Here is a 71,067-nt window from a genome sequence, read left to right as displayed (position 1 = left end):
GTTAGTGCTTGATTCTGATTTTCTTGTGCAAGTTGGCTTCCAATCAGAGACCTCATAGAATATCGGTGTATAATTTCTAAAATCATGGATGTGCTAGCTACTGTTTGAAACTTATTGTTCCTGTACGTTTCAAAGGGTTATTACAGAGCTGCCAAGTGCCACCTTGTCATGGGCTCCATTGCAAATGCAGAAAATTATCTACAGAAGGTGCTCGAGAAGGACCCAAAGAATAAAGATGCGCAAAATGATGTAAGTATTTATTTAGGAATAAAACAAGAGAACCCAAGCTGTAGCAGGGAGTTATCTTATCTAAATCTCAGCTCTGTTCTGATTTATAATACAGTCGAACCTCCAATGGCTTTCAGCAGCCTACAATGGCCACCTTTTTGGTTCCAGCAGATGGTCCATACATTCACTTTTATTTTAACCTCTTTACAGTGGCCATCTCTCCACAACAGCAATGGCCACTAAAGCACATCCCAACTACCAAAATACCTGTAACCTCTTGACAACGGTCAGTTAATCATTTACTGACAAACAGTGTATACTAAACCCCATTTTTTTCTTTTAAAAGGTGACTGTCACAAAAATCGATCCAAACTGCGCATTGCTTTTTTATTTGTGACTGTTTCTGTTGCATCGGTATAAAAATACTGCACAAAGATGTCTCATATTGCATCCCTACATTGTACCTCCCCATAACAGCCAGCTCTCTACAATGGCCACTTTCCTCTGTCCCCAGTGTGGCTATTGTGGAGCAGTTCGATTCTAAGTGGCTTTATGATCATCAACTACAAATCCTTCCAGTAGAAAAATGGATGAAACGAGTGAGGTAGAACATTTCATGTCCTCTTTGCACTAGACATTACATTCAGGGCGCCGACAGCACAGTGACACTTAAATAAATCTTGTCATCCTTTTGCTCCTTTCAAAGTAACTTTGGCTTTCAGTGATCAAGGTCCTGAATACTCTAAGGTTATTTAATCGCCATTCACCGCAAGGCCTACATAGTATAGTAGATGTGGTCTTAATTCATTTTGAGGAAACAATTGTCAATACACAACCTTGGTCTCTGCAAGCAATTCTTCATTCACCTTCTTTAGGAGATTTTTAAAATGTGTAACATCTTTAACTGAACCACGCAACCTACAGCAACTTAGTCTGATTTCTGCTATCAGATGATGGATAAGTTTTCTTTGGCGTTTCCAGAATATTACCACCGGACATTGTAGCAGAACATCATATCGTTCCTGGTTTATTTTGGTGACAACACATCCCGCACTCCTGTAGGCTCAGTATAGACAAAATTCCTACTAGGCCACACCTCCCTTCAATAATTTAATTATCATCTCCCAGATTCTGGGAGACACATGACGAGATCCAACCAGGGTCTCTCCTCTCTGGCCCAGGAGGGCAGGAAGATGAGATGGGTTGGGTGGGAACTGGACACTGGTATAGCCTGGGGATTTGTTGTATTCAATATCAATCCTGTTTTATTGACAGCTGCGCACAACAAGGATGGTTCAAGAATTTGAGTCATCAGCGTTTCAAGCTCATGATAAAGAGGATTACAGAAAGGTTTGGGATCATGTTCAAAATTATTGTGTATGACATGTAAAATTCCGCATTCTTACTGTGTATATGTGCCATGAAATAAAATCACCTTAAAAGTAAATTGACAAGGAATTGAACGTGGGATTTAGTTAGAGATGGGAACGATAATATAATTGTAGCATTGCCTAGGAATGTACCTAAGAAAACTGGCTTTCTGCCCCTGGCAGCTCCAAAGTTTGCCTAGTGAGTCTTTTTCATCAGCCATCAGCTGGCCCTGATCACGTTTTTAGTGGCAGTTTTCAATAATAACTGAAGCAGGCGGCTGCTTAGGCACAGCACCTGTTTGAGAGCAAAAAGGGAGAAGGTCCATAACAAGTTCCTCAAGAGGCCAATTTTTGGAAGCTGTATATTATAGCTGCTGATTGGCTGCAGAATACCCAGCAGAGCTTTTTCAGTGGGTGTCAAGTCTCATTGAAAGCACTGATTGTAGTTATATATTGAAAATGGCCAGATTAAGTGTCTCTGTTTGTTTGTAATTTTTAGTCCATACTCACTGTATCTTAAAGGGGCTAAGTCACGGAATTTTGAGTTATTTTGGCCACATCCAAAATTACCTTTAAATTAAAGGAAACCTGAAAATAACAGTTTAATAAGATAGAAAAACACCAAAGAGATAATGATAAACCATAAAGGAACAAGGATGGCTAAGGATGGAGAAGATTAACACGGATTACAAACAACGAATTTGAAAAATTGAGGTTAAACCTTTCAATATGCGCAAACCGTGACTGAGCCACGAGCACTGATAAGTTAAATTTCAAATTTTCTTTATTAATATCTAGGTGGTGTTCTGTATGAATCATGTTCTTGAAGCTTGTCCAGCTTGTGTTCTCTACAAAGTGATGAGGGCAGAAGCTTATTGCCTGTTGGGGAAATACAGTGAAGCACTAAATGATGTACAGTAAGTTGAACCTGTATCTTAAATGTTAGAGAAATGTAGAGCTGGAGAAAATGCTTGATATACTAGTCAGTATTAGTCAAGCTGTCTCTCCATGTTTTAAAGTTTATTATCTACTTAATCTGGTGGGAGGCACGGTGGCCTCATGGTTAGTGCGCTCATCTCCGGAACAAGCGGTCCAGGTATGAGCAGGGGACATTGTGTTGTGTTCTTGGGCAAGACACTTTACTCTCACAGTGCCTCTCTCCACCCATGTGTATAAATGGGAACCAGACTACTTAATGCTGGGGTAACCCTGGGATGGACTTTCATCCCATCCAGGGGGAGTAGAAATACTCCTAGTTGCTTCATGCTACAGAAACCAGTGAGGATAAGCTCTGGCCGATGGGTCACTTGGCTTGTATGCAGACTTAACCTTACCCATCTACTCAATCTGTGTTTCATCCTTAGGAATATCTTAAGAAATGACTCAATAAATTCAGATGCACTTTATGTCAAAGGACTCTGTCTATACTATCAGGTAAGACATGTGAACTCTGCCCATGACCACTCTTGAATTACATGGAGCTTTCATTTTCATGTGAAGTTTACATATAGAGAAGGATTCTGAATTAGTCTTGACTGATAGACCATGGAGGTTTGTAAATTGAGATGACTCTGCGTTACAAAACATTGGTTAGAATATTTGAACAAAATTATACAAGGTCCCACAAAATTTTGTCAGAATGTTTAACAAAGCCAAACAAAATTTTTTCGCAAAATTTTGCATCAGTAGACCCAATAGGCTTTTGAATTTTTGATGAAAATTCTTCGAAGTTTTGATGGAAACAAAATTTTATTTATTTGTGCCAATTCACGAATTTGGCTGAATATCATTTGCAGTACCTTTGCACAGTACTGTAGTTAAGGATTAGATCTGATAGTAAGAGAAAGACATGTGACTGTATTATTCTGAAAGCTTATTTTTGCTTTCTACTTCAGGATTTTGTTGACAAAGCTTACCAACACTTCAACCAAGTTCTTAGACGAGACCCTGACCATAAGAAGGCAAGAATTGCATTAAAGGTACAAATCATTTAGCATGCATGCTCAGTTACTCAAAACCCCATACTCCTAGAGCTGCATTCATTTACTGTTTGTTACTATTAACCTGATATGACCTATGGGTTGCTCAGAGTTGACTAGCTGTCTGACCCATACAGTGAAACAGTGGTTTAAAGAAAAGTACAGTTGGTAATTTTCTTACAATGATTTGTTTCTCCTTTCTATAGAAAGCGAAACATCTACAGTCCAAGAAGCAAGAAGGCAATGAATGTTTTTCCAGTGGAAAATATCAGGAGGCTTTTGATATCTACACTGAAGCTTTGACGATTGATCCTTGCAATAAATCAACAAATGCCAAGTTGTACTACAACAGAGCACTTGTTGGTTCAAAGGTGTGTACATTTTCTGTCCTTTTATTTATGATGTAAAAAGGTAATTCATACGCATGAAAAATAAGTATAGGTAAGCATATGAATGTGATTGCAATAGTCAAGATAATTTTACAAGACGAGTGATATGATTTTGAAAATTCTCTCAAAATTGCACGAGCCTTCAGGCAAAATTATGCAATTTGAAAGAATTTTCAAACATCTCTCATATTGGAAATTCTTTTTTGTTTGGGCTTTCATACATGATTACTCATTTATTATATGACTGAGATAGTTACAAATGTGTACATGTAGGGAGGTGTGGTGGCCTCACGGTTAGTGCACTCGTCTCCAGATCGAGCGGTCCGGGTTCGAGCCCTGGCTGGGGACATTGCATTGTGTTCTTGGGCAAGACACTCTACTCTCACAGTGCCTGTCTCCACCCAGGTGTATAAATGGGTACTGGCCAACTTAATGCTGGGGGTAACCCTGCAATGGACTAGCATCCCATCCAGGGGGGAGTAGAAATACTCCTAGTCGCTTCATGCTACGGAAACCGGGATAAGCTCCGGCCTGGTGGGCCACTTGGCTCGTATGCAGACTTTACCTTTACATGTTAATTTGTGTGGCACTGAAATAGAAAAATTATTGAAAAATTGGCCTTCCCTCTGCCAGTCACAATGAAGTAATTTTTTCAGTCATATAGTAAGCAATAAAAATGGAATGGTACTTCAGTTTCAAAGTTCAAAATAATTAAAATAAACTATTTGTGAAATTTCTGGGATTTTTTGGTCATAGGGGTGGTATCCAGTGGGGGGATACTCCCAGAAAAATTGGGTGGGGGTGTGTGGCCCGCTTCCCAAAACCCTTACACTATTTATGATGAAAATCTGCGATTTTCCCTACCCTATTTATGACCTGACTAAAATTTGATATCCTATTTATGATGTTGCGACTGGCACAGTTGCTATAAACATAATTTTATGAACGGCTTTTGTTGATGGTCTTATCGATAATGATGGAAAAGTAGCTTCTTCTAAAAAACAACATACCCAGTTCAAGACAAGAGTGCAAAAACCGTACCCTATTTGTGACCAAAACGGCCAAAATCAATGCCCTATTTATGAACAAAAATGAAAAACTTTGGGGCCACACATACCCGGTACCTATATAGCCCATTTAAGGAAGAAACCCCTGGGGGGGGGGGGGGGCGGGGGGGGGGTAGGGGGTAAACACCATAGATGTACGAGTAACTTCCAACTGGTCTTTTGGAATAAGATGCACTAGTTTTTGATAACAAGTAAAATTAAATCATTTCCTTTGTTTTCAGCTAAATGAAACAGAGAAAGCCATTGAAGACTGCAGTCAAGCTTTAGAATTGGACTCAACGTACCTGAAAGCTTACATCAAAAGAGCAAAATGGTTAGTTCACACTTAAAAATCCCTGTTAACGAATAAAAGTTTAGAGGCAATTTTGAGCTGCATTTATAGCGTAATGTACTTTGGACTCCAAGCTAATTACAAACTATGTTTCTTTATGTTTAAGTTACATGGAAACAGAAAAATACGAAGAAGCTGTCAGAGATTACGAGAAAGTTTGTAAAATGGACAGAGCACGAGGTGAGACTGTAGGAAGACTAGAGATCTAAGCTGCGCTGGTTGGAGCGCATTTTCTGATAGTATCACAGATAAAATGTGATGATTAAACTGTGTGGGGTTTTTTCTTTTTTTCAGAGTACCGACGAATGCTTGAAGAGGCAAAATTGGAATTGAAAAAAAGTAAAAGAAAAGATTATTACAAAATTTTGGGAATACCCAAGGGTTGTGCTGAGGATGAAATCAAAAAAGGCTACAAGAAAGAAGCATTGAAACACCATCCAGGTAAGACGGACAGGTTTAGTGTAGAGTATCTTGGTGGGAACTCAGTTGTTTCTTTCACGGTAAAGTGAATGAGCACGCCATGTCTTTTATAGATTGGTTTTGCTTCTGCAAGTTGTGTTAGCCGTGAAAACAGCTCTAAGCTCATTAAGACCTAACCTAAGCTGTCATTTTATGACAGATCGTCACTCAGGGGCTTCAGATGAAGTGAAGAAGAATGAAGAGCTGTTGTTCAAAGAGGTTAGAGACTTAAATTTTCATGATTGGTGAAAGTTTGTTGTTTTATTGAAGAATTAAAAACTAGGCTAACATGAATGGCAAATGCTTGTTGTTACCAGTTCAAGATTCTACTGCAAGTTCTACGAAGCCTTCAGTTGATATCTTGCTGTTATTTTTCTCTTTTAGGTAAATGAAGCATACAGTGTATTATCAGACCGCAGGAAAAGGGCCAGATACGACTCAGGACAAGACCTCGAGGATAACTTTATGCCATCAGGTATTTACTTGACAGTCTGCAGTCAACTCTTGTAGCTCAGTGTAAGGGTTGGGTCTGGATGGTCCTGCTGGAATCTTACTTACCGGTGAAATTTTCAGCGAGGACTCATCGATCAGTTAAAATTCCAGTTCATTTTTCGGGTGTCAGTAAATCTTGTTGATCGAAGTTATCAGTTAGAAACATGCGTCATTTGTCAGCTGACAGCGAAAATTTGGACTCATTCTCAACTATCAGTTAAACCCCATCTAGACTCTCTTGGAGTGCTATCAGTCTGTCTGTCTGTCTGTCTGTCTGTCTGTCTGTCTGGCTGGCTGGCTGGCTGGCTGGCTGGCTGGCTGGCTGTTGATCTGTCTGTCTGTCTGTCTGTCGATCTGTCTGTCTGTCTGTGTGTCATGTGTGGAAGGTCACAGTTGACTCTCGTTGGAAGAGCTCCGAAACGATCAAGCTTAACATTTAGATTTGAACCTCTCTTTACAAACACCTCCACAATACGGACGCACTCGTTTATGTTAAAGTAGATTCACGGGAAACCAGAATTCATATAATTTCTACATGTAGAGTATGTGCACCTCAGTTACACGGACAATCAGCTCTGGCCCTTTGGTGTCCGTGTTATTGAGGTTCGACTGCACCGTTGTTATATTTCCACGAAATCGGAAAATTTGGAAAGTTTTATCGTTTCCAAAAATCGTTCCTAGCCCAGCTTGATTTCAAGTGTTAAATCTATTCAGTTTCGGTGCTGAATGTTTTTCTTTTTTCTTTATTTTATCAGATTTCGACCCCAATACAATATTTCAAGCGTTTTTCGGCGGAGCACCCGGCGGATTTGGCGGTTTTCCCTTTGGTGGACCAGGAGGTATGTAGACATACGTGTAACCCTGAGTCACGCACTCAAATGTAACGCAATTTACACCGCGTTTGTTTAATTTGCGACAATTTTGTCACGTGGAAAATCACACCCAAGCGCATGATAACGCGCAACGTTGATGACAGGTGCCGTGGTCGTAAACGCTTTTGACTGATATATATTTTTTTTCCTTAAAGGTGGAGGTGGTGGGTACTCGTCTGGTGGATTTCCAGGTGGATTCCAGTTCACGTTCGGTTAACATGACATCATATTTAATGCGTATCATTACCCATCATCCTCTGCATGCCACGATGAACAAATATGCTGCTGACAAGACATCACGGCTGGCTCAGGCGCTCGGACGCGTTATTGTTATTTTACTTCTCCTTGGTCAATAACACTGTTACTCATTCTTACGAGGAGTTTCCCTGAAAGAACCCAGTTATCCTTGGTTCTTGTGTCATGAAGAACAGAGACGGTTAATTTTTTTCGCAAAGAGATGAAAAAGTATGAATACTAATATTCAGCTGAGAGGCGAAGTTCTTCCTGGGGGGGGGGGGGGGGAGGACAGTGTCTCCTCCCCTCCCACTGAAAATAGTTCCCCGTGGCCTTCTGTTTCTGCCAAAACAAAAAAAAACCGGATTTCTTTGTTTCTCCGTTCCCCCACAATGCAAAATTTTAACCCCAGTTGCCTGAAAATGGCGCTCTCTATTGCCATGTTCCTTCTAAGAAGCCATGTTCTGACGTTTCCAACTGACATCCAGAGGGATCCTCGTAAAACTTACCTCTCCCCCTCTCCCTTAAAAAACGCTTGCCATGTTATATAGAACTTTTAAGAAATTGTAAAAAACGGAAAAGCTAATTGCTCTCATTCCGGCATTTCAATTAATATTTTAGTGATTTTTATTTCATTTTTTTCTTGTTCTTGTTTATTTATTTGTAGCGCCTTTGTTTCTGTCCAGGCACATGGCAAACGTTTCAGAGTTTGTAACAACCGTCGTTAACAGTACTTAAAAACAGCGTTGAATTTTGATCACCGAACAGAAATATTTTGATATAGAGATCTATCGGGTCAATAAAATCTGTAGTCATTACTCTGTCTTGTTTATAGTTTGTACGTTGTGGTGTGGGTTTGGAAGGAAAGGAAGTTTTCACTTGACCTCTTACAAATGCATGTTCACCGGACCGAAAATGGAGGTTTTCGAAAACGCTCTTCAGATCGGAGGAATTTGAAAACGCCGGCTTTACGTTGAATTGTGGACTGAAAACATTTTGAAAACGGAGCATTTCAAAAACAATAATAAAACATCTTGATAATCATGTGATTAACTCTAACTCTCAAGGGTGCATTCGAGCGTTTGCATAGACCTTCCGAAAGTCGAACTTCGCTTGACCATCGCCCTCCAGCGAAGCGAGAGACAGAACTTGGAGCGACGAAGTCGCGAGAGGAGAAAATAAACAATGAAAATACTATTGGAAAGGACTTAGAAAGTCTAGCTTTTTCACTCAAATTTCTCCGGCGTGGTGTGAACGGATAACATTTGATGCGTTTGCGGAGTGAAAACTCTTTTTCAAATTTCTCCAGTCCAGTGTGGAAGGGGTCAAAGTTGCTTGACCGAACACTCATATCCAGGCCCCAGAGGCTGATAGTGAACAAGGCATTCTGGTGCTTAGGATCGCGATGATCCAGCTATGCAGGCTCCGGAGCGAACGGCGGCAGGCAAAGAAATGAGAAAAAGAATCTAAAAGCTAGGACCGCTGTTGCGCGTTTACCTTGAAGACAAAAAGCGAACCACTTCAATAAAAGTGGAATTAAGGAATTGGAAGCAAAGGAGGAAAGATTCCTTCACGGTTTCTCTGCTGACTTTTGTTGTTGTTGTTTGTTGTTGTTGTTGTTATGCCATTGCTTGGCGCAACGATGTTTTGCTTGTTTTGTGAAAAAGGTTGTTTGTATCATAGAGGATTGTCAAAGTATGACGTTTGGGTGGGAAAACCTTCACAAATGAAAAGGTGAGAAAAAGCGGTTTTATCGTTGGGCCTCCGAATTGAACGAGAAACTGAGACATAAAGAATTTTGACTTGTTTGCGCAACACTGGCAATTTTTTAAATTTTTTAATCTGTCTTATTTGAGATCATATAAACCTTAAAAAAAAATCATTTAACTTTCCATCAGCATTGATCACAGGCTATTAACAGCTTTTCAAAGTAATATTCCTGGTAATCGACTTTCGGAGGGGCTGGCCATTCGCTCTCCGTCATTTTTATCTGTTGTTTACCGTTAGTTTTAGCGGCAAAGTTAGCGTGTTGCATGTTTTCATTGCAACAATTGAAACAACGCCGCGAGCATGTTGCGGCACGCTTTCACTCGTATCAGACGCTCTTTGAAAACAATAGATATTGAAAATTCCTCACAATGGAGCGGTATGTTTATTCATTCACGTTAAAGAAAAGCCGCTGTGGCGCTAAATTTGAAAAGTGCAACGAAGTCTTTAAGAAGGCTGATGTCATTTGCGATCAGTTATTTGTAAGGGCAACATACATCGCAGCCATTAATGATTCGAAGAGAAATGGAAGCAAATTCTAGTGCTTTTAAGAATCCTTTGCCACTTGCTATTGGCCCAATGAAGTTCAGTGAAGAATCAACGAAGAGAAAGACGTCGTTTATGGTTGATGATCTGGTTCGAGATCCAAACATTTTGATGAGCGCGGCGTCACGGAGTCTACCTGATTCAAGTTTTCGAGATAGAGTGCAACAGACGATAAACGAAGCTACCTTGAGTAAACCAGGTATTATTTACGTTAATTACAACCGTAGTACTTTCAATGTTTTAGTATCCAAAACTGATTATAAATTAATCAACACCGTTAGCTTATTTAAGTGATACATAGTTTATCAACAAGCCGATCGAGAGATGAAATTTGCTATGCGGGACAATTCTGGAGTGCATTAGTTCCCCATCAGTTTGACTTGCCCAAGTTTCAGTAGCTTAGTTCGGACTTATTTCATTAACTGTTTGGTCGCGCAAAGTGTGATAAAAGTTTTTAAGAAGCTTATTGCATTTGACACAAGAACTCTTAAAACAGAATCAGTCTTGCTACAATTTTGTGTTGACAAACTTAATCACCTTAATGCCTTGTATGCAAAATATAGAGTAGCGCATAGAGTCTATAACTAAGAAGGATAAATTGTAAGGTTGAACGCAAGTCTTGAAGATAAGGTTCTGTTTTCCGGCTTATCGGACACAACTAGCGAAGCAGTATCATTCCGTGGAAACTTAAAGTTTGGAGGAAAAGTAACTTGCGAAATTAAATTTTAACCAAAATAATAAAAAGATAGTTTAGCCGACTGCAAAAAAAAATGACTTTAGAGTAGAGTTTATCGCTAGCAAGCTGGCAAATTGAATCAAAATCTGGTCACGAATTTAATTGTGTAACTTGCAGATGGCGAAGAATCAAGTCCTGCTCATGTACGATCCAGCAAGTGCCGTTCGTCTTTCTCCGTGGAGCAGGTTTTACAATTGGAGCGAGTGTTTGAACGACAGAAATATCTTGGCTCCAGAGACAGACAAAGACTTGCAGAGGAGCTACAGATGACAGAAACACAGGTAAAGGAAAAAAAAAAACATTCTTGTCCGAGTAACTTTCCATTATTGCTTATAAAAGAATACTTACGCTTGGCTAAACTAATTTCATCAAGAGTAGGTAATGCATTGCAATGAGGAGTTGAAGCAAAGACATGCACGCTGTACTAAGCGCGGGAAAATGCATGTAAACTGGTCATGGTCTTACCCCTGATTGGTTGAAAAAGGGCAAAGTGTGCTTACAATGATTGGAGAAATTTGAAGCCTAAGTCCATTGGCCCGCAAAGCGTGCAAAGAGAAGCCATAGCCTTTTGCACGAATTGCATACCTATGACATTGAATTATATTTAGTGGAATTCTACTAGCCTGCGAACAGGCTCCCGGCGAGGACGGGAAAAAAATTCGGCGAGCAAAGCGAGCGGACGAGCGCGAACTGAAGAAATCGGAGAGCGAAGCGATCAAGGCCGAACGGGCTCGCCTGGAGCCTGTTCGCAGGCTAGAATTCTACTAGCACACTGATGCAAAAGCTGACTGACTGATCATGAGCTATTGCACACTATCAGCCATTAGTGTGCAGTAGATTAATATTTAGAAAAACAATTGGAAATGGTTATTTGTAGGAATTTAGTTAGAATTCTACGAAAACGATTACATTATCAGTTGAAGTGATAGTTGATTCGGCCTTCAACCTCATCAACTATGACTTCATAGAAATCTTAAACTCATAACGTAATTTTTTTTATGTATATTTAAGTTACTCTCTCTACTTAGCGTAACCTTATGCGAGAATATTGATTTTTGGCAGGTAAAGACTTGGTTTCAAAACAGACGAATGAAAATGAAGAGAAAGCAGTCTGAGGCCACTGAGCGCAGAGCCAAACTATCTTTCCTCAACAGCCTTGCCTACGACATGCAGCCGAGCTGTCATGGTTACCAGCCATACTACCCAACCCAGTGTCCGCCCGCAGGAACACCTCGTCTTCTCTATCCAGGCCTCGCTCCTCCCGAGTGCTCGTGGCCGCATCAGTCCCCAATGAATTTTTCGCCCACTCAGCCTGCTCTGAGTTACTTTCCTCCACCGCCACCTTGGGAGTGCCTTCCAGAACACATGATCGACAGATGCACTTCTTTACTAAACTGTCGCGTGGATTCAGAGGAAACCACGCGACTATCGCATTTCACCTAAGCTTGAACGCAATAATCGAGAATTTCTTTAATGTGTAATTAGTTCGTAAAACCCTTTTTGAAAGTCAAATTTGCTTCCCCCACCCCTTACCTAATGCCGACAGATCAGACAATGTTATGATTGGCGTGGATGTTAGTTAGAGACATTCACCTCAGAATATTAAAGGGCAAATGTTTCATATATTTTTGTACATATTTTGAGAGATGTCATATACAATTTTGTTGTTTCTGAAAATAAAGCATGAGATTTCTAGAGCCAAGTGTGTTAATTCTGTGCGTCGGATACACAGTGCTTGACAAAATTTAGAGTGTGTTTCTTTGCAATGATCTTAGCCTGCGTAGCAGACGTTTTCTTTCCATTTTCAAGGTGGGGAGATCGAGCAAGCGAGCAAGCAACCGAGCGCGCCTGGGGTAAGCAAAGACTGGGAAGAAGTGAAGGGGGGGCTTAGCCCTTATTTTTTCGCATTCCCTTGCAGTTTCGTTCTTTTCGAGCGCTTTTGAGAATAAACGTCTGTTACCCAGGTTACGATGATTCGATCTTCGGAATTCGGTTTATTCAGGTGTCACAATGTTTGTTTGGCTGGGGGTTAAGATACATCCGTGTAATATACACGAAAAGTCCCTATGGAATTCCTATATATATTATCTGTGATTTTCTGAACAATTTTTTTTCTTCAAAATTCGGTTTATTCCAGTGTTACAATGTTTTTATGTGTTAGAGATATTAAGTTTTGCAAAGTACGGACACGCATGGTAACTTCGCTTGCGAATAACAGACACGAAAAGTAGTAATTGCCTTCCTCACGGTTGTATTTTTACCAAAAATTCTCCCATTTTTCTTGTGTAGCGCACGTGGTCAAGTGGACAAGCTCTTTTGACAACTTTTAACAATAATTATAGATCAATAACAATTACTACTAAACTTTCCATCCGTGCAAACCATACAAGCTTAAATTCTCAATTACTTTTCTCAATCTTCATTGGAAAGGGAAAATTTAAAAAATTTAAGACCTTGAACAGTTATCACAAAAATAAAACCAAAAACCTCACCAGCACACTACATCTCAACACAATGAACTTCTACTTTTTTTAGGAGCAAAAATGCGCTTCAATTTTCACCGCGCGGTTTAAACATTCTTAACCTTCTTGCTTTCCTCTGCTTTGCGATCAGAATAAAGTTATCGGAATACAATTGCAGGTAATGATTTTACTCGGGTTCCAGAAAAGAAATTTCACGCATATTCCTTAGTTGTCAAATAGAATTTAAATATCCCGCACGGACTAAAATGAGATGACGAACCAATCAAATGATTGCATTTATCAGCCATGCGGTGCGTGGTCGCAAAACGTGTGCAAATCTAAATTGCAAATCGTACATCGCTGATTGCTTCGTGGAGTTTTTTTGGTCGTACATCTTCCATGATGTTCTAGAATTTAACAAGCAAAAATTTAACTTTGCTCTCGGCCACTTCAACGAAAAAGCACCAAACTCTCATTTTGAACTGTCCTTTCGTTTGGAGCTGTTACGAAACACCACTGAACATCTGCAACAAGAATTTACTTCAAGCAAACCTTGCAAGGACGTGCTTCGAATAAGATACAGTTACCACGTCTTGCCAAGGTAGGAATTGAACACAAAACTAATGTATTTTGTAGAGGTAACTTATGCCTTTCTCTTCTTCTAGATTTCTCTATGAATAGTTCAGGGGCACCCAACGGATCGTTTCGGTAAATTATCTGTTCGGAAGACCTTTAATCCCCTCTGATTTTCTTAAGAGAATTGTCACCTCGAACTTTCGTGATATGAGAAATTTAATGTCTGTTGTTTTCGAATTGTAAAAAATGTCGTTTTGGGTACCGAAAAAAGGTCAGCTATCATTTTCGGAAAGGCAATAAGACCTAACGTTCTCGGGAAATGGACAAAAAAGCCCTAATAAATTCGAGAATACTCAAGTTCCCCTAGAATAACCGAACAGATAAATTTTTTTTAGCGCAACCTAAAATTAACCTACAGAGCTTTAAAAGTACTCCACATAGCCTAAAACAGCTTTTAAAAGCATTCGAGAGAAAACGGTCGTTGGGTGCCCCTGATAGTTGATAAACATTTCGAAACAATCAGCACTCTTCAAATATTGGTTAAACCTTGTCCAGTCAGTAACGAACGCCGACGTTTAGAACTCCTGACGGTGAATCCATTCGACCGACAGTTAGCTTTTGTGAAAGAGAACTTTAAAAGGACTTATAAAATTGAGTTCTTGTTCTTAAAAATGAATTTTGTATTCGCTCATTTTGCATTATGACGCTACTGTTTTACTTGTTTCAACGCAACGAAATTCCATCTTTAAAGGGTGTATTCTTAGCAGCAAGGCGAGCCTAGCTTTATTAGAGAAGGTCTAACTGGCTACGGTATCTATCTAAACAATCACAAATAACTAAGTAATCTCTTTTTCAAATTTTATCCTTTTCCAGGACTGAGAAATGACGGCGAAACTGACAAAGATCTCGGCGGTGTGATCCATGACACGATTATTTTCGCTGTCGCAGAACACGGTCTTTTTATCCTCCCTTCTGGAGTTGGGTGACCTTGAATGACCATTAAAAGGTTCCACCCACTCGCTCATTATAATGCAAATTAATCATTAGCCACGTGATTTGTGCGAAGTAAACAGAGTGAACAGATTCACATCGGGATATTTCGAACAGATTCTATTGTGATTAATTTCTTATAACGGCTTTGTGTTTACAATATTAACATACATGATACGCTTAAATTTAAAACACTTGCGTCCCTTTTGCAGCAGAAACGATTATCTGCTAAATATGAAGAGTAGATGTTTTCACAATGATCATTTTGATCCCTGATGTTTATGTCTCTTAGGAACGCTAATTTGACTAATTTGCTCTATAACATGAAATTATTACCGTGAACGCAAATTGCAGACAAAATGCAAATTGTTTTGCCACAATATTTATATTTGAATAATTCGCCATTTTGAGTTCAGACCTTTCTGTGCATATTTACAATTTGTCCATTGAAATATGTATTTATTTAGTTGCAGAAGTGTTGACCTGATCGTTTGCTTATATTTCCGTAGTAACTCCTTGCGGCGGTTTCCGATGACTCTCATTGGTGGATTTTCATGGCTTTGATGTCTGAGAATCTTTAGGACGCCTGATGCCTGCGGACATGAAGAAGGCTCTGGATCATGCACATGGTTTCTGAATCATGCTTGCATGTGTGGGTTCGGATCTTGATGCTTCGTTAGGTAAAGGACAATAGTTTAAGATACTTGTATCGTTAGAGACCGTGACGTCGTCAGTCGATTAATTTGTAGTCTTGATGAATCGCTAAATTCTCACAACTTATGCTAAAGGAAACGTATAGGAATTAGGAAAGAGAATTTATATCTTGAGCTCGAGACTGAAAGGATTGAGTAAACGCGGATCCATGTCATTGAAACCACAAACTAAAACAAATTTCTCGGAAGTTTTGTCATTTGCTTGTTTACCTCAGTCAGTTGAAATTGTCTTGAATCTCGCCATTTACAGTCAAATTGGACACGCACTAAACTATACAGATTGAAATATTTTAAACAGCATAGTTAAAAACTAAAAGTTCGCGGATGAGTTGTATATTCCGTGAAGTTTCGATTTATTTCGTGGGATTTTTTTTTTTGACCATGAAACTCAATTTTAAAAGTTGTTTTGGAAGAAATTTCCGCTGGCTTGTTTACAGCCAATTTAGTTGGAATTGTTTTCTATGTCGCCAGATTTCGCTGTCTGGGTGACGGTAAATTCGACTTGCACAAAACTACACAAAAAGTTTTTCATGCACATTTTGAAAACGAAAAGCTATTGTGTGAACAAAAATTCAGAGTAGTTTCAATTCAGACATGGATCCGCTTTCAATTTGTATCGAATGCTTTTGAACGTTCCGGCAAATATATTTGCAAAGAAGTCATTATTAATGAGTCAACGCGAAGAATTTTCATGCATAACCAGAACAAATATTTATTTGAAACTGATGTAAAAAAAGCAATGAACCAGTTTGAATTTCAATATAATTTTTCCTCACTAGTCTGTATTTTAATTTTACGTATTTCTTAGAATTAGACATTTCGCGATTAGTTTTTGCCAGAATTATTATCATAAGTAGTAATCCTTGTAGTTATTTTAAATGTTTCAGAGTTATTGTTTCTTCGTCTTATTAGTTTCCACAAATAATTTTCAGACTTTGATGTTTTTCAACTTCTTTAATAAGATGATGTACCAATATCTGTTGTAAACAAGTTTACCTTAATCAAACTTGTAAATTACATTAAAGAAAACAATAAAATATTTGACAACTATTGCTTGCTTTATTTCTCTTTTGTGTTTCATTTTACAAATGAAATGAAAAAAATATTGCGCTTTTAAAAGGGGACTGGAAACTAGTCGGAATGTAGGCTATCTCTTTTACTATTTTTTGACTATGTAGGGTTGCAAAAAAGAAAAAAATTCTGCACTTTTGAACAGAGTCTAGCCAGAAATCAAACATATACTTTGACTTTTAATGGAAGAAATCTGTTGCACAGTGCAAGATTTTTCCCGCCAAAAGACTTAGTACATTTTTTAACTCAAAACCAGACACCATTCAAAAGTGCAGACTTTTTTTTCTAAGGACAATTTTCCCGCCAAAAGACTTAGTTTTTTTTTCCGACATTTTTTGGTCTCTTTTAAAAGCGCAATATCGTTAACCAAGAAACATTTTCCCGCGAAAAGACTTAGTTTTTTTTTCGACTTTTTTCCCGGTCGCTTTAAAAGATCAAATTTTTGCGATCGAAGACAAAATCGCTCTCAAAAGACTTAGTATTTTTCCCCATTTCTTTCTCGTTCGCTTTCAAAGCCCGAATTGTTAATCGAAGACAATTTTGTTGAATTTTTCCACGGCTACTTAAAAGAAATGACATTAACCCCGGATAATTTCCTGCCAAAAGTCATTTTATTACAATCTGCTTTGCCTCGCTTTGTCATGCTTTGCTCTTTGGTTGCTCCGCTGACCTTTCTGATGTTTGCTTTTGAATCTAGAAGGAAAAAATCACAAACAAAGTAAGTCATAAAGCATTTTCTGTAGATAATGTTTTAAGTCAAATGGCTACAGTGTATTATTCCACTAGTTACAAGAAACCCGAATATCAACTTTGTTGACTAGAATTCATTCTATTTTGGCAATCTTCTCATGTCCTTTAACTGCAAGTTCTAAAATGCATAAAACAACATCCATTCCTAGCACTTCACTTCATTTCGTAAACAATTGAAACAATATTTAGAGGTTTTCTGCTCAATTTTATTTAGTTCTTATTAACCAAGCAGGAGGTCTGTATGGGAGAATCTTGACCAAGGTCGTGAGTACAGACCAAACGTGGCGAGGTCTGTACACATGAGCGAGGTCAAGATTATCTAATATAGACCGACCAAGCTCGGCTAATAAGATGTTTATCATATGGCCCAACAAGAAAACTTCAATTGAATAATTTGCTGAAAGTGGCTTAATGTGGCCGGTTCATAGTCCCTACCATTTTGTGACTTTTGCTCAGAACAAAATCAAACTCGTAGACAGGTATATTTTCAATTTCTCTGACGAGCTTCTTTTCTTGACTAACAAAATTTCTCTAATTTTCGGATTCAGCTCTCAAACTTACATTTACCAAAGTTTGCTCATAATTTTGATTTACCTTTTTCTCGTCTTTTGGGCTCTTCCATTAAATATTTTTAGCAGAAACAAGCCAAATGATTTTCTATTTTTTATTTGCAACTTTCTTAAGGCAAGAGTAAAAGGCAGAGCAATCTTGATGCCGGTCTAGATGGCAAAATATCAATTCAACATAATCTTTGCCAATGATAGTAATCAATTTGGTAGTTCCCAGTCCTTGCCAGACACGGCCACATGATAAAGCTATTTTATTACAGCCTGACCTAACACCTTGTTCAAAAGGTTACTAACTTCTCGAGACTCCAATTTGAAATTAAGCTTTTAATCAGTTAAGTCTCTTTAAATCAACAAAAGAAATTACTAAAAATCACTAAGTTGTTGTAAAATCTTGAAGAACTGAAGTGTTGATTATAACAGATTTAGCTGATTCTTAACAGTTGGTATGACACTTACAGGAAAGTTTACAAGGCAAATCAGTGAAAATTTATGAAAGCATTCTTCAATATTTGCCAAGTTGGTATTGGAAATATCAGGAACGCAGAATCACAAATTTTGGAAATAGATTGGTCTTCACAGGTTCTGGGCCCCTTGATAAGTTTAAATAGTTTCCAGTCGGACAATTTGGGACTGGAAGTCCCCAGAAAAACGTTTTAAAATCATACACGAAAGCAGGCCCATACTAAGAGATATGTACATTTTACTAAAGAAACTAAAACTTTGTTAAAGACATACTCACCATTTGCTTGATAGAGGAAAGGTCCTTTCCAATGTTTTTGTTAATATTGTTCCATTGTTAATGAAATCAGTCATCCAGAAACTGTTTGAAAAAGAACAAGAAATCAATCCTTTCTCGCCCACTACTGGAGGTGACAATTTTACACTTAGCAAATGAAAATTTATGGCAGCTCACTAACTATGTTATTGTTGCAGGCGAAACTTATTATAAATTAAAAAATTGTACTCTAAAATCTTTGCTTGATGAATGGTTCCTTGGTTTTAACTACCAAACTTAGCACACTAGATTACTGACATTACAGTCAGTAGTCATTTAATATAATAATCATTAGTCAAGCTAGCTAATGTACATCTATGCTCTCATAGTTCAGGTGCTGATCACCGCTGGAGCCAATATAGTGCTCTACAATGAAGGAGCTGTTATAACAAATTACATTGATAGACTACTCAGATCTTGAGTACATATGGAGTTTAATACAGGTCTGTTTCATTGGCTAGCATAAAGCTAGCCCACCACCTCATCAGTTGGTTTCCATATATGGTCTCATATATGCAGCTCTTATTTCTAATTTGGGTCAATTCACACAATGCTCTGAAGAAGACTATCTGGTGCATGGTTCTCTAGACTCTCAGGTTAAAACAAAGACCCACTATTGACTATTATGCTTTTCGTGGTCTGCAATTTAAAAGAGACAAACATGTTTTGCAACACTAGAGATGAAACTGTATTCACCTGCTGCAATGAAACAGAGATGCGTTTTCTCAATCCTTTGCAAACTGATCCATCATCATAAATCATTCACAAACTGTTGAAAGAAGCATTTTTATAATTAATAAATGACTGGTATTTTAATACACAGCTATCACAGCTATCCAACATTCAGCCAATTGTTTTTCTTGACATTGTCTTTTCAAGTGTTGATTGGCCAGAATTTTATCTAGTTTGTGGAAATGCACTTGTTGGTTACCCCTGCACCCCCCCCCCCCTTCCCTTTCCCTCCCCCACAACGTGCAGGGATTTTAGGAGGCAATAGTTGAGTTTCTTTCACGCTCCTGACTCCAGGGTATTTACTTAAGATTGAAACAGAGACCTTAACCAAAGCACATTGTCATCACTCATTTGGAGACACCCCTGAGGGAGCTTGCATATGAAAATGTTGGGCATGCTGGTCGTCTTGAATGAATCAAGGATTTTGACCTCACTTAGGGTTTTCAGGATGAGATGCCACTATTCTTAGCTGTCAAAGTATCTTTTAGTGTACGCTCAGAGAAATAATGATAACAAACACTTCTATTTCCCTTTTAAGACTTGATTATTGCCAATGTCTCAAGTCCGGTCTACTAGTGCTAGTTCCTTTCCCAAACAGTGGTTGGTAATCAAGACTATTCTGTTTTAAATGGTATCTTTTAGGGGTAAAATAGAGCTCAATTAAGCCATGTCCAGCTTGGTCACCTTTAGATTAGAATTCAAATTTTCTGATGACCATCCCCAACCTTTCATATAGGAGTCCCCTCCCAGGGGAAACACTTAATAGACTGTATATTTTTCCCCTAAACTATAAAGTAAGAGGAAAAGAAATATGCCTGCACAGGTCATTGAACAAACAAAAAATCTTTCTCCCCCCCCCCCCCCCCCTCCCCCACCAAGATCACATTTACGACTGAAACGCCAAAAACAGAAACACTATTTAAACACTAATTCTTAGTGCAGGCTCACATAAAACACAGAAAGGTTCTAAAATCTTAAAACCTAGGATGCACAATGTAATAAGTGCAGAGACAAATTTCGCAAAAATTGGACTTGGTTGCGTTAAGTGCGAAAGGCATAGTGGTAAAGTGTACAGCCGCCATGTTGTAGAGACGTTCTACACCATAACAAGTTACCCAATCAAAAGAACTAATTATAAGCAATTCAACAAGTATGAGATAACATTTCAGGCCCAGTACGAGGAGGGAAACCATCCACATTACATGCTTGCATGCTACTAAATTAAACTTCTCGTTTCACATTGAACTTTGGCGATTCCAAGAGTTTGAAGGTCGCAATTTCGTTGCTTACTTACCTCGAGCTTGCCTCTTTATATAAACAGCATTTTCTAGACAAAGAGAAAAGTACTTCCTAATCTTTCGTAGCTTGTGAGTTCCTCAAACATTCTGACTCTACGTCCAACACAAACGCTTCCTAGTTATCATAAACTCGGCGACCCTCACTGGATGGGGGTCAAGTGTTACTCGTGGTGCAAATTTTGAATAAATTAAATTTTGCATAGTAAGAGACGATTGACCGGATGCAAATCAACAAGCTTTTCACTAGCCCCAAGCCTGCGCGTTGCAACAGCGGTTTCCGGATTTTCCTGAAAAAGGACAACCTTGCGAAGTATAACAAAATTCTCGGCAATTTCTTACAGGGAATTTCTGTTCTATTTGATTTCTCTCTCCCCGGAATTTCCAGAGGATTCGGTTGAATGGTTGAGCGCTTTCCATTCGATCAAAAAATTTCAAACATTTCGAAACGGGATCAAATGGTACGGAAATTTCCAAGAAAATTGTTGAATTTCCGAAAAGCGAACCATTCAACCGAAAATTCCGGGAAGACTAAAACGGAACGGAAATTCTTGGTAAGAAATTTCCGAAAATTTCGTTATTCCTTGGAAGGTTGTCCTCTAGATCTTTTCTGGAAATTCCGGAAACTACTGTTTCATTCGTCACTGGACACATGACAACAGTAAACCTGACAACAGTAAACCTGAATTTTTCATCGAATGAAAAGCGCCCTACGTTTTCGCCAAAACGTTGAAATTCTAGCTTGGCCGCGAGGCTAAGCTAAACAAAAACAAATCAAACAAGTTACCATTTTACTTTTCATTTTCAATACGTTTTCCAGGGGAGTCTGGAAAACCCGAATAGCGAATAGCGAATAGTCCTGAATAGTCCGAATATAGTCTCGAATAGTGCGAATAGTCGTGAGCAGTCGCGAAAAGTGACGAATAGTGACGAATAGTCGTCAACAGTCACCGCTTTTTAATTAGATCTAATATTCTGCGGTAATTAATTATCCAAATAAGCAACAGAATTTCAGAGAATTTATTAGCTTTTCTTCTCCGGACTCAGCCTAGGGCTGTCCATCGCCGACATTAAGAAAACAGAAAACAAAAGGATAACCTAATAAAGACGTATTTATGCTTTTGCAGAGGTTAGAACTGAAGAAATTACGCTTAGAAACACCTTTTGTCCTGATTAGCGTCTGCGCTTTTTAGCTGGAAAATCCCATCCTACGTTGCTGTGAGGCTGACTGGGAGATACTGGGTACCCTATTTGTTACGATTTACCGCTATTTGCCACTATTCGCACTATTCGAGACCATTCGCACTATTCGTACTCGCTATTCGCTATTCGGGACTATTCGCTGTCCGCTATTCGCGGCTATTCGCTGTTCGGATTTTCCAGACACCCGTTTTCCAGTTTATTTACTTATTATTCCCCCGAGCCAGAAAGTCAAGTTGAAAATGTTGATATTTTACTTAAAATTATTTCAATAACTTCAACTTCAACTTCAACTTAGCTTCAACTTCTCTTTACTTGTACTTTATTTTGAAGTTACAGTTTTGAAATTACAATATTAGCATAAAAGAAAAAAGATACATATATAACAATTAAAGGTGACAATGGTCTATAGTTTGTGCATGGAGGCTAATAGAACAGCGAGATTATCGAGTTAGCCTCTCGTTTGAGCGAACATAAAAAAACATGGGAATAGAAGGATGGATTACTAAGAATAGAAGCTAGAAAAATAATAAGCCCCCATTGCAGAGTTCTTCAGTTTTTGTATTTGATGTCATTGCTCAGAGGCACGGACGAAAATCTGAAGACTTTTACTGTTTTCAAATACCTTGTCATGCCTTATGTCAGAAATACAAAAAAATAATTAGGCTACTCCGGACTTCGTTTTAGAAATGAGAGGATGGAAATGATTTTATTTTAAGTGGGTTTACTGAATTAATAATTTTAAGTGTACACTAGTGTTTAGTAAAGTTTGAGAATATAATTATAGATCTTCCTCTCAGTTTCTTTTACGTCTTCTATACTAACTTTCCCTTCATTAATGGATTAAAAAACACGAAATAATAAGGAAAATTAAAAGTTGGTTATAATTCAATAGTTTGAAAGGCAGCTGCATTCTTTAAATTTCCGCGAAAAATTTACGCTAGTACATGGGCTAGTTCTAAGTAATATGAGTGAAATGAATTAACAAGTCAAAGTTAACGGAACAATTTCTCCAGTGATGCCCTCCTCGTCTTACGGTGCACCGCAATGCCTAAAACAGGAAGAAAAAATGTCATAGTTAGCGAGAAAGTAAAAGAATTCTTTTACACTACTTGGATAATCTTTCAATCTTGTTCTTAAACAGGACCCCTTTGATGACAATTATACTTTCGATGGCTGTTATTATTTTATTATTACATGAATGCCCTAGACAGGTTTCTTTATTTCTACGTTTCTTTTTTAGCTGCGTGGAGTAATTTCCATACGACTGATAAACCAATCTCATCTCGCCAGCCCGGACGACAAACGAGAAGAACCTGACCAACATACAACCGGCGCGGGAAAATTTTCAGCTTGTACCAAGCCCGTAAAAGCATTCATGCAGCTGGTGCCAAGCGCGGGAAAACGCCCGTCAGCAAACTTACATATTCTCTGATTGGTTCTTGCATGCGGTATACCGAGTTTACGAAACGTAGCGAAAGCTAAAGTCAATACTAGCATAGAATAGCGCTAGGCTATATGGAAGTACTTGAAGTTCTCTTTGTGTTTTAAAACTACAGTTTCGAAAAGAATAGCTTCAGCAGTCATGCACGCTAACAACTACAAGCCTCACTTGTGAAACAATCGCTCACTGACTTAGACCCAGTCTTCCGTCCTCCTTGCAGGGCGAGAGGCTTGGGACAGGGGGTACATTTGTGTGTCAAGTTGCTGGACTGTTCTCTGTATGTCCCTGCTTCACAAGGTAACGCTTTGTTTGAAAACAAAGGACAAAAATAGCCAGCAGGACAAGGCACTGAAAGAGATATGTAAGACTATTTAACATAATAGTTGCCAAGTTTGATCGATGCCTGATTTCTCCCTACCATATTAGTAAATAGTCGAACAGCCAAGTAATGAGAAGAATGAAAACCATCAACTAGAAGAGTTTAAAGCACACTCCCTTTGGGCTCCTGGCATTATAGCGACTCACCCAACCTATTAACATGTAAGTTTAAAATTAGCCGGAGTACTTCTACTCCCTTCAAAGGTTTTTGTAGTTTTTTTGACAAAGTCGATAAACATGAAGACTTTTTTTTAAGCTCAGTTCCTCCCCCACTCCTCGCGGCTCTTGTCCAGGTTGTTATAGTGCAGGGCATAACGGGCCGTGCTTGAAAGAGAAAGAAAAGAAAAACTGGGGAGAGAAACAGTAAAAGTTCTCTACCCAGTCCCTTACAATTTCCTCGATTTATTTTGGCCGACGCCTTTAGAGTCTGGGGCAGATCAGTTCTGACAACTTGGATTAAGACTGGCTACGTGGGAACTCTTTCTGTGATTTTCACCAACAATCTAGGTGAAAGAAGACAACGACTGATAGTAATTAGGAATGACTTTACCGAAGTCAGAGTCACAAACCTGTTTTCAAGGAATACTTTGCGGAGGTCAGAATACCTTTGTTATAAGCATAGCAAGTGTAGTTTCCCTCGTCATCTTTGGTTATATTCGTGATTTCAAGATTACTGTCGAGTCGCTTATGCGCAGAGTTTACATGTATGTACTTATATCGACCGCCTTCTCTCACTGCTACGCCAGACTTGAGGAAAATAGCGGCTTGGGCGCTTTTCATCTTGCAGGTAAGGTTGATCTGGCTTCCAAGGTAGACGATGTCGTTCTCCTGAAGACCAAAGCTTTCGATAAAAGGCTGATGTGCTTGTTTTACTGCAGAACAACAGAAAATAAAAGAGTTAATGGTAAAATCAGGGAGTTACCACAAATTTCCCCTGTCATTCCGATTACAGTGATTGGAAGTCTTCGAGAGTGGTCGTTAATCTTCCGACACCTTCGGGTGATCCGAAGTTCTCGGTTCAACTTAGGAATCTTCGGTGGCCCTTCGGTAATCTTCGTCGATCTGAAGTTTATATCTTCTATTTTTATGCTAAATGGGTTAATTACGAAGACAAGTGCAACTTTTTCCAGACCAATCCGTTAAAGAAAATTACAAAAGTCATCGACTTTCAGTAAATCCTCACATTTTAACCCGACATGGAAATTGCCACAGTTGGCGAAACTGAAAATCAATATTTACCGAGTAAAAACTGGTTTCCCATGTTCTACAAGAAATTAGATGATCACATTTGCATAGGTTATTGCATAGCCACATAAAGTAGTTGTTGATTGTTTGGGCAACGATTTTCTTGCAAACAGGTTTCGCGGAAAATCAAATTTGTTTGCGAACAAGAGACAGCAGTCGAAGAGACAGGTTGAACCAAGGTGCAATTTAGAAGGTAGAACTAAACCCACAGGATTCATGCAGCTTATTAGAAGGATTAAAAAAGGAAGAAGAACAAGAGTTGTGCGAAAAATCACGCATGATCTTGCTACAAACCTTGCATTTCGTGACATTTTGCTCTAATGTGTTCACTCGAGCACAAGGCGTCTTTGGAATGGCTTCCATCGGTCACGCAACTAGTCAAACTCACTTTTCCAAGATCTGTTGCTCCAAATCCCCTGCGCTGATCGCAAGGACAAGAAAATGTCTGCACCGTGCAGTTGGGCTTGAGGACCAAACCAGTGACACAAGCGTTTGCAAGGGATATAAAGACGAGAGTATAAAATAGCATCATCATTGGCGCGCGCTCTGTGGAAAAACCGAGGTATCGATCCTATGGAAGGCCAGCGGAAAATTTTGACACTTATATAGGTACTTATAACATCCGTTTTTTCTCCGTAAAAGAGGTGGGCTTTGGCACCTGTGGAATTTTATGCTCGGCTCATTAAACATGTAAAAAAATTTCCTGGAATGGCTATCTTGCATGATAAAGCATTAATTAATTTCTAAAAATATAATTTTGTGAAACACTAATCTTCATATGAGTAGGTTTGATCAGTGCCGCAACCAAAAAAAGTAGGAAAGTAGCTTTTTTTCGCTTAACTATTCTGTGTTTCGACCAGCAACTGGTTTCGAACCCTGCTGGGCGATGTAGCAAGACCGCCGATGGGGTGACACAGTTGATAACAGTTTGAAAACGATTTTTTAAATTTTTCTGAGAATATAACTGTATCATTAGGTCTTCTTGGAAAGCAACTGAGATAATCTATTTTTAATTATTTTAAAAGGAATGAAATAAGTAAACTCATTCAAATATCTGAAATACCTCTGTAGTCAGTCCTCTGCCCCGCCTTTTGTCTAGTCAACACTTATTATAGAATTTATCCGTTTTCTAATACAACATTTTATGCCGGGCTAAAAGATAAGCGATTCTCTAGTTGCAAAAAAACCGGAGCCTAAGGTATTGTGTGTATTATCAATCATGAGCTATTATAAGAACGCTTATTTTCTATAATTATTTAGCCTGTTCCAAGCTCTCGCGGATTGAATGCCCTTTGTATCATCAATCTGCCGTGAGCACGCCAAACGGAACACTGTTTTGATATGTTCCCCTTCCCACGTGTAGTTAGTCTTCCTCTTTAGTGCAGGTATCAGTGCACATCTAGAATAAATACATCGATATCATCCTGTTATAGCCATTTAAAATATGTAATATTACAACTTATCAGGACTTCAGGCATGCACATGGAGTGAGTAAGCTTTTTTAGTTCCCTCTGTGGTCCTTTAAGTCCTTCGTCTGTTACAGTTTGGAGCTAGTTTGGTTACAGGGTGGACTAATTTGACTTCCTCAAAAATAGCAAATTATATATATATATATATATATATATATATATATATATTGACAGATAATGCGTTTGTATTAAGCTTAACTAATTGCACTAGGAACATGCAGATGGCGAGATGTAAATCATTGATAATTATCGTTTAGCTAAAAATACTTTCAAGCTCAGTTTAACATATTTAAAGCAACCAGAAACAGTGCAAGGATAACAACCATTCCTGTAATTTCCTAAAGCAAGTTGCATACCCGAGCTTTGTGCGAAAATTACGATTACGATTAATAAGACAGCTAAACTACAAAGGAGGGAGCTGGGGACGGCGGGTTCTCAGTTATTACCTAGGAAATGTAGGTCTCGGTTAAAGATGCTTTTATCAGCCCTCTTGAAACCATGCAGCATATATGATCCACATTCGCTGTCAAATTTAGGTATCTTCGACCCATTAAACTTTTTGGCTTGAGTCTGATGAATGATTACGTACCGTAGCAATAATTTGTTTTGCTTGTACATTCCCTTTTATTCCCCAGAGCCGAGTTTACCAGCGGTTGTGTTCAGAATTAAACCATTTGCTCAAGAGTTCGAATGTCGAGTACAAATATAAGACGTCTATTTTCACTAACCTTGATTGTTTCAAAAATCGTCCCTTGGAAAAAAGAATTATTTCCATGTAAGGCCTCATCTTTTCTCTTGACTACGTTCCCAAAAGAATATCAGGCTTGTGAAAATTCCCGGAAAATTCAGCGACATTCCCAGAATATCTGAAACCACGCCCAGTTAACTTCATTCTGCTCGCACTGTTCCAGAACTGGTTGCAGAACTGTAACAAAATTCCCAGTTCTTCATCAAAAAGGAAGTATTTCTGTTTATACAGATGATATAGCTTCCGGTACTCGAAACTACCAGACCACCGGAAGTAAAGTGGGCAATAAATGACATCATGTACTTCTGGTTCTCTTTGTCGGGTTAAAGGTCGTGTTACGCTTTTTGTTTTTCTTCTTTCAGTATTCTGAATCCTGCCTGAAACTTTGCTGAAACGAATTAAAACAGCTAAAAACGGAACTGGCCAAGTACGGTAAAATTTTCGGTCATGAATTTCTTTTGCTTTTTCAACCGACGATTTATAGTAGTCTGGGTGTATAGACAAATATTTGTTGAGAGTATGTTATAAGACAGTTATTTTGTAATACAACATATCATCGTTTTCGAAAAGCTCCGTTTTCAAAATGTTTTTCGTCCACACTAAAACGCAAAGCCGGCGTCTCAAGTTCCTCCGGTTTGAAGCGAGTTACCGAAAAGCTCCGTTTTCGCGACGGATTAGTATGGACGGCAGGTCTAACCGTAAAAAAAGGTGTGTTTTCAAATTTCTCCTGCGTAGTGTGGACGAGGCCTAAGATCCAAAAATATTCTTAAAATTTCGCAAATTTCAGCCTCGATATTCTTATAAAATGTATTTATAAAAAAGAAAGAGTGTCGTTGAGAAAGAAGAAAGCAAATCGTCAGATAATTTCCTCTGAAAAATTGATGTCCCATACTTCAGGCTAATATTTAAAGGGTGGATCGGATAAGTCACTCTCCAGTGTATTGTTCGTTCTACTTCTAAAATACGAAAAGAAACTTTGAAATCCGCTGGATAAATAGTGATCTGTCCAGAGGACAGCCTTGTCCATCCTTCGAACTCGGGCCAGGGCAAAATGGCAAACACCATAACACCATAACCTCATTTCAGTGACAGGTGTATGTTAAACGGCACAAAACACATATCAGTTATACATTGGCGCGGCTCTTTGGTCTCTATGCTTTACCAAATAGCAACAACTAATCTCAACCTCAACTGGCAAACTTACGTAGGCTATCTCTGGCAAGTTATCAGCGAGGAGAAAGTTCAACAAGGTTCAGTAAAATATGAGATGAGGGATAAGGGACTTCAGGTAAAGTTCTTACACAGCACTGTTTTGCATTAGTTTATTGAAACTATTACTTCCATGAATTCAAGTCATAATAAGATCAATTACCCCAAATCTGTCGCTTTCCCCCCGAGGCTTTCACGGCCGTTACCAGGGTCGTCACGCAACGCACCCATCACGCGACCCTCCTTGAAGGCGTAGCGTTGTGTGACTGCAGAGACAACGGTTATGAAGACATCTTAACTGTGAAACTGTCAAACGTTAAACCTACAACAAGAGAAACCTCTTCCCTTTTAAGTTAAATAACTTTTAACTTATATAAATTAATTTCTTGAACGAAATATATAACCAAAACTACAGTGTAAAAGAAAAATTGTCCTGACTCAAAACAATTTCAGATATATGCAGACAAAAGTAAGTATCGGCTTGCTTCCAATGTCAAGCCAATACCAGTCTAAAATTTACTTAATTACCTGTAAAAACATGGCTGGTATAGTAATCTTAGCAAGCTAAAGCACTTATTGATTTTAGCCATCAACTGCGACTCAGAGTTTTACCTATATATTTAAGCTTGAACATTTCAAATTCTAGTGCTGTACAATTTAACACCTTTTTGACTAGTACTTCCCAAGATGAACAGGACAAGGCTTGAGATTATAACCAGGCAAAAACACTCAATTGTGGAAAGCAAAATAGGGAAGATACATCACACCAGATTTTACATAGACATTGCTCCCGCTCAGCTGGTCACTTTCCAATCTATAATCTCTCAGGAACTTAAGAAACTGTTTATTATCTAACACATCACCAAACTTTGTAAACTTGCTTATTTTTGGCAATGGCATTTTTTGTAATTTGATTATATTTACACAATTATTTCCAACTCATGAATTTTCTGGCCATGCACCCTACTTGTGTATTCAGTTGAGGAAACATCTTTTTCCTGGTCGTAAGAACAAGCCATCCCAATATCCATAAAGATTCTAAATTGTCTGCCACAAAAGCAAACCAAATGATAACGACAATTAATTTGCATCCACGAGTGATATATTAGTTGAAACCTTGGGTCCACACCCAAAACATGACAAAAATATCTTCTCAAGAAGTGCAGTCTGACCTTGCTTAACACGACGACTTTTCATAACACAGACACCTCTACAATGCAGACATCCATTACACTTGTAACTGTAAATGTGTCTGTATTAAGAAGGTTTAGTTGTAGTCTGTGAACAGCCACTCGGTCACTTCCCTCTCCGCGAGTTCCTTCTCGGCCCTACCAGCCGCAGTCGGTCTAGCCAGAGCCTGTTCACAGGCTAGTTTAGTCGTGACTATTATGTACATGTGACACATTTAGAAAACGTACTTAACAATATGTGACCCTGAATAACTTACAATAACTTTGATATCACCTTTTACCTGTTTTATTTTTATGAGGATTTATTTTTACTATAAGTCCACTTACAATTTGCATTTTTATAACACTGGCTAGTTGCTATGTCTTTTAAATACTGATTACATGATAAGAACAACCCCAGAAAATTTAACATGCACAAATATTGTCACTGACCAATTTCTCAGTACAGATATTGTCTTCATAACATAGAAAACAAAATAATAGTGCATCAGTGAGCAGTGATATACAGTACACCTGCTTATTGCATTAGGGTTTCAATGATTATTGACAGCAAACCCATCGCCCTTGCCCTTAGTTACATCTGTATCCATTCTCTACAATCTAAATCTGACAATATAGAGGTCAACAATGCAAGTCTTAAAACTGTCCAAGATAAATTAATTCTAAGATTAAATTTAAGTCTCATTCAGCATTGTCTATCCTCTTCACTCTTCTTGTTCTGTTTGTCTATGGCGTCAGGGTTAGCCAGAGGATCCAAGTCAGAAAACAAGCTGAACCAAGCGGACATGTCTGCACCCTTTTTCCCTTTCGCTTTTCCCTTTTCACTTCCCTTTCCTGGAAGAATTGGAGCCTGTTTAGCTTGCGATGGCGCAGAATTATGTGGACGCTTACCTCCTGCAGCTGGTGGAGTATTAAGCAGCCCTAATGACTTTGAAGGCATGGCTGAGCTTTGCTGAGGTGGGGCACCTGAGGGTACCTCCCCGAATGGGTCAAACTTGGCCATGCTGTTTAGGAGGTCAGATGGCATCATAAAATTAGTCCCTCCTTTAGACCACGACTGGTTCGGCTCCTGAGTTGGTTGAGCGGTCTCAAGCGGCTCATCGCCAAACATGTCCTTCCACGTCTTGCTGAAACTGTTGTCGTTTTCTGCGCCTTGCATAGCAGAAGAGCCATTTGAGCCAAGGATCTCATTCAATATATCCAGGTCTGACTTGCTCTCTGTTCCTCTGTCCTCTCTGGTCGGGGATCCGAACAGCAAGTCATCAGCTGTCATTGATGGATTAGTTTCACCTGAACCTTGGGCAAAAATAAAACAATATTATTTAGTGACTGGTCCTACATATCCTAAGTGGGAGGTGTGGTGGCGTCATTGTTAGTGTATTCGTCTACAGATCGAGCGGTCTAGATTCAAGCCCTGGCCAAGGAGATTGTCTTGTGTCCTTACTCTCACAGTACCTCTCTCCACTCAGGTGTATAAATGGGTACTGGCAAACTTAATGCTGGGGGTAACCCTGCAATGGACTAGCATCTCATGCAGGGGTGAGTAGAAATACTCCTAGTTGCTTCATGCTACAGAAACTGGCTCCTATGCAGACTCTATCCATTTTACTCTACATGCCTTAAAATATTTTTTTGGGAAAAGACCTTTCTCTCTAAGGTTGACTAGCAACAAAAATGTCAGTAATTACATGAAAATCATTACAACAACAGTTTGCCTGTTGAAGTACCGCATATTTTATGGTATTCAATTTCTACAGTGCATCACTGTTTATTGTTAAATTTCTTGCCACAGTAATCTGGGTATTCATGAGATCTTTGTAGTTGTGATATAAATAGTAGTCAGACAATATTTCCATTGTTTAAATAATTCTGAGTTACTCACAATATCCTAGCCTCTCAATACACCATTTTTGTACTCTTAGTATTGGAATGGAAGAAGGTCACAATTGCAGCTAATGTGGGGAGTCTTTTCAAATGCAAATGACATTAAATGCAAATGACAAACCTCCATTGCAACCTAGTTCCAGTCTAATAACAGAAATACGAAAAATCAAAGGTCTATTCTGCTGTAAGAATTAATTTCTAGTATTATTAAAATCGTAATTTCAAGATTCTAGCATCATGACCTCTCAAACTCATTAATAATTCATCAAGTTTAAACAAAGGAAATCATGACCGTGACAGTGCTTGGAACTCTGATCTTAATTACCATAGATTTTCACCATTTTGTTCCTCCACTTTCTCCTTAGTTTTAGTTTCAATCGAGAAGATTTATCAAACATTCAAGATAGTGTTTGACACATTTCCAAAGACCTTGAAGTTGGTCAAAGATACTCCACTACGTGTCATATTTTCAACTCTCTTCTCGGTGCTTGGAAATGTGGTCAAACACAGTCTTTCATGTTTAATGTATTACATACCAGACGCTGGAATTTGCTTTGCTGCCTCATAGCTGGGTGGCATGATTGAATCATGACTTTTGAGACCATTACTGTTTGGAGGACTCTCAAAGGATGAAAGAAGGTCATCTGTAGCTGTGATACAAGAACAAGAACATTTAAATGCCTTGCAACAACAAAGCCAGCAAAGCTAGTGTACATGTATAACCAACAAGTGAGTCACTTGTTTCTTGTTTGCCTTAGTCTATTAATCTTTTCAGCAGAAGGGTAACTGGTTTTCACAGTGAAAGTGAACCTCTTTATAACAAGAACTTTCCTCTAGATGGACAAACAAGGCAGGCAAAATAATCCTCACAGCTGGTCAATTTGCCCAGCCCTTAAGGAAACCCCTGCAACACTGCACCTCAGCCCTGAAGCACAGACTTAAAGTTGTAATAGCTGAAGCATAGACTTAAAGTTGTAATAGCTACAGCAATTGCACTGGTAAAAAAAAAAGGAACATCTACATACGAGCCAAGCGGCCCACCAGGCCAGAGCTTAACCCAGTTTCCCCTATGACAAAGCGACTAGGAGTATTTCTACTCCCCCCTGGATGGGATGCTAGTCCATTGCAGGGTTACCCCCAGCATTAAATTCGCCGCTACCCATTTATACACCTGGGTGGAGTGAGGCACTGTGAGAGTAAAGGGTCTCGCCCAAGAACACAACACAATGTCCCCGGACTGGGCTCAAACCGGACCGTTTGATCCAGAGTCGAGTGCACTAACCATGAGGCCACCGTGCTCCCAAAAACAGGACTTGTACTGCACCATGTTAAACAGATGCATACTCACCAGATTGATGTTTTGGTGGAAGTAAATCATCATCGCCCAGCAAATCTATAAAAGCACCTGGCTTGTCATTCTTATCAATATTTCCATTGGACACTTCATGATCCCCAAGCAAATCTGTTTCTAGAAGCGACTCATCATCGTCGTCATTATCATTCTTATTGCCTGCTGCCGCTGCCGCTGCCGAATTCTTCATCATCATTGGCGCGCGCTCTGTGGAAAAACCGAGGTATCGATCCTATGGAGGGACAGCGGAAAATTTTGACACTTATATAGGGACTTATAACATCCGTTTTTTCTCCGTAAAAGAGGTGGGCTTTGGCACCTGTGGAATTTTATGCTCGGCTCATTAAACATGTAAAAAAATTTCCTGGAATGGCTATCTTGCATGATAAAGCATTAATTAATTTCTAAAAATATAATTTTGTGAAACACTAATCTTCATATGAGTAGGTTTGATCAGTACCGCAACCAAAAAAAGTAGGAAAGTAGCTTTTTTTCGCTTAACTATTCTGTGTTTCGACCAGCAACTAGTTTCGAACCCTGCTGGGCGATGTAGCAAGACCGCCGACGGGGTGACACAGTTGATAACAGTTTGAAAACGATTTTTTAAATTTTTCTGAGAATATAACTGTATCATTAGGTCTTCTTGGAAAGCAACTGAGATAATCTATTTTTAATTATTTTAAAAGGAATGAAATAAGTAAACTCATTCAAATATCTGAAATACCTCTGTAGTCAGTCCTCTGCCCCGCCTTTTGTCTAGTCAACACTTATTATAGAATTTATCCGTTTTCTAATACAACATTTTATGCCGGGCTAAAAGATAAGCGATTCTCTAGTTGCAAAAAAACCGGAGCCTAAGGTATTGTGTGTATTATCAATCATGAGCTCTTATAAGAACGCTTATTTTCTATAATTATTTAGCCTGTTCCAAGCTCTCGCGGATTGAATGCCCTTTGTATCATCAATCTGCCGTGAGCACGCCAAACGGAACACTGTTTTAATATGTTCCCCTTCCCACGTGTAGTTAGTCTTCCTCTTTAGTGCAGGTATCAGTGCACATCTAGAATAAATACATCGATATCATCCTGTTATAGCCATTTAAAATATGTAATATTACAACTTATCAGGACTTCAGGCATGCACATGGAGTGAGTAAGCTTTTTTAGTTCCCTCTGTGGTCCTTTAAGTCCTTCGTCTGTTACAGTTTGGAGCTAGTTTGGTTACAGGGTGGACTAATTTGACTTCCTCAAAAATAGCAAATTATATATATATATATATATATATATATATATATATATATATATATATATATATATATATATAAAAAGTTAAGATGCTTCGAGCCAACAGGGATGCCACGCGCCAGAAGGATCCAAAAGGATTCGTAGTCCAAACCTCGAGTAATGAAATTTGTAGGCAATTGTGGAAAACGAGGACGGACAACTTCGAGCGAAAAAAATATATACAGTAAAAAATCTAAGAAATCTAAAAAAAGGTTTGAAAATTTAATAAAAATAAACGTTTCGGTCAAAGACCTTCATCAGTTGCAGTGCAAGTGAATAATAAATTACAATAACCTTAAATAAGTTTACAGTATAAAAAATGACATCATATTACAAAGATGATTACATAACAGGGCGTGGTAACACATGAAAACGAAAAAATTAACCAATGATAAACAATCGGTGATTACTAAGCGAGATACTATGACAATGCGGTACAAAACTCAAAAGACACAAACCAAATAAGAATAAATAATCGAATATAATACAAATAAGATTAATATCAAAAAAGTAACGCGATTCGTCGAGTCAGCCGAAAGTGTGAAGGGACCCGCGTGTAAAATACCGAAACGTTTATTTTTATTAAATTTTCAAACCTTTTTTTAGATTTCTTAGATTTTTTACTGTATATATTTTTTTCGCTCGAAGTTGTCCGTCCTCGTTTTCCACAATTGCCTATATATATATATATATATATATATATATATATATATATATTGACAGATAATGCGTTTGTATTAAGCTTAACTAATTGCACTAGGAACATGCAGATGGTGAGATGTAAATCATTGATAATTATCGTTTAGCTAAAAATACTTTCAAGCTCAGTTTAACATATTTAAAGCAACCAGAAACAGTGCAAGGATAACAACCATTCCTGTAATTTCCTAAAGCAAGTTGCATACCCGAGCTTTGTGCGAAAATTACGATTACGATTAATAAGACAGCTAAACTACAAAGGAGGGAGCTGGGGACGGCGGGTTCTCAGTTATTACCTAGGAAATGTAGGTCTCGGTTAAAGATGCTTTTATCAGCCCTCTTAAAACCATGCAGCATATATGATCTACATTCGCTGTCAAATTTAGGTACCTTCGACCCATTAAACTTTTTGGCTTGAGTCTGATGAATGATTACGTGCCGTGGCAATAATTTGTTTTGCTTGTACATTCCCTTTTATTCCCTAGAGCCGAGTTTACCAGCGGTTGTGTTCAGAATTAAACCATTTGCTCAAGAGTTCGAATGTCGAGTACAAATATAAGACGTCTATTTTCACTAACCTTGATTGTTTCAAAAATCGTCCCTTGGAAAAAAGAATTATTTCCATGTAAGGCCTCATCTTTTCTCTTAACTCCGTTCCCAAAAGAATATCAGGCTTGTGAAAATTCCCGGAAAATTCAGCGACATTCCCAGAATATCTGAAACCACGCCCAGTTAACTTCATTCTGCTCGCACTGTTCCAGAACTGGTTGCAGAACTGTAACAAAATTCCCAGTTCTTCATCAAAAAGGAAGTTTTTCTGTTTATACAGATGATATAGCTTCCGGTACTCGAAACTACCAGACCACCGGAAGTAAAGTGGGCAATAAATGACATCATGTACTTCTGGTTCTCTTTGTCGGGTTAAAGGTCGTGTTACGCTTTTTGTTTTTCTTCTTTCAGTATTCTGAATCCTGCCTGAAACTTTGCTGAAACGAATTAAAACAGCTAAAAACGGAACTGGCCAAGTACAGTAAAATTTTCGGTCATGAATTTCTTTTGCTTTTTCAACCGACGATTTATAGTAGTCTGGGTGTATAGACAAATATTTGTTGAGAGTATGTTATAAGGCAGTTATTTTGTAATACAACATATCATCGTTTTCGAAAAGCTCCGTTTTCAAAATGTTTTTCGTCCACACTAAAACGCAAAGCCGGCGTCTCAAGTTCCTCCGGTTTGAAGCGAGTTACCGAAAAGCCCCGTTTTCGCGACGGATTAGTATGGACGGCAGGTCTAACCGTAAAAAAAGGTGTGTTTTCAAATTTCTCCGGCGTGGCGTGGACGAGGCCTAAGATCCAAAAATATTCTTAAAATTTCGCAAATTTCAGCCTCAATATTCTTATAAAATATATTTATAAAAAAGAAAGAGTGTCGTTGAGAAAGAAGAAAGCAAATCGTCAGATAATTTCCTCTGAAAAATTGACGTCCCATACTTCAGGCTAATATTTAAAGGGTGGATCGGATAAGTCACTCTCCAGTGTATTGTTCGTTCTACTTCTAAAATACGAAAAGAAACTTTGAAATCCGCTGGATAAATAGTGATCTGTCCAGAGGACAGCCTTGTCCATCCTTCGAACTTGGGCCAGGGCAAAATGGCAAACACCATAACACCATAACCTCATTTCAGTGACAGGTGTATGTTAAACGGCACAAAACACATATCAGTTATACATTGGCGCGGCTCTTTGGTCTCTATGCTTTACCAAATAGCAACAACTAATCTCAACCTCAACTGGCAAACTTACGTAGGCTATCTCTGGCAAGTTATCAGCGAGGAGAAAGTTCAACAAGGTTCAGTAAAATATGAGATGAGGGATAAGGGACTTCAGGTAAAGTTCTTACATAGCACTGTTTTGCATTAGTTTATTGAAACTATTACTTCCATGAATTCAAGTCATAATAAGATCAATTACCCCAAATCTGTCGCTTTCCCCCCGAGGCTTTCACGGCCGTTACCAGGGTCGTCACGCAACGCACCCATCACGCGACCCTCCTTGAAGGTGTAGCGTTGTGTGACTGCAGAGATAACGGTTATGAAGACATCTTAACTGTGAAACTGTCAAACGTTAAACCTACAACAAGAGAAACCTCTTCCCTTTTAAGTTAAATAACTTTTAACTTATATAAATTAATTTCTTGAACGAAATATATAACCAAAACTACAGTGTAAAAGAGAAATTGTCCTGACTCAAAACAATTTCAGATATATGCAGACAAAAGTAAGTATCGGCTTGCTTCCAATGTCAAGCCAATACCAGTCTAAAATTTACTTAATTACCTGTAAAAACATGGCTGGTATGGTAATCTTAGCAAGCTAAAGCACTTATTGATTTTAGCCATCAACTGCGACTCAGAGTTTTACCTATATATTTAAGCTTGAACATTTCAAATTCTAGTGCTGTACAATTTAACACCTTTTTGACTAGTACTTCCCAAGATGAACAGGACAGGGCTTGAGATTATAACCAGGCAAAAACACTCAATTGTGGAAAGCAAAATAGGGAAGATACATCACACCAGATTTTACATAGACATTGCTCCCGCTCAACTGGTCACTTTCCAATCTATAATCTCTCAGGAACTTAAGAAACTGTTTATTATCTAACACATCACCAAACTTTGTAAACTTGCTTATTTTTGGCAATAGCATTTTTTTCTAATTTGATTATATTTACACAATTATTTCCAACTCATGAATTTTCTGGCCATGCACCCTACTTGTGTATTCAGTTGAGGAAACATCTTTTTCCTGGTCGTAAGAACAAGCCATCCCAATATCCATAAAGATTCTCAATTGTCTGCCACAAAAGCAAACCAAATGATAACGACAATTAATTTGTATCCACGAGTGATATATTAGTTAAAACCTTGGGTCCACACCCAAAACATGACAAAAATATCTTCTCAAGAAGTGCAGTCTGACCTTGCTTAACACGACGACTTTTCATAACACAGACACCTCTACAATGCAGACATTCATTACACTTGTAACTGTAACTGTGTCTGTATTAAGAAGGTTTAGTTGTAGTCTGTGAACAGCCACTCGGTCACTTCCCTCTCCGCGAGTTCCTTCTCGGCCCTACCAGCCGCAGTCGGTCTAGCCAGAGCCCGTTCACAGGCTAGTTTAGTCGTGACTATTATGTACATGTGACACATTTAGAAAACGTACTTAACAATATGTGACCCTGAATAACTTACAATAACTTTGATATCACCTTTTACCTGTTTTATTTTTATGAGGATTTATTTTTACTTTAAGTCCACTTACAATTTGCATTTTTATAACGCTGGCTAGTTGCTATGTCTTTTAAATACTGATTACATGATAAGAACAACCCCAGAAAATTTAACATGCGCAAATATTGTCACTGACCAATTTCTCAGTCCAGATATTGTCTTCATAACATAGAAAACAAAATGATAGTGCATCAGTGAGCAGTGATGTACAGTACACCTGCTTATTGCATTAGGGTTTCAATGATTATTGACAGCAAACCCATCGCCCTTGCCCTTAGTTACATCTGTACCCATTCTCTACAATCTAAATCTGACAATATAGAGGTCAACAATGCAAGTCTTAAAACTGTCCAAGATAAATTAATTCTAAGATTAAATTTAAGTCTCATTCAGCATTGTCTATCCTCTTCACTCTTCTTGTTCTGTTTGTCTATGGCGTCAGGGTTAGCCAGAGGATCCAAGTCAGAAAACAAGCTGAACCAAGCGGACATGTCTGCACCCTTTTTCCCTTTCGCTTTTCCCTTTTCACTTCCCTTTCCTGGAAGAATTGGAGCCTGTTTAGCTTGCGATGGTGGAGGATTATGTGGACGCTTACCTCCTGCAGCTGGTGGAGTATTAAGCAGCCCTAATGACTTTGAAGGCATGGCTGAGCTTTGCTGAGGTGGTGCACCTGAGGGTACCTCCCCAAATGGGTCAAACTTGGCCATGCTGTTTAGGAGGTCAGATGGCATCATAAAATTAGTCCCTCCTTTAGACCACGACTGGTTCGGCTCCTGAGTTGGTTGAGCGGTCTCAAGCGGCTCGTCGCCAAACATGTCCTTCCACGTCTTGCTGAAACTGCTGTCGTTTTCTGCGCCTTGCATAGCAGAAGAGCCATTTGAGCCAAGGATCTCATTCAATATATCCAGGTCTGACTTGCTCTCTGTTCCTCTGTCCTCTCTGGTCGGGGATCCGAATAGCAAGTCATCAGCTGTCATTGATGGATTAGTTTCACCTGAGCCTTGGGCAAAATTAAAACAATATTATTTAGTGACTGGTCCTACATATCCTAAGTGGGAGGTGTGGTGGCGTCATTGTTAGTGTATTCGTCTAGAGATCGAGCGGTCTGGATTCAAGCCCTAGCCAAGGAGATCGTCTTGTGTCCTTACTCTCACAGTACCTCTCTCCACTCAGGTGTATAAATGGGTACTGGCAAACTTAATGCTGGGGCTAACCCTGCAATGGACTAGCATCTCATGCAGGGGTGAATAGAAATACTCCTAGTTGCTTCATGCTACAGAAACTGGCTCCTATGCAGACTCTATCCATTTTACCCTACATGCCTTGAAATATTTTTTTTGGGAAAAGGCCTTTCTCTCTAAGGTTGAATAGCAGCAAAAATGTCGGTGATTACATGAAAATCATTACAACAACAGTTTGCCTGTTGAAGTACTGCATATTTTATGGTATTCAATTTCTACAGTGCATCACTGTTTATTGTTAAATTTCTTGCCACAGTAATCTGGGTATTCATGAGATCTTTGTAGTTGTGATATAAATAGTAGTCAGACAATATTTCCATTGTTTAAATAATTCTGAGTTACTCACAATATCCTAGCCTCTCAATACGCCATTTTTGTACTCTTAGTATTGGAATGGAAGAAGGTCACAATTGCAGCTAATGTGGGGAGTCTTTTCAAATGCAAATGACATTAAATGAAAATGACAAACCTCCATTGCAACCTAGTTCCAGTCTAATAACAGAAATACAAAAAATCAATGGTCTATTCTGCTGTAAGAATTAATTTCTAGTATTATTAAAATCGTAATTTCAAGATTCTAGCATCATGACCTCTCAAACTCATTAATAATGCATCAAGTTTAAACAAAGGAAATCATGACCGTGACGGCGCTTGGAACTCTGATCTTAATTACCATAGATTTTTACCATTTTGTTCCTCCACTTTCTCCTTAGTTTTAGTTTCGATTGAGAAGATTTATCAAACATTCAACATAGTGTTTGACCACATTTCCAAAGACCTTGAAGTTGGTCAAAGATACTCCACTATGTGTCATATTTTCAACTCTCTTCTCGGTGCTTGGAAATGTGGTCAAACACAGTCTTTCATGTTTAATGTATTACATACCAGACGCTGGAATTTGCTTTGCTGCCTCATAGCTGGGTGGCATGATTGAATCAGGACTTTTGAGACCATTACTGTTTGGAGGACTCTCAAAGGATGAAAGAAGGTCATCTGTAGCTGTAATACAGGAACAAGAACATTTAAATGCCTTGCAACAACAGAGCCAGCAAAGCTAGTGTACATGTATAAACAACATGTGAGTCACTTGTTTCTTGTTTGCCTCTGGAGGGCAACTGGTTTTCACAGTGAAAGTGAACCTCTTTATAACAAGAACTTTCCTCTAGATGGACAAACAAGGCAGGCAAAATAATCCTCACAGCTGGTCAATTTGCCCAGCCCTTAAGGAAACCCCTGCAACACTGCACCTTAGCCCTGAAGCATAGACTTAAAGTTGTAATAGGTACACAGCACTTGTACTGGTAAAAAAAAAAAAAAAAGTAAAGTCTGCATACGAGCCAAGCGGCCCACCAGGCTAGAGCTTAACCCGGTTTCCCATACAACAAAGCAACTAGGAATATTTCTACTCCCCCCTGGATGGGATGCTAGTCCATCGCAGGGTTACCCCCAGCATTAAATTCGCCGCTACCCATTTATACACCTGGGTGGAGAGAGGTAGATAGATAGATAACCTTTATTTTAAAACGACGAGTATTAAAGCTACATGAGCTTGTAGGGTCGTTTGCAATTAACTAATCGCTAAGTAACTAAAAACTAAAAACTAGGGGTATTTACAGAAAAAAACGTTTGAACTTAAGTCAGCGATATATACAATAAGAGATTGTTAGCATAAGTTTTTAAGTATATACAAAGTCATCTTTTCTAAAATTACAAGTGGATGCAGACGTTATCTTAAAGCTGAATTCATTAAAATTAACTAGGCACTGTGAGAGTAAAGTGTCTCGCCCAAGAACACAACACAATGTCCCCGGCCTGGGCTCAAACCGGACCGTTTGATCCAGAGTCGAACGCATTAACCATGAGGCCACCGCGCCTCCACAAACAGGACTTGTACTACAACATGTTAAACAGATCCATACTTACCAGATTGATGTTTTGGTGGAAGTAAATCATCATCGCCCAGCAAATCTATAAAAGCACCTGGCTTGTCATTCTTATCAATATTTCCATTGGACACTTCATCATCCCCAAGCAAATCTGTCTCTAGAAGCGACTCACCATCGTCGTCATTATCATTCTTCTTGCCTGCTGCCGCTGCCGCTGCCGAATTCTTCTCCTCTAGTGGAGAATGATCCAATGATATTAGCTGTCATCGTCATCTTCCTTAGATGTTTCCTTCGTTTCATCGCTGTTTCTCAACTCCTTTTTGCCTTCATCAGATTGTTTGGCCTGCTTTTCTTCTTTTCCTTCTTCATCCTTTTCCTTGTCGCTGCCAAGGGTTAGAGTATTGAGGCTTTTTAACATCTGAAACTGGTACGTCGGTAATCCTTTGAACTGTTCTGATACTTGAGTCATAGTCCGAGAAGTGTTCTCCCAAAATTTTAGCAGCGCCTTACACTTATATAAGGACTTATAACATCCGTTTTTTCCCGGTAAAAGAGTGGGCTTGAGCACTTGCCAGTTTTTGTGCTCTCATGCACATTTAACAGTGCATGTAAGGAAAATTCCTGGAATGGCCATCTTGACAAGGCATTAATTATCTTCTAATAATATAATTTTGTGATACACATGTTCATGCAAGTAGGTTTGACCATGATCAGTACCGCAACCAAAAAAGTAGGAAAGTAGTTTTTCCGCTTAACTATTCTGCTCTCCTTCCCACGTGTCGTCTCCTTTAAGTCTTCCTCCTTAGTACAGGTATCAGTGCACCAAAATCTAGAATAAATACATCATCCTGTTATGGTCGTTTAAAACATGTAATATTACCACTAATCAGGACTTCAGGTACGCACATAGACTGAGCGTTTTTGGTTCCCTCTGTGGACCTTTAAGTCCTTCGTCTTTGGTTACAAGGTGGACTAATTTGACTTCCTCAAAAAGAGCAAATTATATCTATATTTTGCAATGCGTCTGTTTTAGGTTTAATTAATGGCACTAGGAAACTGCAGATGGCGAGACGTAAATCATTGATAATTATCGTTTAGCTAAAAAGTACTTTCAGGATCAGTTTAACATATTTCAAGCAACCAGAAACAGTGCAAGGATAACAGTCATTCCTGTAATTTCTTAAAGCAAGGTGCGTGCTCGAGCTTTGTATTGTGTGAATTATCACGAGCTCTTATAAGAACGCTTATTCTCTATTATTATAATAGGAAAAATATTAGTCAGTCTTGTGAAAATATCCCCGGAAAATTCAGCGACACTAAGACCACGCTCAGTTAACTTCAATTCATTCTGTTCGCACTGTCTCAGAACAGAGACAAAATTTCCTGTTGTTCACCAAAAAGGACGTGCTTCTGTTTATACACTTGATATAACTTTCGGTACTCGAAACTACCCGGCCGGACCACCAACGATATATTCGATACAAAACTGAACTCTCAATTTGGCTGATGTTTCGAGTTTTTCACCTTGCGTGATCAACTTGTTGTTGCCAATAGCAGACAGCGAGTCTACTTTGAGCAACAAATTTTGGCTTTGCTGCTCCTTCATCAAACTCACAACTTGTCACGTATAAAATTTGATCACCTTTCGCGACAAGACCAGGGAGGGTCCCCTATACTCTTTTCGTGACGCGGGAATGGGCAATTTTGCTTTGCGTGAAGCGTGAATGACGATGTATTTTTTCCGTGATTCGTGAATCTATATTTTTCCGTCCTCGGGAAACTGGTTTTCGATTTTTTCGTGATCCGTGAAATATGCATTTACTTACGCGTGATTTGTGAACCAACGACTTTTGCGGGAATAATTTTTCACTTTTTTGGAGATTTTAACCGTCATTAAAGCTCCTAAACTACACCAAACTAGATGTAAAACTAGATGTATTTGTATTCGTATGTTTTGCGAAACGTGAATAGGATTTATATTTTTATGTGAAACATGATTTAGCCTTTGCATTTTTACGTGAAACGTGATTGCCTGCTTTTTTCTGTGAACGTGAAGCTGTTAATTTTTCCGAATTTTTCGTGATACGAGAAAAGGTCAATTACTTATGCGTGAAACTGTTTTCAGAACACACCAGAGGTATAGGAGACCCTCTCGAGAGTTTGTGTCACTCGTGAAGCACTCTCAAAGCTTACCACATTAAGCCTTCCATGTTGCGACAAAACCAACCTTGAATCCGGAAAAAAAAACAACAACAGGAGCTACCATTGGCTACAATGTAATTACCTGTAGCCAAAAACAACTTGCTTTGCAGTTTGCGACTACCATGAAGAAAAGGAAAAAAAATCGACCTAATTTCTAACTTGGACTGCTTCGCATCCGCGTAATAAAGAAACTTCGAAATCCCCTAGATAATGAGTGATCTGCATAGAGGATAGCCTTATCATTTGAACTTGGGCCAAGGCAAAATGGCAACCTCATTTGAGTGACATGTTCATGTTAACCAGCACAAATCACATATCAGTTATATATTGGAGCGGCTTTTTGCTCTCTATGCTTCACCAAATAGAAACAACTAATCTCAACCTCAACTGTCAAACCTACGTAGGCTATCTGTGGCAAGTAAAAAACGAGATGACAGAAAAAGGACTTCAGATAAAGTTCTTACGCAGTACTGTTTTGCATTTGTTTATTGAAACTATTATCTTCCATGAATTCAAGTCATAATATGATCAATTACCCTGAATCGTTTGCTCTTTCACAGCCGTTACTTCTAGTTCATCACGCAACGCGCCCTTCACGCAACCCTCTCTGAAGGCGTGGCGTTGAGTGACTGCAGAAATATCGGTTATGAAGACATCTTTAACTGCCACGAAACGTTACTACGATTATCAGTTGAGTAAGGCGGGACGAAAGTTTGGTCACCAAGTTTTAACGTAAAATCGTGTTGTAGTCACGGGCAACTTACCTCGTTTCCGTTGGTAACAATATCAACAGCTGTTGGTCGCCTGTCGCGTCGCCTACAATTTCGCGCGCTTTGCTGTCAATTGACGTCAAAGGCCGACAAGTTGCCAATGGATACGGAGTCAGTTGCTCGTGACAACAACACGATTTTTACGTTAAAACTTCGTGACCAAACTTTCGTCCGCCTTACTCAACTGATAATCGTAGTAAACCTACGAGAGTAAAACCTCTTTGTGCCTAGCCTTTTAAGTTAAATAACTTTTAGCTTATAATAAATTAATTTCTTGAACAAAATATGTGACCAAAACTAGTGTAAAAGAGAAATTGCCCTAAGACAAATAATCTCAGATATATATGGACAAAAGTAAGTATCAGCTTGCAGTGTCAAGCTACAAACCGGAACCCCAATGATTCAAGCCAATACCATTCTAAAATTTACTTAATTACCTGGAAAAACATGGCTGGTATGGAAATCTTAGCAAGCCAAAGCACTTATTGATTTTAAACATCAACTGTCACTTTGACATTTTAACTATATATTATTTTAAGCTTGAACATTTCCAATTTTAGTGCTGTACAATTTAAAAGTTTTTTTGACTTCAAAGGAAATAAGTATTTCACAAGATGAATGGGTCCAGGCTTGATATTGTAACCAAGCCAAAACACTCAATTGTGGAAAGCAAGGAAATTACTTCATGGTAAGCCAACATACAGTCGCCCAATCCCTTCTTAAAATGGCACGCGTAAACCCAGCCCCAGGTCTCACATAGCCATTGTTCCTGCTCTCGTTCGCTTTCCCCTTTATGATCTTTAGGAAACTTCATTGTTTAAAACATCACCAAACTTTGTAACCTTACTTATAATTATTTGGCGATGGCATTTTTCTAATTTAATTAAATTTACACAATAAGTTCCAACTCTTGAATTTTCTGGGCATGCACTTTGATTGAAATGCCAATCATCTCCCATCCTCAGCCTAATCCCTGGGTGAGAGATGACTTCAGGTGCCTCTCGCCCGCAGATAAGGTTAAGAACGGAAGTTGACAGACACTTTCAGGCCAGGCATGCACCCTACTCTCATATTCTGTTGACAAAATGTATTTTTCCCGGCCAGTTTCCACAAAGGTTCTGCCACAGAAGCAAACCGAATGATATGTCAAATAATTTGGACCACTCTTGGTCCAGGACTGAAATATGGCTTAGATTTTGATTACATCACAGATGCACAAAAATTTACATATAGTTCTTCTTTTCCAACTTTCTCTCAAGAAGTGCAGTCTGACCTTGTTTGGCATGGACACCTCCCTAACACAGACACCTCTATAATACAGACACCCATTACACTTAACTTGTATCTGCATCTTTGGTGTCTATATTAAGAAGGCTCAGTCATGACTATATGTACATGTAACAAACAATTAGAAAACATACTTAACAATATGTGACCCTGGATAACGTAAAATAAGTTTGATATCATCTTTTACCTGTTTTATTTTTACCTTATTCTTACGTTATTCTTATTAGGATTTGTCTTTACTCTAAGTTCCCTTACAAGTTGCATTTTTACAACACTGGCTAGCTGCTATGTCTTTTAAATACTGATTACACGATAAGAAAGACCCCGGAAAATTTAACATGCACAAATATTGTCACTGGCCAATTCTTCAGCAAAGACCTTGTCTTCATAACATAGAAAACAAATAACAGTGCATCAGTGAGCAGTGATGCACAGTACACCTGCTTATTGAATTAGGCTTTCAATGATTATTGACAGCAAACCCATCGCCCTTGTCCTTAGTTACATCTGTACCCATTCTCTACAATCTAAATCTGACAACATATGGCTCAACAATGCAAGTCTTAAAACTGTCCAAGATAAATTAATTCTAAGATTAAATTTAATTCTCATTCAGCATTGTCTGTCCTCTTCACTCTTCTTGTTTTGTTTGTCGATGGCATCAGGGTTAGCCAAAGGATCCAAGTCAGAAAACAAGCTGAACCAAGCGGACATGTCTGCACCCTTTTTCCCTTTCACTTTTCCCTTCTCACTTCCCTTTCCTGGGGGAATTGGAGCCTGTTTAGCCTGCGATGGCGGAGGATTATGTGGATGCTTACCCCCTGCACCTGGTGGAGTATTAAGCAGCCCTAATGACTTCGAAGGCATGGCTGAGCTTTGCTGAGGTGGGGCACCTGAGGGTACCTCCCCAAATGGGTCAAACTTGGCCATGCTGTTTAGGAGGTCAGATGGCATCATAAAATTGGTCCCTCCTTTAGACCACGACTGGTTCGGCTCCTGAGTTGGTTGAGCGGTCTCAAGTGGCTCATCGCCAAACATGTCCTTCCACGTCTTGCTGAAACTGTTGTCGTTTTCTGCACCTTGCATAGCAGAAGAGCCATTTGAGCCAAGGATCTCATTTAATATATCCAGGTCTGACTTGCTCTCTGTCCCTCTGTCCTCTCTGGTCGGGGATCCGAACAGCAAGTCATCAGCTGTCATTGATGGATTAGTTTCACCTGAGCCTTGGGCAAAAATAAAACAATATTATTGAGAGACTGGTCCTACATATCCTAAGTGGGAGGCACAGTGGCCTCATGGTTAGTGCATTCATCTACAGGTCGACCAGTCTGGATTCAAGCCCTGGCCAAGGAGATTGACTTGTGTCCTTACTCTCACAGTACCTCTCTCCACTCAGGTGTATAAATGGGTACTGGCAAACGTAATGCTGGGGGTAACCCTGCAATGGACTAGCATCTCATGCAGGGGTGAGTAGAAATACTCCTAGTTGCTTCATGCTACAGAAACTGGCTCCTATGCAGACTCTATCCATTTTACCCTACATGCCTTGAAATATTTTTTTGGGAAAAGACCTTTCTCTCTAAGGTTGACTAGCAACAAAAATGTCAGTGATTACATGAAAATCATTCCAACAACAGTTTGCCTGTTGAAGTACTGCATATTTTATGGTATTCAATTTCTACAGTGCATCACTATTTATTGTTAAATTTCTTGCCACAGTAATCTGGGTATTCATGAGATCTTTGTAGTTGTGATATAAATAGTAGTCAGACAATATTTTCATTGTGTAAATAATTCTGAGTTACTCACAATATCCTAGCCTCTCAATACGCCATTTTTGTACTCTTAGTATTGGAATGGAAGAAGGTCACAATTGCAGCTAATGTGGGGAGTCTTTTCAAATGCAAATGACATTAATCTCTTTTGAACAATATTCCCCCACACAAACCCCCATTGCAACCTAGTTCCAGTCTAATAACAGAAATACAAAAAATCAATGGTCTATTCTGCTGTAAGAATTAATTTCTAGTATTATTAAAATCGCAATTTCAAGATTCTAGCATCATGACCTCTCAAACTCATTAATAATTCATCAAGTTTAAACAAAGGAAATCATGACCGTGACGGCGCTTGGAACTCTGATCTTAATTACCATAGATTTTTACCATTTTGTTCCTCCACTTTCTCCTTAGTTTTAGTTTCGATTGAGAAGATATATCAAACATTCAACATAGTGTTTGACCACATTTCCAAAGACCTTGAAGTTGGTCAAAGATACTCCACTACATGTCATATTTTCAACTCTCTTCTCGGTGCTTGGAAATGTGGTCAAACACAGTCTTTCATGTTTGATGTATTACATACCAGACGCTGGAATTTGCTTTGCTGCCTCATAGCTGGGTGGCATGATTGAATCATGACTTTTGAGACCATTACTGTTTGGAGGACTCTCAAAGGATGAAAGAAGGTCATCTGTAGCTGTAATACAAGAACAAGAACATTTAAATGCCTCGCAACAACAAAGCCAGCAAAGCTAGAGTACATGTATAAACAACACGTGAGTCACTTGTTTCTTGCTTGCCTCTGGAGGGTAACTGGTTTTCACAGTGAAAGTGAACCTCTTTATAACAAGAACTTTCCTCTAGATGGACAAACAAGGCAGGCAAAATAATCCTCACAGCTGGTCAATTTGCCCAGCCCTTAAGGAAACCCCTGCAACACTGCACCTTAGCCCTGAAGCATAGACTTAAAGTTGTAATAGCTACAGCAATTGTACTGGTAAAAAAAAAGTAACGTCTGCATACGAGCCAAGCGGCCCACCAGGCCAGAGCTTAACCCGGTTTCCCCTATGACAAAGCGACTAGGAGTATTTCTACTCCCCCCTGGATGGGATGCTAGTCCATTGCAGGGTTACCCCCAGCATTAAATTCGCTGCTACCCATTTATACACCTGGGTGGAGTGAGGCACTGTGAGAGTAAAGGGTCTCGCCCAAGAACACAACACAATGTCCCCGGACTGGGCTCAGACTGTTTGATCCAGAGTCGAGTGCACTAACCATGAGGCCACCGTGCTCCCAAAAACAGGACTTGTACTGCACCATGTTAAACAGATGCATACTCACCAGATTGATGTTTTGGTGGAAGTAAATCATCATCGCCCAGCAAATCTATAAAAGCACCTGGCTTGTCATTCTTATCAATATTTCCATTGGACACTTCATCATTCCCAAGCAAATCTGTTTCTAGAAGCGACTCATCATCGTCGTCATTATCATTCTTATTGCCTGCTGCCGCTGCCGCTGCTGAATTCTTCTCCTCTAATGGAGAATGATCCAATGATATTAGCTGGTCATCGTCGTCTTCCTTAGATGTTTCCTTCTTTTCATCGCTGTTTCTCAACTCCTTTTTGTCTTCATCAGATTCTTTGTCCTGCTTTTCTTCTTTTCCTTCATCCTTTTCCTTGTCACTACCATCAAGGGTTAGAGGATTGAGGCTTTTTAACATCTGAAACTGGTATGTCGGTAATCCTTTGAACTGTTCAGATACTTGAGTCATAGTCCGAGAAGTGTTCTCCCAAAATTTTAGCAGCGCCTGCTGGTACGCAGCGAGTGTACTTGATAGTAAGTTGCACCTACTTGCAGACAAAAGATCTATCTTCTGCATAACATCAACCTTCAGCTTTTCAAATTTCTTTTTTCCCTTCCGAACCTGCCCTTGAACCTGAAAAGAATGATCAAAAGATAACTCCTTGTAACCTCACCGATCTATTGTTAAGCAAAAAGGCAACAACATTAATGAAGATAGTTAATGAGGGAATTATAACATCTTCATGTTCAGCAAAATGTACCACAAAAGTAATGCTCTAAATTCACTCTTCTTTTAACTGAAATTACTTTTGATTTAAAAAATGCCAAATCAGTTTGTTTCAATTTATTTTCTTCCTCCTCGTAATTATTCACAATCATAATCTGAAAGAAAAATAATAGAAGTCCAACTGGTTTGAAAAATTTCAAATTTTGTTCAAATTTTTCAAAACTCGTTGTCACCAAAATAAATTTTCTTCCACAATATAGTATAATTATGTGTATTATGTAGAAATCACTTCACAACTAAAATGCTGAGTACTATTAAATACAATTTAGAACTGACCTCTCTAAATTTGTCTAATCTCTTATATTCTTCAGGATCCAGTTCTTTAGATATATTAGCCATCCACAAGAGGCCAGCTCTGTAGTCTGTTCTTGCCAGTTCCATTCGATTAACTGTCTGGAAAGTATCCGAGATGGCACGGTATCGGAAGGTTTCAACCTCTTGATACAGCCTCACAAGAGGAGTTCTAAGACTCAACCTGTTAAATTGCACCGATAGTCAAGATCTACATGTAATTTCTCTTTACAATGTCAAAATACTGTCAAAACAGACAGGAGATGACAGTTGCCCTGATGTGGGGCAACCTTGAAACATCAGCTTTTCAAACTCACTATGCCAACCAAACATCATGCTGCTGGCAGTGTTCCAGATAGGGTGGAGGGGGGAGGGGAGGGCTCAGGTCAAAAGCCCGACATACACAAAATGTAGATGGAAACCCTCTGACTAGGACCTGTAGGAGCTACAAGTACATACATTCTAACCAATCAAAGCTCTGTATCTCTATCAAAGAAAAGGTAGTTCAATGTAGTTTTTCACTGAGATCAGAAGCAAAGTCCACAGACTTCAGACTATTATTTGATGTAATTAGCTGCATGTACATGGCTTGGATGTCATGTTTCAAAACACATTCATAGAGCAGTACCTCCTCCACAGAGTGGTTTTTGATTTGAACCCACACCGCTCATGAAATTCTAGTCTTCAGCATAATACTTCCCTTTAAAAAATTATTTTAGTTTGAAACCATCATCCCTTAGAAAAAAAATCTAAAGATTATACAAGTTTAGAGTCAAGTATACATACATTATCCCAAGTGCAGATTGTTTGAATAGCACTTCAAGGTTAACATTGACAACATTTCGTCAATGATGGTCAGTTGCTGATATGGTTATGTTAGACATGCATACAGCATACCTTTGTTGAGCAGAGTAACTCTGAGCCTTGCCTACAGCGATCATCATCTTTCCAGCTTTGGATTTATCCTGGGAACCTTGCTCTCGCAGAAAACGACCCATTTCATTCTCATCTTGAGACAAAGCTGAAGGAGATGACAACAACAAGAAGTAAAATTACAATTCTTCTGTGAAGCTTTCTACTTTCACAATCAACGCTGTCACCCAATGGAGTAAATAAAATTCTCTGACTCTTCACTGACTGCAAAGCAATTTTTACTGACCACACTGGATAATTATTCCGACTGTGAATCACCCACAATAGAGATGGTTTAAAGATAACTTTTGAAACACAATTATTGCCTTGTCTACAGAGAAAAGTCCTAATAACATACTGCAGCAACCTGAAGGTAAAATTCCCTGACTTTTCACTGACTTTGAACAGCGATTTAGAAATTCCCTGACCTGATAGAAAATTCCCTAAGCCTTCCCTGACTTTGAAAAAATATGACTTTCTCCGACATTTCCCTGACCGTGCAACCCTGCCATTGCTTATCATAGTATCTAATTACAGGACTGGTTTGTTTCATCAATGCTTGGGTATGGTCCTCTTTAAGCAGTACAACAGCAGTGTGTGAGCTAAACCACAGCGAATCAAAGAAAACTAAGGGCTTCATGATAGAGCAGGAGAGGAGTTTTCAACAGCAACTTAATATATAAATAAAATATTATTTTTTAAAGAAATAGGGTTGTGGTGCCACAAGTAATGTTCACAGGCAATCAATTCAACTGCTGCCTGTGAAGTGTGATCAACTTTCTAAGCAGGCTTTTAGCCAGATGGATGTCCAGCCTTCCTGTGGACGACCACTTATTAAACGAAATTGTTTTATTTTTCATATGCTGCCTTATAAATTGTTAATTTGAGCAGGCCTTATAAATGTAGCACATTTTGGATGCCTACTTTCCAAATCTTGGCTAAAAGCCTGTTTCCCTGAAGGGATAAGATAGTAAGTAAGAATAAAGAGAATTAATCATACCAAATATCCTATTTTGATAGATTTCGACTGCCTTCAGTATGTCCATACAAGTCTTTTGTATGTGTCTAAAAGCCTATAAAAAATAATAAAATAACGCATGCATAATGTTAAACAACGCGTAAATTCTACAATGGATATTACAAATACTAACAAATACATGTAGATCATCTAAAGAGGTGACTATACAGTGAGATTATTTGAATTTATTATTTTTTATTAAATGATGGATTCCATGTTGCTGTACATTTGTCAAGTCATAGATCACAGATGATGTCAAAATGTGGTAAGAACAAAAAGGGGCACACAAACCAGTAGGCGAGTGTGTCACTGATGTTCTAACTATATTTTGACATCATCTGTAATCTACATTGTATTACTGAACAGATCCACAGCAACATGGAATCTACCAGTTAAAAAATCATACAATCATGCATGTGTGTCCTCCAGTAGATCATAAGTAAGAATCAACCAAAATGCAAGAATAATATTTGACTTACTATTTCCATAACATTACCATGTAACTAATTTAATTTTCTTACTTCAAGACGCGCATCAACTTCAGAGTCTCCTGCTACAACATAACTATCTTGTTCCTTTCCTAATTTTTGGATTACAGTTTGTTTTGTATGCCAGTATTTCTGCTCCACTTTTCCTTTGATTCCCCCAGATGGTGGCCGATAGGGATTGTAGCCGTAGTTATAACCACAGTTTCCTTCATAACCCTCCTCATCATCGTGGTATGGTTGGTAAGATCTGTGACGATCATCACTAAGATGAGAAAAAATAATTTTGGCATTATTTTCTTGAACTTCCTTGAAACAATACTTTGTGTGAATAGGACTTAAACTGATTCTTGTCTACTTTTATATTCAAAGTCATTGCCAGGTTGACAGATGCATTTTAGACAGCATTACAGAGATCCTCTGATAAAAATATCCCCAAATGAGCATTTCCACCAAGTACCTTTTAAGAGTCAATATCAACTGAGTAGGAGGGCTAGATGGGAAATATTTGACTCACAGTCATGGCATACAGACTGAGCAAGGCAAAGTCAATTCAAAATGACTGAAAGGAATTTTTTTTCCTGTCTCAGCCTTACTCAGTCATTAAGTTTTTTTTTCATATAACAAATTTTGAACTAAGTTAATGATATTGTGCTAGAAATCAGTCGAGTTACAGCATTGATTTCTATAGGATTGTATCACTGCGTGCAAAGAAAGTCATGGTCCAGGACTAGTAGCTTTAAAACTTGCCTTGGGCTTTTATATGCTGTCCTTCACCAGCAAATAAAATGTCTTGGAAAACACTTTGAGGAAATTCAAGTTACAGAAGTACTGCACGGAAGAGATGAATTTTTTTTAGGCTAGCGAGGAATGGCTCTCAGACGGCTACATCATGGTAACAAGTTGTCCAAAGGGCAAGCCTGAAAATGGTTTTCTTTGTGCCCTGTTTCACAGAGCCATGACTGATAAGGTGTCGTGTATGAGAATTCAGAGTATTCACCTTTCATCTGGGTCTTGCGACACTTGCTGATAAGAACTGTTCATTATAAACAGCTTTCAATCAGTTCCTACTTTGATACAAACTGGCAAAACTTGATTCCTGCGAACCTTGAAAAGCAAAAAGAAAACTGTTGATTAGGCATGAAGTGACTTCTACTGAAAAGCTGTGGAGAAATGCTAAATTTCTTTTTCTTCTTAAGTTCATTGTTCATTAAAGTAGTTCTTACAATAATCCATTTGAAAAGTCTTCAGGTAGACTTGCCAGAGAACTATAATAACACAATCACAATTTATAATTAGCTGTCGCCCATCACAGTGCTTGATGTTGCTTGAGATTTTCATAACTCTTATTGTGGCCTGGGATGTTCGAAAGGTGGATAATACACGGTACGATCCACCAGGTAAATCACTCTCCAGCGGATAGCAGGGTTTGTTTTGTTAACACTTATCCACTGAGTAGCGATTTATCCAGTGCGGATAGCGTTATCCAGCCTTTGAACAGTTGGGCCCTGGAGAAAAACTAGGGAATGCTTAATTCCTGATTAAGAATGATTACCGGTAAACATCTCATTTCTCCACACATACAATACAATGCACTGTCAAACATAGTATTATAGGCAAGAACAATAAAGAATTATGCAAGACTATGTGTCCTAATGCCTTGATGAAACTTTCAATTCTCTTCATAACCATTAGAAGAAAATTTTAAAAAATCAAAAAGGAGAAATGATATTTTGATAAGTTCATGTTGACAAAAAAAACTGTATGCTTCTCTTCTTCCAATCAAAATGCAATTACATGCTCATAAATAACAGTTTACTCCCTGACAAAAGTTAAGGTTTTAAAGTGACCTAACAAAAAAGACAAATCTATCATGAAATAAGATGCCTTTCCAAAACTGTAACAAAGGGTTACCGAGGTTTCTGAAAGAAAGGTTGTGCTTGAGTCCATTACACTAAATGAGTTGTAAAAATTCAGTTTAACCTTCGTAAAAGAAATGTTAAAAAATTCAAACATGGACTTATTTAATCCAAAAACTGATTGCAACAGCCAAAAAGGTTTGATTAAGCACACAACTCGCCCTGATGATCTGTAGTGACACGGAACGTGGACATATTCAAAGGACATAAAATATTTAGATGGCCTTGTTTCTTTTATTAAAACTTAGTCGCTCGTTTATCGCTTTGTATACAACATTACAAGTCCTTCGGGCGCTTACAGGATTCTAAATCAAAACATGACGCAAAAATACTTGCCAAACGGTTCGTTTTAGCCGTTGTCTCTACTTGCACGAAAATTTTCTCGTTTCTGCGATTTTCAAAAGTTTACATAAAAAGATCACACTAACGATCGACCGTGACTCTAATTTGATTTTATATACGCTGCAATAGTTTCTGTAGAGAATAATACGAACATTCCCTCGTATAAAGATAAAACTGCGCCTCTAGAACTGCGAATCTAGAACTGCTCAAAAATTAAATTGTGATCTAATAGCGACAGAAATCATCATACAATATTATCAAAACAGGTGAATACAATGACACGACACCAACATGGCGGAATAAAGCGAAGGTAGGGGAAAGTTTCCTCGTCCTATTCAATCGAAATGTGAGCTTTTAAAGTTATAAATGAATGTAATTTGAAATACATTACCTATCTTGTTATGTGCCGCGAAAGGAAGCCTTCACGAGTTTTTTCCATGAATAAAATGGCGACAATCTCCTTTCAGTCAGTTCACAATTACGGAACAAATATGGCTGCCAAGTGCGCGCGCATCGGGAAAAACAACTTATTGTTCGACATGCATTATGGGGAATATCTTGTCCAGGCTTTTCTGTCCAACTTTTACTTTATTCTTTTCAATTTGAGGTGGAAGAAGGGGAAGACGGGGAAGACCGAAGAGAAATCAAGCAAACCTTAAATCGTGGGGTTCCGAAACGATCTCAAGCTTGATGAGTTGGGGTGGGACTGCCCGGGTAAAGAGAAAATACTGTAGTTTAACTTTTTCCCCGTTAAAGCCTACGTACAGTCTCGCTCAGCTTCATACAAGTATAATATGGTAACTTGAACGCCGAGATGTCATGACTTACCCCGGCCGGAAAAGATGAAGCAAAGCGTCTTTTGTCTTTGCATGGCGTCTTCTATTACGAGGTGTTTTTCACGTACTCAATTACTCGTCCTTGGCAAGGGTTAACTGACGTGGGAAGGACCGGGGGCCGGGGAGCCGGGGGGGGGGAGGAGGAGGTAAACATAGAATTTGCTGCCGAGAACCGGCCAAAGCTGAGAAGAGTTTACGTTAGATGGGGGAGTATCCGTGATGAACAGTAGCATTGCATTGTGACTGTGTTTAAAACTTGACAAAGTAATGGAATTTATCCTGTTAACGTCCTTGTGGGTTTCTTGTTACTCGCGCAACTTTAACTAACTGAGCGGTCTGGAACAGAGATTGCTTCTGAAGAACTATATAGGATCATATAATTTCCCGACTGAAACGATATAAACTCAACACATCAAACCTGGCTTCACTTACTTACCCACTATTGATTTACATTGTCAGAAAAAAATGAAGATTTCATAGAGCAATTACAGTCATATTAAAAGCTCATTCACTACTGTTATTGATATTGCTGACAATGTTTTCTACAAGACGCTTCATTATTAAGACCTAAATTACAGTTCCAGTAAATTAAACTCAACCGCTATAAATCAGTTCTTGAAACACATTAATTAAATTACAGTCGAACTCCGTTTGACAGAAAACCGTAATTATAAGGACCACGCCTAGTGCCTGTCTGTCTGAGGGTGTTTCCCTAGTTAAATATTCTGACTTGGGGACAGAAAAGTTAGAGCTGGCCGACCATAGAGTCCAGAAAAGTCCAAAGTGTCAGCGGTCTTCTCGCGCTTAACCCCCGAGGGGCCCAGGTAAGAAGGAGGTTTTGGCGTGAGAAGCTGGCTGACCGACACCAGAAACACTTATGTCTGGGGCCCCATAAAGCGGGGTTCCACTTCGGTACTATAACTCAGAAAACTCCTTATGAATTCCGTTATCTTACAAAGCAAGTATTGAAGCGGTAAGTTAACAAAAGCGTTGTTCACTGCAAGCTACATATTTTACCAGGCATAACTGGTTATTAATGAATTGATAATCAATTATCTCTAAATTAAAAACAAGTTTATCACTAGAAACAAGCTTGGCCGCGCGCAAATTGGAGCGAGAGCAAAAAATCGACGAAGCCGGGTGGTACCAACGTTTGCTTCGTCGATTGTTTTGCTCTCACTCTAATTTGCGCGCGGCCAGGATGCGGTAAAAGCTCTTCGTGCGGCAACGCTTGCTACAGCAAAGTGAACACTTTCCCGGAAGCAAGAACTCAACCTTTTTCGGCCTAATGTGAACGCAATACTAGTTATCCATCCTAACCAAAAGCGAAAGTTTCGGACTTGCCTTCCCCACTCCACCCCTGACAAAGAGAAAATCCCTGAGAAGTTAAACCTACCAGCTTACATTAAAATAAATCTTTATAATTGTTTCCAACAATAACATGATATGATACCCGCATCTGTAACTTCTTCTCAAGCGGATTAACAAACTGAAAACTAAAAAAAAAAACTGTTTTGAATCACTTCAGAACAATGCAAATTAACCAACTACAAAACTCGTTTTTTTTTTTTTTTTTTTTGTATGGACAGGAAAATTCTCACTACAATATCTGAATACGATTGTTATTCCTGTCACAAACAACAATTCGACTATTACTAAGAACTGCTAGAGACTGTGGAGACTTAAATTCTCCAAGACTGCTTCCCTCTCTTCCATACTTACCAACAAACTTCCCACTCAGTTGAAATACTTGTATTCTGTAATTACTTGTATCACACACCATCAGGTGACCTGACTTGTTCACTGACAAACAGCTAAGATAATTAAACTCCCCGTCCCCTCCACCCTGTTTTCCAAACTTGTACTGAAAGGTTCCATTTCTATCGAAAACCTTTATACAATGTTCTTGGTAGTCTGACACTATGAGATATCTATCGCACTGAACACAGTGGATAGGAAAAGTAAAAGAACCCTGCCCACCTATCTTCATTAGAAACTTGCCATCAGGAGAAAAGATCTTAATCAGCTTGTTACCTGTATCAGCAACAATAATGTTTCCATCACTGTCTACAGATAGACCTAAAGGATTATAGAGCTGACTATCAAGGCTTCCTTTTCCACCAAACATACCCACGTACTCACCCTCCCCACTAAAAATCTGGATCCTGTGGTTAATTTTGTCTGCTACGAAAACATTTCCATTTTTAGAAAAGGTTATTCCCCTTGGAAACTTAAATTCCCCCGCATTGCTACCTTGCCGACCAAAAGATCTTAAGTAATTTCCATCACTATTGAAGATTAGAACTCTGTGGTTTAAACAGTCGGTTACAGCTATCTCGTCCCTGGCATTTACTGCCACGCCCCAGGGATAGTTTAAAATTCGAACTGACGAACCCTCTGTTCCAAAAGATAAAACAGGTCTGAATTGAAATAATTTCATCTCAACAGAAAAAGGGCTTTCACGAATGGTTTTTCCGTTTACCCTTACTGTCACTTTGTATTTGCCTTGATCTTTGAGTGAATAACTAATCTTGTAGTTTCCATCCTTATTGTCATTTATTCGCACTTCCGTCGCGCATTCTCGTCCTTGTTCGTCCCTGATCTCTACCATTACACGGTCGTGTTTATTGTGACACTGTTTTCCCTCTGCGTTTTTTGTGGTCAGAACAAACTGTGCTTCACATCCAACAGTTCCTTCTCCTAGTCCTCTGCCTTCAACGACAGATTGACTTGCTTCAGTTTGCTGCAGTATTTCTAGTGTTCCAATTTCTTCGGTGTTGACCATCTCCAGCATTTTTTGATTTTCCACGAAAACCAAAATCGGCAGACGTTTCGGGTCACGCTCAACTGGCTTAGTAGTTTGATCGACTCCCTCCAAGATTGTTTCTAATGAATTTTTCACTTGAACGACTTCTGCGTTTGTACTTCGTGTTAAAACTTTATCAGCTTTATCCAACAATGTTTTGATCACTTCTATTTGATGCTCGATCTCGGTCTTTTGCGTTATTAGACTTTCAAGAGACTTCTTTGTTTGGTCTTCCATTGCTGCAAAAATTGTTTGCTTCTTCGCTTCAATATTGGCAATTAAATTGTCAACAGTCCTCTGAACGTCTCTCATCACCTCTTCGCGATGTTGTATCAGCTTCGCGTAGTCTTCATCAAGTTTACTGACAGCGTTCATCTTTTCTTGTAAATTATGCTTCTGTGTTTCAATCATTGATTTCATTTCAAGCTTTTGTCTTTCGGCTTCTTCCTCTATGTGCTCCAAGGCGTGACCAGGATGATCTATTAAAACGCAAGTTTGGCAAACTGCCCTTTCGCAGTTCTTACAAAAATACTTGAGCTCTTCTTTCTCGTGCCGCTGCTTTGCGCAAAAAACTGGTCGCTTTAGCACATCCTCATAGTCCTTCTCTTCAAAATCTTTTAGCGCCAGAACACGGTGATCATTATTACTTCGCATGATGTTGTGCGCAGTTACGCACTCTTGACAACACAACATGCAACACTGGAAACAATAAGAATTCCCGGAACTTTTCTTCTCACAATTTCCGCATCTTCCTTGACTACTTCGGCACTCTTTTATTTCCAGCACATCAATCAAGCCATTCAGATAAAAACTGGTTGGAAGATCTTTCAGATCACCACTTTCAGGGACTCTGCTAACGGCTTGACATTTCGGGCATCTGATGGTGTCGCAGCCATGGCTCGTACTATGCCATTGTTTCAAGCAGCGCAGACAGAAACTGTGTAAGCATGGCAGATGTTTTGGATCGGTAAATATGTCGGAACACACCGAGCAAGACACTTCTTCACGGAGATTATGGAGCAACGTTTTGATATCCATTTTGTCTTCAGAAACAAGAGAACGAAGTAATGTTTCTCGCTGCCTTCTTGTCCTTGGCTTTTCTAAGGATCGGCTGTTTTTAATATGATAATCTTTTTCGTTGTACAAACCAATCATGGAGCGATATTTTAACCATTGTCATTTTGTCTTGGAAACTGATCGTGACTCCCAAGAATGTAACTCTGACGTAACAGATGTGTTCATGCTCGCTGTTCAGAAGTCACTCAATCACTAATCACAACAAAAATGCACTGCTTGCAAGTCTTTATTTCAATTATTTTCTTTCTAAAAAGACTCGTAGCATTTCCTTACAAGAGACCGTTTTTGTCTGGGCGTTAAATCACACAAGTCAGCATCACCGGAGTTTGTCCGTCTCAGTGCGGGTTAACGGAGAGTCACGTGGTCTCGCGGAATTGTTCTCAGAAAACTGGGAACTAACAACGACGTGGCTCCTATAGCGTGACTACGAATAACAATACGCGTTGCAATATGCAAGACCGAGTTGTGGTTAGAAATCCTTTTCCTCATAACTTTCGTGACCTCGTCAGTCAGTTCACTCGTCTCTCGTCTCTCTTGGGTATAAAACAGGTGACCACTAATGATTGCGGCTTCGTCCTCCTTTTTAGCCTTTCTCCGAGTTTTACTGTGATCCCATATCCCTGTACTGTATTTACCCGCGATAGTACCTCTGGGGTCCCTTTGATTGAAAAGCCCTAAGTCAGTCAAAGAGCTTTTTTTGCCATGATGGCTACTCATTTTAATGCGTGCGTTTTACAATATACCGGCCTTCTTTAATTTGATTGAGCAATTCAAATATTCTAAATATATTCTAAATAAGGCAGTCGACTAACCGACCACGAAAACAACAAGTTAAGATGCAAGTAAAATAAGCATCCTGTACCGATGTAGTACCCAATTAGCCCGTTTTTACCAATTGACGAATACTTAGTGATTCCATGCAGTTCTCCATTTATGATTTTGTCCCTTGGGATGAATGAAAATTTAATGACATCAATATAGCGCTAAACTGCAGTGCATTCCCGCCTCTGTTGATGTTTTCAGGCTTTTTGAACAATTCAGTTCAGCCTCTGCGCAGTCCCTTATTTGATCGGGTTGAAGTGAACTTTATGGTTCTTCAAAAAAGCCACTAAACAACTCAAAGAGAGAAATGAGACTAGGGCTCGCGTGGGAATAGACGATTTTTGAAATGCATTAATGAGCATGCAAGTTGTTAGTAACTCCGGTTTCATTATCTGCATAGCACGCGCTTGAGTGATAACAGGGGGTATTTGAGTAACAAAAGGTGAGTTTGAGCGGTGTTCGGGGAAGGAAATGAATTTCATTGGCCTTCTCTTGCAGGCGCTCTTTCCTATCGCTCGCGTTTCTACACGTGCGCGCGTGTTCTCGCGGAAAAAGGCCGCCCTACATATAAGCGCCTCGCTCGTTCCCTATTGCTCGGATAGGGTGCCTGCTACGCAGATTAGGCTTTCCTGGATCCAAAACAAAGTCAAGCATTGAGGGATTTACAAGCAAGTTGTAAAAGAAGCAACGTGTAACAAAAATGCCAGTTCGACTGAACCGGAAAAAAGTATTGCTCACGGTCGTTTTTTTGTATATTTATGGTGGACCTTACTTTTGGCTTGCTTATTTCCATTTTTCACATTTAAAATTAAACAAAGCAATTGGTTCACCGAGAATCAATATAAACTCAAAGCATCAAACAACCTTGCTTAATTCACACGTTGTTTAATTGATAATTTAATTTAATTAATAAATTAAAGAAGCTGAATTATAGCCTCAGTACATTTAACTAAATCCATTAATGAAGATTTGAAATTTTTGAATATTTGAATATTTGAAATATGTGAAATAAGTAAAGTAACTTGTAACTAGGAATTACTATTTATTTATCGTGGTATTTTGACACATTTATTTTTATCTAACTTTTGCATATGTACATATATCACGGGCACCCAACGACCGTTTTCTCTCGTATGCTTTAAAACGCTGTTTTAGGCTACGTAGAGTACTTTTAAAGCTCTGTAGGTTAATTTTAGGTTGCGCTAAAAAAATTTTTATCTGTTCGGTTATTCTAGGGGAACTTGAGTATTCTCGAATTTATTAGGGCTTTTTGGTCCATTTCCCGAAACCCTTAGGTCTTATCGCCTTTCCGAAAATGATAGCTTACCTTTTTAGCGTACCCAAAACGACATTTTTAACAATCCGAAGACAACAGACATTAAATTTCTCATATCACGAAAGTCCGAGGTGACAACTCTCTTCAGAAAATCAAAGGGCATTAAAGACCTTCCGAACAGATAATTTACCGAAACGATCCGTTGGGTGCCCCTGATATATATATACATATATATATATATATACTATCTTAGTTCTTATGTACAGTTCATGTGATGTCTTCCAAGATTTTATCAACTTAATAAATGTAGATGTAGATGTAGATATATTTTAACTAGCAAATTCAGTCGAACCCCGTTAATACAGAAAACGTAAGGGCCACAGCTATTGTCTAAATTAACCAAGGGGGAGGGGGGTGTCCGTATTTATATTCGGACTTAAGAACAACAACTGCTATAGCTAAGGACCGAAACCACTTTCCTTTAATCATAACTAGCTGTCTGTATTAGCGGGGCTCCGTAAAGCGTAATGTCACGTTACTGTAACTCAGAAACGTTCTTAATCACAAAAATGAGTTCCGCTGTCTATCACTGATCAATGCATGCAAGTATTGGATCTGTAAGCTAATAAAAGCAATATATACATTTATTCAATATACACGCTGTGCACTTTTTTGTTTCGATCCTTATTTCCCAGTACACCACCTGATATGGAGTGAACACTTTTCGCAGTAAAATATATTTGATTTACGATCAAACTGAACTGTACTGGTTGTCTATCCTAAGAAAAAAACATGCAAGAATTTCACATTTGCCTGCTCCGCTCCAACCCCTACAAAAGAATCACTTAGAAGTTAAACCTAACAGCTCAAAATAAATTTGTTTCCAACAATTACATGATAAGCCCATCTTTAACTATATATGAGACAAAATTCATGATTGGTTTTCGTTTTACTTCAGTCTGATTGGACGAGAAAATGGTGCGAGTTTTCTAAGCCAATCACTGTGCATAGTGAATACAAACGAACGCGAGCTACGTTTTTAATTCCGCATAGTAAATTGTATTAATGTAGATAGAGGACCACCCTAATTAACTTAGTGTTAGCTTGGTGATATCCTCTGTAAATATTGTTTTTATCATTATTATTACTATTTTCTACACTCAGATAAAACCGCAAACTGCTAGATTATCACCCGCTAATCACTTAAGCAAATTTCTTACTTAAAGATCGTCAAGACAGCTAAATGTCAAAGAAATCCACTGACCTTTGAAAAACAATTATAAACTTCTCTTGTTTAAACCGAGAAAATTCTTGAAAGCTTAGATATGCTCGGAAATCACGCTAAAGGCAACAAAACCGATATAGTTGCTCCTTTAAAATCAATTGATAGCACGTGGCTGCCCTTAGAGTATTATGTTTCAACTCCTAGCAGAGGTTTTTTCTCAACAATAAATCTATGGTCGTTTATCTTTACTACTCACGTGAACTGCTTTAATTTAATTGCGTCTTTTGTTATATAATAAAACTTACTTCAGGTAGAAAAACGTTTACAGTAATACTAGATCTCTAATCAGATCTAGCTCTTACAACGGCAAGAGAGTGTAGCTACTCATCCTAACCAAATACAGGGTTTTCCCACAAATTTGTCTTCCTCGGGGTATGTCCCCTCTCACCCCCCCCCCCCCCCCACCACCACCTCGCAGAATATTTTGATGCTTTGAAACGTAATACTTCAGGTAGAAAAACGTTTACAGTAATACTAATTTCCTAATCAGATCTAGCTCTTGCAACGGCAAGAGGGTGTAGCTACTCATCCTAACCAAATACAAGGGTTTCCCGCAAATTTGCCTTCTTTGGGGCATGTCCCCTCCCCCCCCCCCCCCCCCAGAATATTTTGATGCTTTGAAACGCCATTTGAGAGTTCGGAAAATTGATCGTAATTTATATGCTTGTTTTTTTGTATACCTGAAGAAACAAGAACGGAATCATTGGCAAACTCGTTGCATTTTCTTGCAGGGGAAAACGCCCCTCGAGGGAAACTAACATTTCATTCTACACCATATATAGGAAGAAATATAACTGACCTGGGGTTTTTTTTTAAAAAAAATGTTGTAGGGGCCCAGAGAGACCCTGCCCAGAGAAGAGGTACGTCAAAATTCCCCCAGGGGAGGCAAAATAGCTCTCCAGGGTTGGTTTCATCAGTTCTGTTACAGAGAGGTGTCACATCCTAATTAAACAAACATGACATTTAAAAATAAAACCCTAACATAAATATGAATCTATTTTGAACAACCAAATAATAGCCGGTCAGTCTCATCAAAGTTAAAAGAGGGGAATGACTATGAATCCCGCCAAAAATCAAAGGAAAAAACAAAGATGCCCAGATTTATCAGTTTTGGATGGTCCACGCCTACGTACAATCTTTTGTTTTTCGTCATACACTATGCATGAATTACGTAACCAAAACGTTTCCGTTGGTTGGTTCCTCAGTCAGTACTAAACAACTATTATGTTTTGTGCTCAGTCAAGGTAAAAAAAAGAGAACAAAAACATACAACAAAAAACGTTGTCGGGTTTCATAACCATTCCCCTCTGTTAGTCACAGTCTCATCTTTTTTTTGAAAAGAACAACTAAATTTTCACTCAAACAACTGAAGGCGATGGTTAAGCCATTCGCATACAACAATTCGGTCATTACTTAGAACTGCTACAGACCGCGGGGAACCAAATTCTCCTAAATTACTGCCCTTTGTTCCAAACTTACCAACAAACTTCCCATTCAGTTCGAACACTTGTATTCTATTATTACCTGAATCACAGACCATCAGCTGTCCTGACTTCACTGACAAAAAACAGGGCTTATTTAACTCCCCGTCCCCTCCACCCTGTTTTCCAAACTTGTACTGAAAGTTTCCATATCTGTCGTAAACCTTTATACAATGTTCTTCGTAGTCTGACACTATGAGATATCTATCACATTGAACACCGTGGATAGGATAAGTAAAAGAGCCCTGCCCACCTATCTTCACTAAAAACTTGCCATCAGGAGAAAAGATTTTAATGAGTTTGTTACCTGTATCAGCAACAATGATATTTCCATCACTGTCTACAGATAAACCACAAGGATTAGAGAGCTGACTATCAAGGCTTCCATACCCACCAAACATACCCACGTACTCACCCTCCCCACTGAAAATCTGGATGCGATGTTTTCCGTTGTTTGCTACGAAAATATTTCCATTTTTATGGAAAGTTATTCCGGTAGGATAATCAAATTCATCCGCGTTGTGTCCCTCCCGACCAAAGGATCTTAAGTATTTTCCATCACTATTAAAGACTTGAACCCTCTGGTTTAAACCATCCGTTACAGCTATCTCGTCTCTGACATTCACTTCCACCCCCCAGGGATAATTAAACATTCCCACAGACGAACCTTGTTTTCCAAAAGATAAAACAGGTCTTAAGTGAAACAATTTAACCTGAAGAGAAAAGGGGCTTTTACAAATATGTTTTCCGTTTACCTTTACTGTCACTTTGTATTTGCCTTGATCTTTGGGTGAATAAGAGATTTTGTAGCTTCCATCCTTATTGTCATTTATTCGTACTTTCGTCGCGCATTCTCGTCCTTGTTCGTCCGTGATCTCTACCGTTACACGATCATGTTTACTGTAACACTGCTCTCCCTCCGCGTTTCTTGTGGTCACAACAAACTGTTCTTCACCTCCAACAGTTCCTTCTTCGAGTCCTTTGCCCTCAGCGACAGATTGACTTGCTTCAGTCTGCTGCAGTAGTTTTAGTGTTCCAATTTCTTCGGCGTTGACAGTCTCTAACATCTTTTGATTTTCCACGAAAACCAAAATGGGCAGACCTTTGAGATCACGCTCAGATGGCTTAGTAGTTTGATCAACTCCCTTCAAGATTGTTTGTAATGACTTTTTCACTTGAACGACTTCAGCGTTTGCACTTCGTGTCAAAACTTTGTCAGCTTTATCTAACGATGATTTGATCTCCTCTATTTGATTCTCGGTTTCGCTCTTTTGGGTTGTTAGACTATCGAGTGATTTCTTTGTTTGGTCTTCCACCGCTGCAAAAATATTTTGCTTCTTCGCTTCAATATTGGCAATTAAATCGTCCACAGTTCCCTGAACGTCTCTCTTCACCTCTTCGCATTGTTGTATCAGCTTCGCGTAGTCTTCATCAAGTTTAGTAACAGCGTCCATCTTTGCTTGTAAATTACGCCTCTGTGTTTCAATCATTGATTTCATTTCAATCTTTTGTCTTTCAGCTTCTTCTTCTATGTGCTCTAAAGCATGGCCGCTGTGGCTGAGGGTGACACAAGTTTGGCAGACCGCCAGTTCACAGTTCTTACAAAAGAACTTTAGCTCTTCTTTCTCGTGCCGTTGCTTTGCACAGAACACAGGTCGCTTGAGCACATCCTCATAGTCCATGTCTCGAAAGTCATTCAGCGCCAGAACACGGTGATCTTTATTGTTTCGCATGATGTTGTGTCCAGTTACGCACTCTTGACAATAAAATATGCAACAGTGGAAACAGTAAGAAGTCTCGGAGCTTTTCTTCTCGCAGTTCCCACATCTCACTTGGCTGCTTCGGCACTCTTTTATTGCCAGCACGTCAATCAAGCCATTCAGATAAAAACTGGTTGGAAGATCTTTCAGATCACCACTTTCAGGTACTTTGCTAACAAGTTGACATTTTGGGCATCTGATGGTGTCGCGGCCATGGCTCGTCCTATGCCATTGTTTCAAGCAGTGCAGACAGAAACTGTGTAAGCATGGCAGCTGTTTTGGATCGGTAAATATGTCCGAACACACCGAGCAGGACACTTCTTCACGGAGATTATGGAGCAATGTTTTGACATCCATGTCGTGTTCAGAAACAAGCGAGTAAAGCAAGGTTTTCGCCGAACTCGACTCGAGACAATGAAGTCTTGTGACTTTCTTTGTTTAGGTCTTCTTGGAATCGTGGCTGATTGTCATGCTAATCTTTTCGCTTGTTCAAACCAATCATGGAACGTTGCTTTAAGAGCCTTTGTCATTTGGTCTTGGATACTGATTCCTAAGAATGTGACGGGAATTAATATATTTACAAAATTTGCAAAAAAGTTTACACTGTACTATATAAAAAAAATTGTGCGTAAAACTTTATTCTGTATTTTCTTACTAAAAATATTTCTTTCATTCTATTACTATTAAAAAAAAATTGGGCAAAGAAATCTCTTTTCTGCGTATTTTGTTGTATAAATAATTTTATACATGTAAAACATTTAGTGCGAAGAAGTCTTCGCTCTGTCCAGTTCTCTGTGATAAAAATATACTTTTAATATATATAAAAATTGTAGTGCGAAGAAGTCTTCTCCCTGTCCAGTTCTCTATCATAAAAAAAATATTTGTTATACATATAAAAAATTTAGTGCAAAGAAGTCTTCGCTCTGTCTAGTTCTCTGTAATAACTTTCATTTGTTATACAAATAAAAAATTTAGTGCGAAGAAGTCTTCTCTCTGTCTAGTTCTCTGTGATAAAAATATAGTTTTAATACATATGAAAAATTTAGTGCGAAGAAGTCTTCGCTCTGTCCAGTTCTCTGTAATAACTTTCATTTGTTATACAAATAAAAAATTTAGTGCGAAGAAGTCTTCGCCCTGTCCAGTTCTCTATCATAAGAAAAATTTTTGTTATACATATAAAAAATTTAGTGCGAAGAAGTCTTCTCTCTGTCTAGTTCTCTGTGATAAAAATATAGTTTTAATACATATAAAAAATTTAGTGCGAAGAAGTCTTCGCTCTGTCCAGTTCTCTGTGATAAAAGTATAGTTTTAATACATATAAAAATTTTAGTGCGAAGAAGTCCTCGCCCTGTCGCGCTGTCTGTAATTGGGTTGTATGTCCCCTTAGATATTTTTCAGAAACACGCACATGGAGGCCTTATTTCGACTCTATAACTGCTGTTAAATCTGTTTGGTGCATATCTATTTGTGACTTTGTTTTATCTGTCAACGACATCTGCTAACGTCATAGAAAAGAATTTTCCCAGTTGTGAGTGTTGCTTGCACCAAATTTCAATTTTTGTACGCTCTATGGCTGCATCGAATTCATTTAGACTGTTGTATTTCTTCTTGCAATAGAAATAAATAAGCAGTTTTTCTCCTTGTTTGATACTTGTTTACCTAAAAAATAATATCTATTATCTATCCTCGTGCCAATGTGATAGATTGATATTTTATCAGTTGCCACCTTTACTCAGTTATTTCATCAGAAATACCCATTTAGAGGCTTTATTATGTAAATTTCGAGAGATATTACCCAATTGCCTTAATGCAACCCACGTCCCAGTGTGAATGACTCGTATTACCTTTTTTGGTCCGAATTGAAGTTTTCTTGGCCCCCAAACCAGGGTACTAAAATTACGGCTGACAAACAGCTTAATTGAAGTCCACCTTAGTCTACCCTGCAGCTGTCTCCTCAGGATCGCTGAAATGATTGGTAACCTCATTGCCAGAAAAAGAACATGCTAGATTTGTTTTCTCAAAAGGTATTGTTTCAAAACAGCGCGACTGTCCCTTCGGAAACTTTTCAGCGGAGAAATGAAACGTTTTCCTCTCTTGCGTCACAAGTCACGTTTAGTCCATTAGGAGACTAGTCGGTCGCATTTGGGGTGGTCAGCTGATCATGTGACAGGAACCTGATGCAGGTTTTGTGTTGTGAAAATAAACTTACCTCGTTTTTTTTTTGTCCCTGACATGATTATGTAACACGAGCGAATCGAAGATAAAGCTTAAAGACCTCTGGAAGCTCGTTTAAAGTTACGTAATCCTTTTAAATGATTAACTTTCTTTTATTCTTTAAGTGTTCACCGCGAGATGCTTTTTGCATAATACTTAGATTCACCAAAAATTATCGTGTCTCTTCACGATCAGTGTGATTTTTCACTCAAACAATTCGCCGTCCAGTACACAACACTGTGGCTCCCTTTAAATTGTAATGATCATTATCAGTCAGAAAGTTATGACATGTTGCAACAGCCCGGATTACCCACAGGCAAGAAAATTTTGGATTTTATTGTTCAATCAACAATTCGGCTGAAAAGTGTTGGGAAATTTTGAACTTTCTATGCCGGAAACAAACAATTTAAAATAAATAAGCGGTTGTTGCTGGGTTGACGAAAAATGGTGTTGTTTATCATTTTTGTTTTTCACTTTCGTCATTACAGTTGCCAATGTGTTTTTCGCGCGATTTCTCAACTCCCTAAATCTAGATTGTGTAAGCGCAACGGTGACGTTAATGTCTCATTGTTTCTCAAAAGTATAAGTATTGCTTACTCTTTCCGTTTTTCTCGGTGTGGGCTTAAACTCGACAAACGAGAGATTAGGAGCCATTTTCGAAGTTATTGCACTTAGTATCTTTTTTTACCAGTAGAATGTCTGAAACTGTCCTCTACTCAGATATCGTTAAAGGCTTTAGGCCTAAACTGACACCTGCTGGTATGGAACTAGACCAAAAAAATGTTGAAATACAACCGGTAAGTCCAGCCGATTCACGCTCTCATTTCATTATAGTGTTTCTTTGACGATATTTCGTTTGGGACCTTTGCGTTCCTTGCTGATGTAAGATTATCATAGTCGTTGTGACGTTTAATTTTTTCTTTATGTTACCTTTTCTATAGAGAACTGGACATGGCGAAGACTTCTTTGCACTAAATTTTTTATATGTATTAAAGCTATATTTTTATCACAGAGAACGGGACAGAGCGAAGACTTCTTCGCACTAAGCTTTTTATATGAATAAAAAATATTTTTTATTACAGAGAACTGGACATGGCGAAGACTTCTTTGCACTAAATTTTTTATATGTATTAAAGCTATATTTTTATCACAGAGAACGGGACAGAGCGAAGACTTCTTCGCACTAAGCTTTTTATATGAATAAAAAATATTTTTTATTACAGAGAACTGGACATGGCGAAGACCTCTTTGCACTAAATTTTTTATATGTATTAAAGCTATATTTTTATCACAGAGAACGGGACAGAGCGAAGACTTCTTCGCACTAAGCTTTTTATATGCATAAAAATATTTTTTATTACAGAGGACTGGACATGGCGAAGACTTCTTCGCACTAAATTTTTTATATGTATTAAAGCTATATTTTTATCAAAGAGAACTGGACGGGGCGAAGATTTTAGTATTCAATGAATTTTAGTATTTTATCATCATTGTAATTTAATATATTTTCCTTATATTGGTTTCGTTATCGTTTTTCTCATTTTTATTCTGTAAGAGCATTGAGATTTTTTGATGTAATGCGCTAGAAATAAATTATTATTATTAAATTTTTTATATGTATGAAACTATCATGTTATTACATTTTGCATTACAAAATAAAAGACTTCGCACAATTTTTTTTATATAGTACTGTCTCACTTTGCTGCAAAATTTGCATAAGTGTAAATACCGCGAGACGGCGAGACAAGCGTTTTTCTTTGCGAGCCCGAGACATTCTCATTGACTATTTAGATTGCGAGACCGAGACTTCAAACTGTTTTGAGTGCGAGCGCGAGACGTTCAGACTCTTAAAATTCGAGCCCCAGATTTAGTTGAGAGGTAGATTGAGCGTGTACAGCCTTAAGCCATCTTCTTGGAACTGACTGGACCTGGAAATTCCATTATAACACGCTACCTTATGATATCCTAGAGAAAAATGACTTTTTTTCTGGCGCCAAGGCAGACGTTGCGGAAGGTTTTGTACCTTTTTCTGGAATTAAGACAGGTGGGAGAACTTTTTCTCGGAAAATGTGTAAGTTGCTTCATTGAAATTCCATACCAAGTGAAGAGAAGACGTCATTTACAAAAACAGATAAAGGAACGAATTGGGACTTCAAGACCCTTAGCCTTGCGAAAAATCGAGACTCCGAAACAGCTTCTTAAAAAAAATTGAGACTGCGAGACGCACATAACCGCTAAAAAACGAGACTGCGAGACCCGTGAAATTCGACTAAAATTTTACGAGACCCAGAGCTTTTGAAGGACCATTCGCCACCCCTAAAGTAACACAACTTGTTTAAGGACACGTAGTCGCAAAGTAGAGTGCATACAAATAAATATACGTGACGTGACGTAAACACAACGACTGGATGCGACATTTAATACGTATGCCGGGTTGTTGTCAAGATACAAGGATCGTGACTAATTTAAAACACCACACGAGTACATACGAGTAACATACGAGTACATACGAGTAACATACGAGTCCACACGAGTATCATACGAGTAACATACGAGTACATGCGAGTAACATGCGAGTACATACGTGTGACATACGAGTAACATACGAATAACATACGAGTACATACGAGTACATACAATACATAGGAGCAACATACCATGGCAGGAGGGTAGTAAACATGAAATGTACCGTTTTTCTCTTTACATATTATTTTAATCTTGTACACACACACACACACGAGCGCGCGCAAGTGCCAGACGCGCGCTTACCATACACATGCGCCGGTGCCACACGCACACAAACAAACCTGAGCGCTGATGTGATATGATGCGACATACACACGGTAATAAAAGGTAAAATAGTGAATTTAAATTAATAAACGGGCAGACTACGAGTATTTCCTGATCATTTTCTCTCATTGTGATTCGACAGTCGAAAATCGAGAGTCGGGCGAGACAGATGAGAGAAATAGTTTACCAAGTAAGGTGACTGTTGACGTTTCGAGAATATCTGATTGTGTGGGAAACACTAAAGAACAGTCCAAAGTACAGTTTTGTGCTTCGAATCCTAAGTTAACAAGCCCACTTGGAAAACACTGATCGTAGAAGTTGGTTGCCGTCGCAGACACAAAAACATTTGAGAAATCGGTGAGGTAGCTGGATGGAACTGGAAGTAAACCTACAAGCAAAGCAGATCCTTGAATTGCATTTGTAAAATGAACGTTAATCGCGGGTTTTGCTTTGGGGATGCTCTGTGGCATAATGATTAGTGCAGTCCTTGGATTTCGGTTGAGGTCACCGGGCGTACGTGTGCACATGTTTTCACACTTTATTGATACAATTTTAAGGGCTCCCTTTTTAAAATAATTTTAGATAATCAAATTCTTAGCAAACTATTCCTGTAAATTTTTTTAAAAAAATTTATAAATAATCACATTTTATAAATATTTTACGATGCATATAGGCTTAATTAATTTATTTTAATTAT

General features: G+C 38.7%; 5 protein-coding genes, 2 long non-coding RNA genes and 1 pseudogene across 8 annotated transcripts in view; 3 read left to right on the top strand and 5 right to left on the bottom strand.

The window, feature by feature from the left end:
• Positions 1-8,232, top strand: part of LOC145470309 (dnaJ homolog subfamily C member 7-like) — a 9,730-nt gene extending 1,498 nt beyond the window's left edge. The window contains exons 4-16 of the mRNA XM_081454153.1: positions 136-249; positions 1,504-1,578; positions 2,397-2,515; positions 2,963-3,032; positions 3,494-3,577; positions 3,784-3,948; positions 5,255-5,346; positions 5,471-5,544; positions 5,659-5,805; positions 5,984-6,042; positions 6,208-6,298; positions 7,071-7,154; positions 7,343-8,232. Of these exons, the coding sequence (XP_081310279.1) occupies positions 136-249; positions 1,504-1,578; positions 2,397-2,515; positions 2,963-3,032; positions 3,494-3,577; positions 3,784-3,948; positions 5,255-5,346; positions 5,471-5,544; positions 5,659-5,805; positions 5,984-6,042; positions 6,208-6,298; positions 7,071-7,154; positions 7,343-7,404 (1,236 nt within the window). The 3' untranslated portion in view covers positions 7,405-8,232. The remainder of the gene's footprint in view (positions 1-135; positions 250-1,503; positions 1,579-2,396; positions 2,516-2,962; positions 3,033-3,493; positions 3,578-3,783; positions 3,949-5,254; positions 5,347-5,470; positions 5,545-5,658; positions 5,806-5,983; positions 6,043-6,207; positions 6,299-7,070; positions 7,155-7,342) is intronic.
• Positions 8,233-9,657: 1,425 nt separating this feature from the next.
• Positions 9,658-12,167, top strand: LOC145470311 (homeobox protein vent1-like). Its single transcript, XM_081454155.1, has 3 exons — positions 9,658-9,933; positions 10,588-10,751; positions 11,533-12,167. The coding sequence occupies exons 1-3, from the start codon at positions 9,699-9,701 to the stop codon at positions 11,911-11,913; spliced, it is 780 nt and encodes a 259-aa protein (XP_081310281.1). The 5' UTR covers positions 9,658-9,698; the 3' UTR covers positions 11,914-12,167.
• A 1,147-nt stretch (positions 12,168-13,314) lies between these two features.
• Positions 13,315-16,263, top strand: LOC145470087 (uncharacterized). The gene is made up of 2 exons (XR_014042431.1): positions 13,315-13,533; positions 15,008-16,263. It is a non-coding gene; the product is annotated as an uncharacterized LOC145470087 (long non-coding RNA).
• Positions 16,264-16,297: 34 nt separating this feature from the next.
• Positions 16,298-20,513, bottom strand: LOC145470086 (uncharacterized). The gene is made up of 4 exons (XR_014042430.1): positions 20,403-20,513; positions 19,073-19,145; positions 18,341-18,421; positions 16,298-16,975 (listed from the first exon to the last, which is right to left on the bottom strand). It is a non-coding gene; the product is annotated as an uncharacterized LOC145470086 (long non-coding RNA).
• An 8,839-nt stretch (positions 20,514-29,352) lies between these two features.
• LOC145469293 (uncharacterized) lies at positions 29,353-32,714 on the bottom strand. Its single transcript, XM_081452975.1, has 3 exons — positions 32,519-32,714; positions 31,707-31,820; positions 29,353-30,582 (listed from the first exon to the last, which is right to left on the bottom strand). The coding sequence occupies exons 1-3, from the start codon at positions 32,712-32,714 to the stop codon at positions 29,972-29,974; spliced, it is 921 nt and encodes a 306-aa protein (XP_081309101.1). The 3' UTR covers positions 29,353-29,971.
• Positions 32,715-37,434: 4,720 nt separating this feature from the next.
• LOC145469292 (uncharacterized) lies at positions 37,435-54,984 on the bottom strand (annotated as a pseudogene). The gene is made up of 13 exons (XR_014042294.1): positions 54,415-54,984; positions 52,763-52,869; positions 51,799-52,027; positions 51,260-51,332; positions 50,245-50,368; positions 49,333-49,531; positions 48,306-48,903; positions 47,548-47,661; positions 45,798-46,406; positions 43,663-43,788; positions 40,962-41,509; positions 39,924-40,037; positions 37,435-38,797 (listed from the first exon to the last, which is right to left on the bottom strand). The product of XR_014042294.1 is annotated as an uncharacterized LOC145469292 (transcript).
• Positions 54,985-56,431: 1,447 nt separating this feature from the next.
• LOC145469667 (E3 ubiquitin-protein ligase TRIM45-like) lies at positions 56,432-58,820 on the bottom strand. Its single transcript, XM_081453421.1, has one exon. The coding sequence runs from the start codon at positions 58,818-58,820 to the stop codon at positions 56,460-56,462; it is 2,361 nt and encodes a 786-aa protein (XP_081309547.1). The 3' UTR covers positions 56,432-56,459.
• Positions 58,821-63,251: 4,431 nt separating this feature from the next.
• LOC145469524 (E3 ubiquitin-protein ligase TRIM45-like) lies at positions 63,252-65,750 on the bottom strand. The gene has a single exon (XM_081453267.1). The coding sequence runs from the start codon at positions 65,721-65,723 to the stop codon at positions 63,480-63,482; it is 2,244 nt and encodes a 747-aa protein (XP_081309393.1). The 5' UTR covers positions 65,724-65,750; the 3' UTR covers positions 63,252-63,479.
• Between the last annotated feature and the right edge of the window lie 5,317 nt (positions 65,751-71,067).

The sequence above is a fragment of the Orbicella franksi genome, chromosome 15 (genome assembly GCF_964199315.1).
Source record: "Orbicella franksi chromosome 15, jaOrbFran1.1, whole genome shotgun sequence".
Classification (NCBI taxonomy): Eukaryota; Metazoa; Cnidaria; class Anthozoa; order Scleractinia; family Merulinidae; genus Orbicella; species Orbicella franksi.
This window is presented reverse-complemented; position numbering and strand designations above follow the sequence as displayed.

What these genes read in the sequence shown, in the direction of transcription:
- LOC145469667 (XM_081453421.1), bottom strand. Translation starts at nt 58,820, where the DNA reads ATGATTGGTTTGTACAACGAAAAAGATTATCATATTAAAAACAGCCGA.
- LOC145469293 (XM_081452975.1), bottom strand. Translation starts at nt 32,714, where the DNA reads ATGATGAAGAATTCGGCAGCGGCAGCGGCAGCAGGCAATAAGAATGAT. An exon ending in TCCACCAAAACATCAATCTG is followed by an intron (nt 31,821 to 32,518) that starts GTGAGTATGCAT and finishes CTTGTATCACAG; the next exon opens with CTACAGATGACCTTCTTTCA. An exon ending in AAAGCAAATTCCAGCGTCTG is followed by an intron (nt 30,583 to 31,706) that starts GTATGTAATACA and finishes TTTTTGCCCAAG; the next exon opens with GTTCAGGTGAAACTAATCCA.
- LOC145469524 (XM_081453267.1), bottom strand. Translation starts at nt 65,723, where the DNA reads ATGGATGTCAAAACATTGCTCCATAATCTCCGTGAAGAAGTGTCCTGC.
- LOC145470311 (XM_081454155.1), top strand. Translation starts at nt 9,699, where the DNA reads ATGATTCGAAGAGAAATGGAAGCAAATTCTAGTGCTTTTAAGAATCCT. An exon ending in AGCTACCTTGAGTAAACCAG is followed by an intron (nt 9,934 to 10,587) that starts GTATTATTTACG and finishes TGTAACTTGCAG; the next exon opens with ATGGCGAAGAATCAAGTCCT. An exon ending in TACAGATGACAGAAACACAG is followed by an intron (nt 10,752 to 11,532) that starts GTAAAGGAAAAA and finishes GATTTTTGGCAG; the next exon opens with GTAAAGACTTGGTTTCAAAA.